General features: G+C 37.6%; 1 protein-coding gene and 1 pseudogene across 1 annotated transcript; one reads left to right on the top strand and one right to left on the bottom strand.

Annotated features, from left to right (window-relative positions):
* Positions 1-17,834: 17,834 nt before the first annotated feature.
* Positions 17,835-23,080, bottom strand: SERPINB4 (serpin family B member 4). The gene is given in 7 exon segments (NM_001168914.1): positions 17,835-18,239; positions 19,000-19,155; positions 19,434-19,576; positions 20,670-20,787; positions 21,271-21,399; positions 22,662-22,718; positions 22,916-23,080. Coding segments are annotated over 7 exon segments (1,173 nt in total).
* A 1,651-nt stretch (positions 23,081-24,731) lies between these two features.
* LOC116268487 lies at positions 24,732-35,635 on the top strand (annotated as a pseudogene).
* The last annotated feature ends 36,454 nt before the right edge of the window (positions 35,636-72,089 follow it).

Genomic DNA, 72,089 nt, shown 5'->3' with positions numbered 1-72,089 from the left:
AGTGTAACTGAGTATCCCAATTTTTCTAAGAGATATAGAATGAGGTTTTTTTTCTCTTCTTTTCTCTTTCCTCCCTTTCCCCGATTCCTGCACTTCTTACTTAGCTCTTTAGAAATGCAATTAAAACCACTTATCTTCCCTTCAACAGGCAAAATTATCTAACTGTGTGCTTACTTAAAAGCTCCAGGGCAGAAATCTCTCCCACCAGGAGATTGCCTTGAGAGACAACAGTCAATTTATAACCAAAAGTATGCCTGCTACAAAATTCTCTCCCACCTGGAGAGAATCTGGAGACAAGACCACTCTACAACCTAATTCTGACCATGATGGTGCCAGTTCAACCACCCAGTAGGTCAAATACCAAAGCAAGTCACATGGACTCTCCACCAGCTCACTCCCTCCCCTGCATGCCATTCATGCCACATTCCCTTTTAAAAGCCCCTGCTTTCTGCTCCAAAAGTGAAGCAGTACCCTTAAGGCAGGAAGCCTATGCTTCTTCCCCTAAGCTAGCTTTGGAATAAAAAGTAATGTTCTTTATACCAGACCTTGTTCTTGTGCACTGGACTCTGCAAGCAGTGAGTGACTGCTTTGCACTAGCATGGTGCATACAGCAAGGAATACAGCAAAGTCCCCACCATTGGGATCTTCCCTGCACGGATCATGTGGGAAGTGGCGGGCTGGGCTGGGCTGGGCTGGATCAGATCGATTTTGTGACATGCAGGCTTTATAAACCCTCTTTTGCCTCAGTTTCAGAGGGATCCTAATGCTGCTGTTATAAAAATAACTAAATAATAAAAATTAAAATTGAGAAGTCCGTATTACTCATTTATTATAGAAAATTCTGAGTTTCCATCTGCAGTTCAGATTTTTAATATAGTGTCTTCCTAAACTGTCTTCCACAGCTGTCCAGTCTCTACGGCTAGTTACCCTTTGTCCTAGGAAACCGTTCTCTTGTCATCTACAGACCCTGAAGCTTCTGTCTGGGAAACAGTTTCTCACTCCACTGCCTTTTTGCCTATATATTGGCTAGAGCAGCAGGAGATTGAGTCTGTAATGAAATGGAAAGCCCATGTGCCCAAATTAGGCATCTCTGATAAATGGAACCCCATTAGACTCCTCCTGTAATGGCCACAGATCCTGGGTTTTAAAACAGTCTTGCTGGTTTGACTTACCAAGGCTGATCAGCTTCTTGGGTTTCTCAATCTTGCAAAAAATCACCACCCCTCCACCCTAGCCTGGCACCACCCTCTGTGTTCCCATGCTCCTTAAAGACTGCATTCCACAGTGTTTGCGTTAATGGGGTGGAGAGGCAAGGTTCAGCCTCTCAAAGAAAGGCTTACTCAGAGAATACACAGATCAACTGTTGGGAGTTCCTATCCATTTGCCTTGTTGTTTTTACAACCTGCATACTGAATAATGCTGAGAACAGTAAATAGTGAACATGATATGTTGCTATTATCTGAGGTTTGTGTGTACAATAGAGTCTTATCTGGAGAATGTAATTGAGAGAAAAAGAAAAGAGAGAGAGAGAAAGAAGAAAAAAGAGAGAAGGAAAAGAAAGAAAGGAAGGAAGGAAGGAAAAGAAAGAAAGAAAGAAGGAAAAGAAGGAAGGAAGACAGAAAGAGAAGGAAAAAGGAAAAGAAAGAAAAAGAAAGAGAGAAAAAGAAGGGAGAGAAGGAGAGAGGGAGGAAAGGAAGGGAGAAAGAGAAAAAAAGAAAGGAAAGAAGAAAGGAAGAAAGAAAGAGAAAGAGAGAGAGAAAGAAAGAAAAAGAAAGGAAGGAAGGAAGGAAGGAGGGAAAGAAAAAGAAAGGAAGGAAGGAAGGAAGGAAGGAAGGAAGGAAGGAAGGAAGGAAGGAAGGAAGGGAGAGAAAGAAAGAAAGAAAGGAAGGAAGGGAGAGGAGGAAGGAAGGAAGAGAGGGAGGAAGGGAGAGAGGGAGGGAGGGAGGGAGGAAGGCAGGAAGGCAGGCAGGAAGGCAGGCAGGAAGACAGGCAGGAAGGCAGGCAGAAAGGAAGGAAGGGAGGGAGGGAGGGAGAGAGGGAAGGAGGACTTTTCCAATGCTGAGATCCAAGAGGAAGAATCTGGAACAGGGAGGGGAAAAAAATGTTGGTATTTGTTATTTCTTATTTTGGTGGGGTAGTGAGGTGGTATCCAGATCACAGAGTAAATGCTGGGTGACACAACTATTAGTGTTCTCTTGTTTAGAGAGAGAAATATAAAATATTTAACAAATCCACTTATAAAAATAATTCAAAACAGAGTACTTGATTTAATAAATATAGAAATACTAAAAATGTATATAATATACCAAAGAAGGAAGAGTGAAAGGAGCTAGAAATCAATGTGGAGGGATCAAAATGGAGGCATAAAGAGATGGGCAGGGAGGGAGGAGAAGGACGAAGGCAGAGGAAAGGAAGATGCAAGAGCTAACGGGAAAGAAAAAGTGTGTCAAACAAGAGGCTCCAGCAGCAGCAGGGTTGTGGGAGATCAAGCATGTCCTCCATGATTGATTTCATCGAGGCCAGATGATGCCCAGTCCTGTTTTCTGGGCAATTTGGGGAAAATCCTCCTGGCCTCATATTTTTCAGCTGCAAATCAAGGCAGTTGTATCTAATGATTTGCTGGAGTCACTTCTCTGACCTGGTCTTGCCCCATCTGTGAGGCCTAAAGGTGGCCCTGTGAGTGGCCAAAGTTTAGCAGACCCATGAGAGCACTTATACTGCTGTTTGTTCTGCTATATAATTAATTAGCTTTTTTTTTTCTCCCTCAAAATATATTTTGTAATTTACGCTTGCTGCTTTTATTTCTGAGGTCCTTTTTGGGTCCAGGAGTTTATGATTCTGGAACCAACAGCTATCTGATCACCTGCTTCTCACAGCTTCTAATGTCAGCCCATAGACTCCAGGAAATGAGACACTGTGCTATTAAGCAAGCAAGAGTCTATAAAGCATTGAATCATGAGATTCTGCAACTGTCCCAGGTACAAATGTCAGAAGACTGGTCTTTTGCCCGTCTGTTTCACAGGGAAGAAACAAACAGAAATTTCTTCTTCCAGTTACATAGCACAACGAATAGAGACAAGATGACAGCATTTGTAGTTCATATTTGCTCAATTTATTAAAGAACAAAAGCTCACAGAATCACTGGAACTTGCCCATGGAGGCAAAATAATGCAAAGACTGCCAAGGTTTTGAGATTTATTGTGTTTCAATAATGGTCTCAGATTTCCTGGGCACCTTCACACAGAATCAATGTTGATATTTGCACATTGACTAAACATACTTGACGTCTTGGCCTCTCAAGTTACTTATTTAATGTGTATTTATGGGGAGATATTACCAAATAAGTGGCTGAGCACCATGAGCATGGAATCTGGCCTCATTTTACTTTTTATCTTTTACATACCCTAGGACTGTACTGGTATAGGGTAGTGTACAAAACAGACTTGATTAATTAGTGATACTTTAATACATGTGTACAATGTGTAATGATCTATTCTGGCTAACATTCGTCACCTCCGACCTTTGTCATTTCTTTGTGTTGAGAACATTCAAAATCCTCTCCTCTAGCTTTTTAAAAATATGCACTAAATGATTGGTGACCATATTCACTCTACAGTGCTCTAGAACACTAGACTTCTTCTACCCACCTAGCTGATATTTTGTACCTGTTAACCAACTTCTCCCTATCCTCCCCTATCTCCTATCCTTCTCAGCCTCTAATAACCACAGTTCTACTCTCTACTTCACTGACCTCCATTTTTTTTTAGCTCTCACACACAAGTGAAAACATGTGGCATTTGTCTTTCTGTACCTGACTTTTTTCGCTTAACATAACATCCTCCAGGTTCATCCATGTTGCTGTGAATAACAGGATTTTATTCTTTTTTAAGGCTGAATAGTATTCCATTGAGTGCAGTTACCACATTTTCTTTATCCATTCATCTGTTGATGGACGATTAGGGTGATTATACATCTTAGCTATTGTGAATAGTGCTGTAACAACACTGGTGTGTAGGTATCTCTTTGATGCACTAATTTCCTTCTTTTGGACAAGTATTCATCAAAACAAAAATTTTAACTAACACAAATGAAAAGAATGTTACATAAGCCTTCCCTTCTGGCTTTTCTTGCACTCAAACCTGAATGCTTTCTTCATTTGGGAAACTTCTAAGGAGGTGACCCAGAAGCCTTTTCTCATCCGTCATTCAAAGAGTCAAGTATATTTCAGTATGTTCTGATATTGCAAGCTGATCTTTTCTTAGGTCAAACTTTTGAATATTTTGGTTTAAGACTGCTTTTCAGAGAATATACCACCTCCACTTTCAATAGCTATATAAAGACAGGCTGACTCAGGATGGGAAGGACAAGTCTCAGGAAGGTTATTTTCTGTTGGATACAGATAAACGGTGGATTAAGTTTGGACTCATCTCTGGACTAGACTGTCGATGCACTCCCAAGCACAGTTAAGACATATGTGGCCATGTGCAATGAGGCACCTTTGCCCTCTCATCCATCTGCTGCCAGTTCTCACACAGATGAGGACTCAATAGGGTAAATTACCTACTTGCTGCCCTCCTGCTCGCCTTTCACCTTCAGTCTCCTCTTCACTGGGCATCCATCACTATGCTTCCTGCTACCCAGTCTTGGAGTTTCTTGTGGTTTTCATTCTACCTTTTCTATATTTAATCACTTAATCATTAATGTATTTTATATGTTTAATCATTTTGTTAACTCTAGCCCTATTACTTACATGAATGAAAATATCATATTCTTTTATCTGAAGCTGTTGGAAAGTTGAATCTTTCTGTTTGCTCTGTTTACTGACTCTACGTCTTGGGAGGTCGCCTCCTCCAGTGTTTTGCAGTATTACTTTTGGAAGCTTATCTTCGGAGGAAGAATTCTGTGCAATCCAGGCTGAGGAAATGCTCTTCGGAGGAGTTTTGTGTTTTTGTCAGGAACTCGGGGGGTATATCATGCTGTTTTTTATGTCAGTTTCTTAGCCTGGCAGTTCTCAAATTAACTCAGTAATATAAATTCAAAACCATGGTATTACAGGCCCATGGATATAATTTATTATTATTATTATTAATTTAAAGGCCAGGCCAAGATAATAGTGTGCCCTTTAAATCTTTCTCCCATGTGGTTATTTTCCTAATCCAACATTTCACCAAGCATGTTGCTCATTAAAGGGTCCAGTATCATGCAGTTTCTCTGTTCCAACAATTCGCCTCATAGACCACTTTTTGAATTTTGGTGTGGTATAAAAAAGAAATATCTGCAAGGCACAGTGGCTTACACCTGTAATCCCAGCACTTTGGGAGACTGAAGCAGGTGGATCACTTGAGCTCATAAGTTAAGACCAGCCTGGGCAACATAGTGAAACCCTGTCTCTACAAATAATAATAATACAAAAATTAGCTGGGTGTGGTGGCACACACCTGTAGTCCCAGCTACTTGGGAGGCTGAGGCAGGTGGATCACTTGAGCCCAGGAGGCAGAGATTGCAGTGAACCCAGATCACACCACTGCACTCCAGCCTCGGCACCAGAGTGAGACTCTGTCATAAAAAAAATCAAAGAAAAAAGAAAAAGAAGGAAGGAAGGAAGAAAAAAAGAGAAGAAAGAAAGAAAGGAAGAAAGAAAGGAAGAAAGAAAGGAAGAAAGAAAAGAAAGAAAGAAAGAAAAGAAAGAAAGAAAGAAAGAAAGAAAGAAAGAAAGAAAGAAAGAAAGAAAGAAAGAATCACAGTTAATTGAAGAAGCTATGAACATTCTCCTTTAGGCCCAGTGCAGTGGCTCACACCTATAATCCCAGCATTTTGGGAGACTGAGGCAGGCAGATCACAAGGACAAGAGATTGAGACCGTGCTGGCCAACATGGTGAAACCCCATCTCTACTAAAAATACAAAAATTAGCTGGGTGTGTTGGCACGTTTTGACTCTGTTTTGTGCATGTAGTACCAGCTACTCGGGAGGCTGAGGCAGGAGAATTGCTTGAACCTGGGAGGCGGAGGTTGCAGTGAGCCAAGATTGCGCCACTGCACTCCAGCATGGCAACAGAGCAAAACTCTGTCTCAAAAAAAAAAAAAAAAAAAAAATCCTTTATTTTGAAACCACATATCTATGTGAAGCCATATATTCTTCAACCAAAACAACATATTGCAACAGATTGAATGCACATGCAGATACATAAATCTAACCAGACATAATTACACTAAATCAAACATTGAAAAGATTCGTAAAAATGTAAAACAATGCCTTTTTTATCACTATTTTTTGTATACTGGAAAACATAACTTTTTAAAATAAAAATGTGTCCTATTAACATGCAACGGTTGTGTTATTTTTTAATATTAAGACGTTATTTTATAATTTTATGTTTAAACTTTTTCCATTTAAATTTCTGATGTAGTAAATATCATTAGAAAAATGCGCATAAACAAAAGTTCTTTGAGATTTCCTTAATAATTCGGAAGAATTTAAAGTGGTCCTGAAACCAAAATGTCTGGGTACGCGCTGTACCGTGTATTTCTGCTGCGTTTAGTACGCTGAACATTCTCTTCTAGCTTTCATTTCTCTTCTCTCATCTTCCTCAGTGCACCATTCCAACTTGTTTTCCTCTTTCCGCTGTCTGGTTTCCCCCTAGTTTTCATCCTTTGCTTCCTTATTATTATATTATGTCTTCTCTCTCTCTCTCTGGATGACCTCAACCACTCACATCATTTTAACAACGTCCCAAATAGATGACATCCAAATATGTATCTGTAACCTGATTATTTTACCATACTCTGTGCCAGCAAAACCAGCTATCTACATCTTGATGTTTCTTAAAAAGCTAAACTCAAATATTCCCAAACTGAGCATGTGAGTGAATGGTACCATCATTAAATCCTGCCACATAAGTCAGAGATCCGTGAGTCATCCTAGATTCCTTTTGCCCCTACCTCCCTCATCCACTACCAAGCCCTGTAGTTTTTGCTTCTTAAATATTCTTCCCTCCGTGGAGTGCGTTAGCTCAAAATCTCATGACCTAGATACATTATTGCAAACTTTCCTAATGGGCTTCCTATTACTTCCTGTTACTGGTCCTTCACTTCTCAAAAAAAAAAAGCCCATAGATACTGTCCTGAAATACAAATCTAGTCATACCACCCACATGCTTAAAACCCTTCAATAGTTCCCCAGGGCCTTCAGAAAAAAACTCAGGTCTTTCATCATGACACAAGAGGCCTTCATCATTAGGCAATTCTTCCTTCCCAGTCTCATCACTCTTGTGAGTGTCTCTTCCTGCATTTCTTACTTTAACAAAACGGAGTTATTTGTTTTTCCCCTAACACAATTTACGTCTCTCCTCCCTTTGCTGTAAAGCATGCCATCTCAGACTTAGCCACTTGTTGAGCTCCTATTCATCCTTTAAACCCTGAGAAGGTCTTCTCTTCCTCTGAAGAGTCTTTTGGATTGCACCAATGTCAGTTCCTGGTGTTTCTGTTTGTATATAGTTGTGCAAAATATTGTTATTGGGGAAAACTGGTAGAAAATTTCCTTATACATTTTTTGGCAATTTCCTGCAAACTTGTAAGTATTTCCAAGTTTTTTTAAAGATGCTTTATAGATACCATTTTATCACACCAAATATTAGAAGATGTGTATTCAAGTGTTGAAATTTAATAAAATCTACAATACTTATTGCTTCATCAAGACATTCAGAAGTGAAAAACGACATTTTCCTATATGTGTGGCAGTGAGGAATCCATGACCACCAGCCCAGCTTGGAGCCTACCTCATGCTAAATTACAGTAGTCCTATCCATCACTTTTGCACCATCAGCACAAATCACAACACAGTGGAAAAGGCAAAAGTGTTTTAGTATTATTATAAAATCGGTTGTGATCTTGTGGTCTCAGAAACTCTTAGGGATCCACAGATCACACGTGGAGAATCTCTGATCCGAAAGACCAGGGTGAATTTAAGCAAAAACTGTGTCATTAAATAAGTCCACATTCTTTTTCATAATCAGATGAAATTGCTTCCTTCCCCCATCCTATTGAGGAACGATGTCATTCTCTGTCCCATGATCTTCTCCCCCTTAACAACTTTAGGGATGAGGAGAGGCATCTTCGGCCTTGCTGTTGCCTTAAAGTGAAAAAGTCTTTCTTGTCCCCAGAAGTCTTGTGCTGTTGAAGTGCTATTGCAGCCACTGCCACACGGTGTCACAGGTGGTGTGGCCAGCAATGTGCTGCACAACACCAACAAGGTGCCGGTGATCTCTGAAACCTTTGCCCAAGAACATGCTATAACTTTTTTCTTTTTTTAAAAAAGCATATATTCCTTGCACATTTCCAAGCTGATAGCTAAAATGTTGCCCATAATCTAAATAATTGCAGATGATTTAATTCAGGCAAATTGTGAATGCTGTTGTTTTAAAATAAAACAGTTCCATCATTCTTTACATGCATGCAGTGAAATCTAACCATGTGAGATCCACCATCACTAATAAATACACATGAAAAACCTATGAAATACACATGAAAAACCTCTTGAACGTTCAGATATTTTACATCATTCCTTTTACCTTGGTGTTATATTTCCACTTCATTTCCTCCAAAGAATTTTCTCCTAATTTAATATACTTTTACATTTGAAAGTATTTTATTGATAACCCTGCCATATTTCTCTGAAATGAAAGTACGTACATGCATTTAAAATACAAAATGTTCTTATGGCCCATGGTCATTGTTCTAAATGTTTAAAAAGTTTCATCTGGATTCAGTTATTGTATACTAACTTGTTGTTAGTATACAATTGAAAATATACATATTTAAATTTTGGTAAGTAATTATTAAACATAAAAGCTAATTTTGACTGTAGTTGCATCTCTTAATGAATGAGAACAAAAATTTTTCTGTGGTCTTTCATTCAGGACAACAATTTGGTAGGCAAAATAATTTTTAAAATGTATTGACTCTGCATCTTAGACTCTTAGATCTTAATAATAGGAGATTAAAACATGAATCATTTTATATAAGATAAAATAGAATGAAGATGGCCTGTGATAGGAGTAAACATTTCATGGTAAAAACTATCTTACCTGAGCATTAGGACAAATACCAAATGTATGCAGGTCTTAAAACCCAGATGATGGGTTGCTAGGTGCAGCAAACCACCATGGCACATGTATACCTGTGTAACAAACCTGCATGCTCTGTACATGTAGCCCAGAACTTAAAGTAAAATAAAAATAATAAAAAATAAATAAATAAAAACTATCTTATTTGATAAAATAGTTCTTATATATTTATTAAATAATACACAGCACACTTGAAAGAAATTACAAAATGTAATGAGTTTTATTCAGTGTAGCTTAAAAATATATACTCAGTAAAACATCTCAGTTAAATTTAAAATAATCAGTCACATAACATATACTGCTTTACCTGATTGGGAATTTTTCTTACACTAGGGTTAAGTATTAAGAAGAGTAGAAAGGAATTCATTGGTAAAAAAAAAAAAAAAATCCCACCATGTAGAGTGTTCAGTAACTCTTGCAGATGTTCTTTCACTTTGGTTTGTGGAGGAATGCAATTTGACAAAAGACAAGGATTGGAGGAGGCTGAGGTATGAATGGAAAACTGTCATTACTCCCACCACTGCCCTGTCGGAGAGGATTCCCCTCTCACATTTTCCTACATACTTTTCTGCAGTTTTAGTTTACTATGGCAAGCTTCTAGTATTTTGGTGATTTTTTAAAAATAGTAACGTTTAAAGAAGCAAAGCTAAGCATCCCTGGAGTAATATTATAAATCAAAACAAATATTGACCAAATATTCATTTTAACGCAGTGGTTTTCAGGAACAATTTTTTAACATAAACTATAATTAATGTACATGATGTTAGAGACGACACCCCTGGGGCAAGGTCAAGGACAGGAGTTTTCTCATGCAGCAACAGAGAAGTACTCGTAAGTATAGTAGGTTTCACCCGGCTTCAGCAACTGAGGGACTGAAGAAGTGGGTAATGGTGACTTCTCCTGGAAGTCCTGGAGAAACGTATGTTAAAGGCAGGACCATTTCCAGGAAAGCAGAGGCTGGTTCTAGAGGCAATGAGATGGGAAGGGTGTGATGAGGGGATTGGCTCAGAAATTTGGCTCAGAGGATGGTGCTTAACAAGTCACCTCTCACCTAAAATGGACCTTGGTAAACCTCTTTTATCAATAAGTCCCTACTTCAGGCAAGGTGCTAGAGACTTCTCACTCAGCCCACCATTTAGGCATAGACAATAACTAAGAATCCATTTTATAAAGAAAAAATCACTGAAGAGCCCTTAAAAATAGACAATCAAACATAGTATGTAACCATCTCTGGATCCCATTTGGTCCTCAAGAAGCATTCATCGAAATGTCAAGCAGCCAAAAATGATTCCTGGTTGCATCTGGACTTGATGCATAGAGGATAATGTAGCTCTGTGGTTACGTGAAGGCGTTCCAAAGAACAGCACTTGTTCTACAGAAATATTCACAGAGCCACGTAACAGAAGAGGGAGGAGGCAGGGTAATTGTTCTGATATGATAAAAAGTTACAGAATACATTTTTCACTAAGGACTAATAAAAATAATGTAAAATATCAATCAATTTAAAAATGTTAAATATCGATCCAAAACAAATGGAAGAGAAAGGTTGAATTAAGGGAATGGAGGTGGGAGATGTCAGAGAACGGTTTTGGCACAGAGCTGGGAGAGACAGAAGGGAAGAGGGCAAAGCTGAGAGAAACAGATGACAGAACTTCCAGGTTGAAGCCATTAGATCGTCCAAGGAGAATGAGAGGAAAATATCTGGGATAGATGCCTGGGAAATGTCTGCAAGTAAGGAGTGGCAGTGGAGAAGGAATTGAAGACCGAAAGTCAGAGATGTGCAGGAGAGCAAAATACAGAATTCCAAGGAAGAGGGGTCAACAGAGACAAATAGGTTCAAAAATTCAGTGAGGGACAATAACTTTTGATGCACAGAAGTTATTATTAGGAGGCTATTAGTAAGTCACCAAAGAGATTGTCTTTCATAAGTTTTTAAAATTTTGGTAAAATATGCAGAACATAAAATTCACCTTTTAACCATTTTTAAGTGTACATTCAGTGTGGTCTTAAGTACATCCACATGTTGTGTAACCATCACCACCATCCATCTCCTGAACTTCTTTATTGTCTCAAACTGAAATTCTGTATCATCTGGATGTGGTGGCCCACTCCTGTAATTCCAGCACTTTGGAAGTCCGAGCCAGGAGGACCACCTGAGGCCACAAGTTCGAGACCAGCCTGGGCATCGTAGTGAGACCCTATCTCTTTGTATTAATAATATAATAATAGAATCTCTGTATCCATTACACAGCATCTTCCTATTCTCCCATTCCCCCAGACCATGATAATCACTATTTTACTTTATGTCTCCATGAATTTTTCTATTCTAGGTCCCTCACATAAGTGGAATCATGTGTCCTTTTGTTTCCGGCAATATGTGTCCTTCTGTTTCTGTCTTATTTCACTCAGCATAACGTTTTGAGGGTTGGTCCCTGTTGCAGCATGTATCAGGATGTTATTTCTTTTTAAGACTGAATAATATTCTATTGTCAGTATATACCATAGTATATACCATGGACATTTGGGTTGTTTACACCTTTTGTTTATTCTGAATAGTGTCACAATGAACATTGGTGTACAAATATATATTCGAGTGCCTGTTTTCAATTCTTTTGTGTATACACCTGGAAGTAGGATTGCTGGATTATACATTAATTCTATATTTAGTTATTTGAGGAACTGCTGTATTGATGTCCACAGCTACTTCACCAATTTACATTCCCACCAGCAATGCAATTTCTAGGGTTCCAGTTTCTCTACATCATTACCATCACTTGCTGTTTTCTGATTCTCAATGTGGTTTTGAAGTTCAGCATCTTTTCATGTAATCACTGGCCACCAGTATCTTTGGGAAAATGCCTATTAAAGTCCTTTTTCTCTCTATTAAATTGGGTTGTTTGTTGTTGTAGAGTTGAGTGCTTTATATATTTTGGATGTGAATTATATATCAAATTATTATTTGTAAATATTTTCTCTCGTTCTGTACGTTACTTTTTAACTATGTCTTGATAGTGTCCTTTGATGCACAAAAGTTATTAATCTTAATGAAGTCAAATTAATCTATTTTCTCTTTTGGTAATGGTGCTTTTGGTGTCATATTCAAGAAGTCATTGTTAAGTCCAATATTATGAAGCCTCTTGCCTATCTTTATTTCTAAAGTTATCATTTTGATTCTAACAATTAGGTCTTTAATCCTTTTGAGTTAACTTCTATATATGCTTCAAGGTAAGGGTCCAAATTCATTCACTGGCATGTAGATTTCTAGATTTTCCAGCACCATTTGTTGAAAAGACTGTAATTTCCCCCACTGAATGGTCTTGAAACACTAGTCAAAATCTTTTGACCATTTACAGAAGGGTTTATTTATGGGGTCTCTATTCTATTCCATTGGTCTATATATCTGTCTTTTGCCAATACCACATCATTTGGATTACTGTAACTTTGTAATAGGTTTTGAAAACCGGAAATGTGAAACCCTCCAAATTTTGTTCTTTTTCTTTTTTTTTTTTTTTTTTTTTTTTTTTTTTGAGACTGAGTCTCGCCTGTCACCTGTGGCTGGAGTGCAGTGGCCGGATCTCTGCTCACTGCAAGCCCGGCCTGGGGTTTACTTATTCTCCTGCTCAGCCTCCCGAGTAGCTGGGACTACAGGCGCCAAGCACTGCCCGGCTAGTTTTTGTACTTTTTAGTAGAGACGGGGTTTCACCGTGTTGGGGCCAGGATGGTCTCGATCTCTGACCTTGCATCCCGCCCGTCTCGGCCTCCCAAAGTGCTAGGATTACAGGCTTGAGCCACCGCGCCCGGCCAATTTTGTTCTTTTTCAAGACGGTTTTGGCTATTTAAGGTGTGTTGAAATTCCATATTAATTTTAGGATGAGTTTTTCTATCTTTACAAAAAAGTCTGTAGGTAGCTTTGGGTGATATTGTCATCTTAACAATATTAAGTCTTTTAATTCACAAACATAGTTTAATTCTGCTAAACATTTAAAGAAGAAGTAATACCAATTCTTCTCAAACTCTTCCAAATAAACAAAGAGTGAGGAATCCTTCCAAACTTATTTTAGGAAGCAAGAATTACCATGATACCAAAATCACACAAGGACACTATAAGAAAAGAAAATTACATGCCAATATCGCTGATGAATGTAGATGCAAAAATCTTCAAAAAAGTACTAGCAAACCAAATTCAACAGCATATCAAAAGGATCATTCAACATCATGAAGTGGAATTTATCCCAGGGATGCAAGGATGGTTCAATATATGCAAATCAATAAATTTGATATACCACATTAACAGAATGAAGGACAAAAATCATGTAACCATCTCAATAGATGCAGAAACAGCATTTGAAAACATTTAAAATTTTTTCATGATAAAAATTTGCAAGATATTAGGCACAAAAAATATATACCTCAACAAAATAAAGCCCATTGCACAGCTAAAATTATATTCAATGATGAGATTTTGAAACTTTTTCCTCTAAAATCAGGAACAAGACAAGGATGCTTACTCTCATCACTTCTGTTCAACATAGCACTGGAAGTTCTAGCCAGAGCAATTAGGCAAAAGAAAAAGATAAAAGATATTCAAATCAGAAAGGAACAGTTAAACAATCTGGTTGAGATGACATGATCTTATGTATAGAAAACCCTAAAGCAGCTACCAAAAATATGTTAGAACTAATAAATGAGTTCTACAAAGTTGCAGGATACAAAACCAACATGCAAAAATTACTAGTGTTTTTATGTACTAACAATTAACTATATAAAAAAGAAATCAAGAAAACACTCCCATTTGCAATGGCTACTAAAAAGTGAAATACTTGGAAATAAATTTAACCAATGAAGTGAAAGATCTATACACTGAAAACCAAAACATTGATGAAAGAAACTGAAGAAAACACAGATAAATAAAAGATATCTTGTGTTCATGTTTTGGAGGAATTAATATTGTTAACATGTCCACACCACCAAAAGGGATCCACAGATTCATTTCAATCCAATTCTTATAAATATAAGAAAAAATCCTAAAATTTGCATGGAATGAAAAAAGACCCCCAGTGGCCAAACTAACCTTGAAAAATAACGATGCGGGAGGCATCACCCTACCTGACTTCAAAATATTCTACAAAGCTGTAGGAATCAAGCAGCATGGTACTGGCTAAAAACAGACATATAGACCAATGAAACAGAATAGAAGACTCAGAAATAAATCCATGCATATATAGTGAATTGATTTTCAACAAAGATGCCAAGGACACACAATCAGGAAAGGACAGTCTTTTCAATAAAGGGTGTTGAAAACAAATTGGATATCCATATGGAGAAAAAGGAAATTAGATCCTCATCTCACACCATATACAAAAGTCAACTGAAAACAGATTGAAGGCTTATATGTAATAACTGAAAATGTAGAACTACTAAAAGAAAACATAGAGGAAAAGCTTCATGACATTGGTCTGGACAATGATTTTTTAGATATGATTCCAAAAGCACAGGCCACAAAAGTAAAAATAGACAAATGTGATTACATAAAACAGAAGCTTCTGCACAGCCAAGGAGTGAAGAATTCACAATCAACAGAGAGATGAGATGACCTACCAAATGGGAAAAAATGATCTGGAACAGCAAAATATATACATATACATATACATATTTAAAATGGGCAAAGGAGCTGAATAGACATTTTCAAAAGAAGATATACAAATGGCCAACAGTTACACAGAAAATTGCTTAACTTCGTTAATCCTCAGGGAAATGCAAATCAGAATCACAATGAGATACCATCTTACACCCAATAGGATGGCTATTATCAAAGAGTCAAAGGATAACAAGTGTTTGTGAGGATGTGGAGAAAAGGGAACCCTGGTACATTGTTGGTGGGAATAAAATTTGTACAGCCGTTTAGAAAACATTATGGAGATTCCTCCGAATTTTAAGAACAGATCTAACATATGATTCAGCAATCCTACTTCTTGGAATATATCCAAAGGGTATGAAATCTGCATGTCAAAGAATTATTTGTATCTCATGTTCATTGCAGCATTATTCACAATAGCCAAGACATGAAATCAGCCTGTGTCCACCAACAAATGAATAAATAAAGAAAATATGATATATATACACAATGAAATACTATTCCACCATAAAAAAAAGACAGTTCTGTCATTCGCAACAACATGGATGAACCTGGAGGATATTATGTTAAGTGAAGTAAGCAAGGCACAGAAAGACAAATACTACATAACCTCAATTATATGTGGAATCTAAAAACGTTGAACTCATAGAAACAGAGAGTAGAATGGTCATTACCTGAGGGTGGTGGGGTGGAGGGGTTGGGAAGATGTTAGTAAAGGATATGAAATTTCAGTTAAACAAGAGGAATAAGTTCAAGGCATCTATTTTACATCATCATGACTATATTTAATACTGTTATATTGTATACTTGAAAATTGCTGAGGGAGTAGATTTTAAGTGTTCTAGCTACAAAAATGATAATTATATGAGGTAATGGATATGCTAATTAGCTTAATTTAGCCATTCCACAATGTGGGCATATGTCAAAACTTCATGTTGTATACCATTAATATATACAATTTTTATTTACCATTTTTTTAAAAAAATTAACTGTTTAAAAAAGGTTTTGAAAACAATTTAAGAACTTCATATGCCTACTACCTAAATTTGACACAAGTTAATATGTTGTCATTCCTATGTTAAAACACAATACATTACAGATATATGTTATCGGTGCTTTTAAAATGTTTCATAAGTGATATTTACACATTCTTTTCCATTTGATTTCCAGTTCCTTGCTATTATGTCTAGAGATTTATTCTCTTTGACACATGATTATCCACTTCATTTATATTCACTGCTATAGAATAGTCCACTGTATAAACCTAGCTTAATTTTTCCTTATTCTTCTTTTGATATACATTTAAGTTGTTTCTAATTCTTCGCCATTGTCAAGATTGTTGCAATTCATGCCTTTATACGTGTCTTGTGCAACATAGTACATGGGTTCATCTAGGCTATATATAGAAAGAAAGAGAGGTTTTTTTCTTTGAGACAGAGTCTCAGTCAGCCAGGCAGGAGGGCAGTGGCACAATCTCAGCCCACTGCAACCTCTACCTCCCAGGTTCAAGGGATCCCCCCACCTCAGCCTCCTGAGTAGCTAGGATTACAGGCATGCACCGCCATGCCTGGCTAATTTATTTTTATTTTTATTTTTTGTAATTTTAGTAGAGACAGGGTTTCACCATGTTGGCCAGGCTGGTCTCAAACTCCTGACCTCAAGTGATCTGCCCCTCTCAACCTCACAAATTGTTGGGATTACAGGTGACAGCCACTGCACGTGGCCTAGGGTATATATTTAAACATAGAATTACCAAAATAACCAGATATTGCCAAGTTTTTCCAAAATAGTTATAACAATAAACATTTTCAGCAACATATTTATCAATTTTAGTTGTTCACATCACACCAGCCCTAAAAATTTAAGAATAGTTAGTATTATTTACAATAACAAAGACATAGAACCAACACAAATGCCCATCAATGACAGACTGGATAAAGAAAATGTGGTACATATATACCATAGAATACTATGCAGCCATGAAAAGGAATGAGATCATGTCCTTTGCAGGGACATGGATGAAGCTAGAAGCCATCATCCTCAGCAAACTAACACATTAACAGAAATCCAAACACTGCTTGTTCTTGCATATAATTGGGAGTTGAACAATCAGAACATGGATACAGAGAGGGGAACAACGCACACTGGGGCCAGTTGGGGGATGGGGGGCAAGGGAAGGGAGAGCATTAGGACAAATAGCTAATGCATGCAGGGCATAAAACCTAGATGATGGGTTGATCGGTGCAGCAAACCACCATGGCATATGCAGTAAATCACCACACCCATGTAACAAACCTACACTTTCTGCATTTGTATCCCCAGAACTTAAAGTAAAATAGTGTATTTTCAAGATGCAGATATAATTTTATCCCCCTTTGACAAATAAACAATCAAACAATCAAAGCCTCTAATGAGCTTCTTATCCCTTTTAGCATAAAATAGAAAGTTTCTAATGTGGTTTACAAGGCTCCTCAAGTTCTGAGATCTGCCTTCTACTCCAGGTTGGTCATGAACTACTCTTGTTTTGAATTTTCCTTTGTATATGATTAATATATTTCTAAATTATCTTTCCTACGTACAAGTGGACACTTCCCCTTTCCTGAGAGAAAAAAAGTAAAGCAAAAATGATTTAAGTAAGTCATTATTTTATTGATGATGTATTTTATAGAATCACAAAATTTAGAAACGTAAGAAGGATTTCAGGTATCAACTACATTCAAAGAAATGTGGGTTTCTAGGTTGCTACGTCTGAAGAGAAAGTATGATTTGGTTTGGTTCATTTAAAACAGGTCACAAACAGAATTACATTTCAAATTTAGAAGATACAGTATTAAATTATTCATCCTATCTTGGACATTTTTCCTCACGGAGAATTCTTCTGGAAGAAAATGTAGGTTTATATGTGTTCTTATAAAGAGAAAGAAAGAAAGGCATACTATTTCAATCATTAAATTCTTGATGATGACTATGAGATTGAAAAGAAATATGAGTGAAGAGAATCTGTTGTTGCCAGCAATGAGTTTACCAGAACACCTCCAGGCGAACATTTTCCAAATGGAGTGACAGACTAATTGCATCTAAGGGGATGAGAATCTGCCAAAGAAGAGGATGCTGTTGGTCTTATTTTGCCTGATGAAGAATAGGAAAGGGTGATTACAATGGAACTCTTCATTAGTTAAAAGAGGTGATGAAAACTCTGTTACTACAGCAGTGGCAGCTGCAGCCTCTGCTCCCTCCTCAGTGACCTCCACAAAGGCCCTGTGTAGGACTTCAGATACCGTGAGACCGCGGCTCCCGGTCATGCCTGAGAGGTCTGCATCCCCATTGAAGAGATCCACCATTCCCATGTTTCTCAACGTGTCCTTGAGGTCATAGCTCTCTTCCACTTTGAACCGAGGCAAGTGTAAATCCACATGTGCCTCTCTCATATTCTGCAAACTTGTCCATTCCAACAATTTCTCAGCAGTGAGTTTCTCTTCAAGCTATACAAATGGAAAAAAGAAACTGATATGACTAACTATCGATCTCTAATACACCTTAACAATGAGTTGACTATGTGGAGTATCTTTATTTTGGCAATAATGTGAAATACAGAAGGTTCATTATTAGATATTATTTGAATAGGAAAAATATGAGTCCTGAATATATCAATACACTGAATTATATGTGTATATGTAAATATATGTATCTAAAAACGGAATCATGTTTTTATGTATATGTAATGTGTGCATATGTATGCATACAAATGTATAATACATATGTAAAATATGATTACAATATTTTGTATACAATGAACTGTATATATCACTATTTCTTGTGCCAACAGCTTACTACATGTGTCAATTTTTAATAGGTTCATCTTATTTTTCTGTATATATTATTTAGTATACATTGCAATTATTGTATATACCCTAAATCTCTATTCCCTTTTTTACTTGGTGTATTTGTAAACTTTCCTCACATTGCTATGTATTTCTCCCAGTCAAGTTTAAATTGCTGCATAATAATATCATCAAATTGATATATTATGCATGTAACTCTAATAAATTAATAATTAATTAAGCCTTCAGTTTGTGTCAGGCCCTATGCTTAAATATTTGTAATATGAAGGTGAGTAATCATTCCTCACTTTGAATTTTTCATTATTTTGAGGAAATTTGGTCACAAGTTTTTACCTTGCTTAAACTTGGTATCTTTGGAAAAAAGTCAGGCAGTAGAAGAGTTGTAGATGCAAGTTTTTACCTTCTGCAGACCATTGATTTCATTCGGCAGCAGCACAATCATGCTTAGATCTTTGCCTTTGTATGGTATTTCCAGTACCTTGGCCTGTACATCCTCCAGCAAGGCAAAATTGAAGGACTTGTTTTGCCTCATCATCTGTACAGACTTGTATGTATTCTGCAATAAATCAATGTGTCCAACAAATACCAAGTGAGACACAAGACAGAAAAGATAATATTATTGAGATATCAACACATCCTTCTTCTAAGACATAACCCAAGAATTTAATGAGTTAGAGACAAAAGTTTCTTCAGGTATTTCTTACTAAATAAAGTTATAAGACTAAAACAACAAAATAACAGACATGATAAATTTTATTTTTTACTTGTACATTCCATCAGCAATGTTTAAATTTATTAACATATTATATTATATAAATAAAATATAGACAATACCTTGTTTGGCCAAAATTTTTCCTCTTTAGTATTTTCTTTATTAAATTTATTTTGCCATTGACCCTTGAAATAGATTGCGTTCACAAGAACCAGTGTGGTATCGTTGCCAATACTTCCACCAGGAAGTAGGTTTTTAATTTTTTCTGCAAGAGAAAGAATAAAAGAGTCTTTTATACAAGGTACAAATGGTTTGTCTGGAAGATGCTTTGCAAATGTTCGTGACTGATCATTAATTATTCACCCAAATCCTTACTTGAGACTCACTGACTTTGATCTTTGAATTATTAGACTCACTGACCAATGGTTCACCATATGCAGCTTTCTTTCAGGCTCAGTCGGATAAAGTTACCTTGACGGAGACATCACTTCTTGTGATAGAGAAGGAGTTTAGGTTCTCTGTGTATGAGAGACTCTAGTCATCTGATTTGGAATACTGACACACTGATTTTATCTACTCTTTCAACACATCTTTCCTTTCTCCCTTCCTCCTCTTCCGATTATTTTTCTTTTAACTATGGGGTCCTGAATCAGAGGATGTAGGCCCTAACTGCTTTTTAGGACAAGTGATATGAGCTCTGTAATATGAAACACATGTCCTGTGCTGTCAGACACTACTTCCTGGGGTATCTTCCTATTCACTCTCATGTTGAGTTGCTGTAAGTTTGGCCTGTAATGAGAGGTGGGAGGTAGGAAAGATGTCTATGGAATGGAGGCTTTGTTAAGCTCTTTGCCCTTGATGGAGAAGACAGCTGTGATAATCCCTGCAGAACGTGCGGTTAGAGATGTGGTCCAGGCAGCTCCAGTTCAGATGGCAAAAGGATGACTTACCGGAGAGCTGCTTGTTTCCCAATTAGTAAAGGAGAAGGGAGATGCTTTCTAATGTTTTCTTTTAAATATTCATCATAAAAAAATTGGTTCTGATTCAAAGTAAAGGACATGATCTCAAAATGGGCCTGAGTGGAGACAGGGGATCCACAAAGCTATTGTCATCCAGGAACATGAGCAAATAATTCTCCGGCTGTGTTTTCATCTAATTGGCTTCCTGTGATTTCCTCCTTGGCTCCCCGAGGCTCTCTTTATATTATTATTTGGAAAAACTCTTTATCTGGAGTGCCTTCTTCTGTCTTCCCTGCAAAGCCATCTCAATCCCCACCGCTGGTCCCCATGCAGTGTCAGGCACAGGGCTCACTCGCATAGGTTTCTCAAAGGTGTGTCTACCATGGGCGGCTCTCCTACCATTCGTTTGACTTTCCACCCAGGAGTTAATCTTCTTTCGACTTTCTTCTGGAGCCTTTGCAAAATCAACAGATTCTACACTGGTCTGGTATAATTTCTTGATGGCATCTAAATATTCCTTTGAGACATGAAGGAGGAAAGTAGGAATTAAGAGTAATTTATGTAACTCTATATTACTAAATTTAGTTATTTATAATTCTAGTAAGCCGAATCCAGAACCTGAACAGATGCAGTATCTCCTGTCCATGCGTATTTTTATACAGATGCCACGTAGGCAATGCAAAAGGGTAGTGTGGGCTGGCCCAAAAACAGGTCACTGAAGGTCAGTGCCGGTTTACTGATGGTGTCTTATTACTCACTCTACTACCCAACCTCCTCTTTTATTACAAGATTATCCCTAAATGCACACTTCACTGATGTCTTGTCAGGGTCTGGAACACTCCAGTGGGGGAGAGTTGTGGAAACGGAGCTAAAGCACTCTGAGTAAATGCTCCCCACTTGGGTCGGCCAGGCTCATCTGCCTTGCTTTCTTCCATTAGGCCACTCAGGGACACAGACACCAGGCTGCAGACGAAAGGTGGGTAGGTCAGGTGAAATTTACCTGTAAAAATTGAAACGTCTTTTCTCCGAAGAGCTTGTTGGCAATCTTCAGCTCATATGCATCAGTGGATTTGTTTAATTCAGTCAGAAGCTTTTGAAACTGGTGATGAACATTTCCTGACCTATCAACCTTCAAACGTCAAAAAAGCAGATCACTGAATTACTGCATCGGTGTAAATTCTAAACCCGTGCTAAGTCTGTTAGATCAGTTCCTAAAGGCTGGTATCCTCAATGATGACCTTTATGCTTATTCCCTGATACTTGGTGTATTTCACCTCAAATACTCTTCAAAATCTACCTTACGTTTGACTTCTTCCAGAAAATTCTTCCTGCACTAATGTACTCCAATCTTCTCTCTTCTGAACTAAAGATGCAGCACTGTCTACCATTGGGTTTTCCCCTTGTTGGCTTAAAGGGTTAGGTTTGGCTTCCCAGTTAAACTGTCAGTTCCTTAAGGACAAGGACCACATTACACTTCTAACAGACATCAAGAATATGAGTATATTTAAGTTTGGATATTTTAAATAGATTATGCCAGGAAGCCCTGTTATACCTGTTGGTAGTATCATCTTGTAAGACACACTGACTGATCTATGGCTCTTTCCTTATGATGGTCATTCTCTGCATGTGAGAACAGTGTGTGCCAGGTACATGGGTAAGAGCTTTACATGGGTAACTCTAAGTCTTTAGTTCAATTCAGATGTAAACAAGAAAGCTCAGAGAATAGAAAAAAAACTCTATTTATAGAGACATAAATTAGAAGTGCCAAGTTTTGAACCTAAGCCTGTTAAATCTAGAACCTCCTACTTTCCAGCAAAGCATTTCTCTCTATTAAGGCCCTAAACCAATATATTCCATAGCAATCATTTTCCAAAATAGACTTGTGCTTATTCCTCTTAATCTCATTAATGACTCAATTAAAATTAAATTATTTTTGCAATATTACTGTGATTAGTATGATTATAGCTATTTTATAATAATAATATTTATTATGACTTTATGGGCAAGACACTGTTGGAAATGTTTGCATGTATTTGCATGTATTGAGTCAGATTTTTTATTACCCTTAGTTTTCTAGGATAAGGTCACTAGGATTCTGAGCAATTGTGTCCTGCCATGTTCATCATTTGTGAAGAGCAAAGCTGCAATTTGAACCCACCCTATCCTGATCCAGACCTATGCTCTGAAGTACAGGGCTGACTGTCTTTCAGTAACGCAGAAACGAGGAATAATAATTATGTGCCATGAAATGCCAACCCACTCTGTATGTCTCAATCTTTTCATCCAGGCTTTCCCCTAAGAATGGCCTTTACTTAGTTTCTGTGAAGTTCCAGGTTTAAACTATGACCTGCTCAGGGATCTAAAGCTGAACCAAAGTGCTCTGTGACTCACATGATGTGTTGCAGCTTTTTCTGTGGTGTTCTCTGGGACTTGATCGAAGTGAAGAACCTGGAAGAGACATGAAGCGGGACAAGAAAACTTTACTCGAAAGATCTGTTTAAGTCAGTGGGTTCACAGTTACGGAAATTCCTGCTCAGCCCCCTGTGCTACCCATCAGGCCACCACATCTATTACCATCTGCATGCAAGCCGCCGGAACCACAGAGAGAAGCTGCAACAGGACAGAGTAATGAAGCTGATACCTACCTTGTTAATTTGTTGTGCAGTGTTGTCTTTGGCCCCTAAGAGGACCATCCCTAATGCTGATGTGATGCTGATAGGGGAATAGAAGGTGTTGTTCTTTTGTGATTTTCTGAACTGTTGGAACAGATCGAACATGAACTTGGTGTTAGCTTCCTGTAGGTGATTCATGTGAACTTCGATGATCTGACTCCTGGAAAACATCAGATTTTACAATGAATGACTTTAATAAATGCAGTGGTATTTTGCTGGTATGATTTTCTTAAAAGAAATGACATATCTGGGTTGTGAGATTTTGAAAAAAATTTTGGTTTCTTTTCTTATTTTTAGCATTTCAATGTACAGTATTGCTTATATTGAACATATTAATGTCCTAATTAAGAGGCTCACAAAATTACTGTTTTTAAAGACTATTGCAAATAAGTAATAGACCCTCTTTATCTTTCCTTCATTGCTGTGGTTGCACAGGGCCGGGTAGGAAGGCTTATAATGAATGCTAACAGGAGATTTTGTGGATCACATCCAACCAGCTCTTAAGAAGGTCTGACATTTCCAAGGCTTTGTGAAACACTAGGCACTCCTCTATTGTTCCTCAGGGTGCATGATTTACTTGGAACTAAGTAATTTACCTGCAAGGACAATCAGTGAAACTATATTTAATTATACCTGGCAGAATAAATTAAAACATAATCAGAGAGAGAATGCAGGAGATGCATGATATAGAACACAGTATCATTATTATTTTCAAAATAATTCATGTTATTAAGCTGGGTGGCAGAAGCACTTACCTGTATTTCCTAGAGGAAGGAGGCAGGCAGTGACTCTGTCCGAATGAAGGGTGAGATCTGGGTATGCCTCTCTCTTACCTCTCCTCTGTGGAGAAGACATTTCACAAGAAGGCTAACACTCCTTTTTAATCTACAGGGAAAAAATGCAAATACAAATCATCTTGTGCTCATTTGAAGCCGCAGGTGACTTTTCTTGCCTCTCCCTCTGCAGAAGATTTCCTAAACTAACCTCACACCTTGATGAGTGAAGAACATTTATGACAAAGGATCTACGATTACTGTTCTACTTCCTTTTTAGTCACCATAGGGAAAATGAGAAAATCAGCAATCACTGGCTCATTTTGAAATAATGTAGGTGACTTTCTATTGCCAATGAGAGAATAAGGTTAAATTCAATTTCCTCTCATTAATTTCAGCTCCTTTCAGCTGTATGCAACTCCGAATGTTAAAAAAAAAAAAGAAAAGAAAAAGCAATAAACAAAACAAACACAGAAAAAAAGAATATATTCTTTTCTTGGATGTTGCAGCTAATCTTCAAGGAATGCTTTGAACACAAACAACTAAAAGCTTATTCCTGTTTTTTCAATAGTTCTGAAAAGTTTTTATCGTCTGCATTTTCAGTAATTTATTTTCTGTATAACAAGGAATATAATTCTAATTTTAAGTCCAAAGAGATACCGAAGAAGTGTACTTCAGTATCTCATAGCATACTATGGAGAACAGGATTCTATTGCTTTCCTACTGAATATACTGAAATGATCACAGTAATCTCATGCCCTTTCAACCATCCCGGATGTTTTTCTTTGTTGGATAGAGTCAGTAGAAAGGATTATCTACCTTGCTAGGCTGATACGGTTTGCTGTCCCCACTGATCCTTGGTGTATCTACCAGAATTCCCATGTTGTTAGGAGAGGACCATGTGAGTAACTGAATCCTTTGGGGACGGTCTTTTCTGTCTTTATTCTGGAAATGGTCTAATAAGTCTCAGGAGATCTGATGGGTTTATCAGGGGTTTTTTTCTTTTGCTTCTTCCTCATTTTCTCTTGCTGCCACCATGTAAGAATAACTTTTGCCTCCCACCATGATTCGGAGGCCTCTCCAATCACATGGAAGTGTAAGTCCAATTAAGCCTCTTTCTCTTGCCAGTCTTGGGTATGTCTTTATCAGCAGCATGAAAACAGACTAATACACTGAGTTAACAGGCTAACACTGAGAAGAACAATTGAAACAAACGGGCCATTTTGAATGGCAGTTTTTAAATTTTTCATTTAAAAATGAAGCAGAAAAAGAAGTTGTTTGAACTGTCAGGATCACAACATTGCTCAGTGGTCCTACTATTTAGCACCTGGCTTCAGACTCATTCCAGTGTTTTCCCTGGAATATCTTGTAATCTGAAGAATGTCTGTGGCCAGAGAGAGGGTTGTTGTCCAAGGCCATTTAATCCAATATCTCCCTGACCACCAGAATAGAGGGCTGGTTTTCTTTTGTGAACTCCCCTTTTTATTAACATGTAATTTATATACCATCAGGTTCACCATTTTCAACTGTACAATTCAATGATTTTTAGTACATTCACAAAGTTGTGCTATCACCATCATCATCTCATTCCACAATAATTTCACTACTTCCAAAAGAAACCTTGTACTTCATTCTTCCCTCTCTCGAGACCCTGGAAACCACAAATCTACCTCTTGTTTCTATGGATTTGCCAATTCTAAACATTTCATATAAATAGAATCATACAGTATTTGTCCTTCTGTGACTGGCTTCTTTCATCTAGTATTATTGTCAAGGTTTGTCCATGTCCTTGCATGGATCAGCACGTCATTCCTTTTTGTGGCCGAATAATATTCCATGGTATGAATAGACCACATTTTCTTTGTTCATAACTAGATGGACATTTGTGCTGTTTCCATCTTTTTACTATTATGAATGATGATGCTCTGACCTTTCGTGAACATTTTTTTTTTTGCATGGCATATGTCTTCATTTCTTTTGAGTATAAACCTATAAATGAAACCGCTGGGTCATATGGTAACTCTAGGTTAACATTTTGAGAAAATGCCAGACTCTTCTCCATAGAATTCTACACAAGTGTGCATTCCAACCTACCATGAATAGAGTTCTGATTTCTCCACATCCTCCCCAACACTTGGTATTGTCATGGGCTCTTTTTAACACCAGCAGTGAGTTTGTTTTCTCAGCACATCACAAAATCAAGGGAGATTCATCTACAACAAGGTTCCAGAAATACATAGGATGGAAGTAGGGGCTGGACGGGAGAAAGGAAGCTGTGTTTCTAATCTGAACGTTTCTCACCTGCCTGTTCCCCAACCTCCAAGACATGCTGTTCTTAGGTCTCCTGTATCAATACATATGTTTTGAATCTCTGAATGAGATTGGGAGGTATAAGGTCCCTGATTTAGGTTGGGGAATAGACTAATGAGGTGTTGATGACTAAAAGGTCCAAAGATAGAAGAAAAAGAAACAAGAGGAAATATATGAGATGAAGAATTCCAAAAATGAATAATGGTCTTCTCAGCTAAATCTGCATCCAGGGCTATAAGACAAACATGGACCTTCCTCTATATGGATTAAGATGGGTTTACCTGGGTACCAAAGAGAAGGAATCTAACATCTCATAAGACAGAAGCAAGAAGCTCAGCCTGGGAATGGAGGGAAAAAAAGCAGGATAACAAGCTGAGATAAACTGGGGCTACAGGGGACCTACCTATGGAAGAGAATTTCAGACTATGGTTAAATCTTCTGAGATGCTGAGGTTTGTCATGAAGGTGGAACTTGAGGAAAGGTACTAACTGAAAATGACCAGGAGTTGGCTTAAATTTAGAGAAAGCTTGGATGAATTCAAATGAGAAATCATTTCAGGCATTTTTTTCTGTTCCTAAAAACTGCTCCTGGTGTGTGATAGGGAAGCTAGATAGGACATATCCTGATGTGTGACATGGGACATATCCTGATGTCATATATTGTGACAGAGAACTCAGGAATTCCAAGAAGTTTTTGCATATGAACACTTGCCAACTTATGTCTCTTGGCATTTCATAAACATACGTCAACTTCATTGGCTCCAGAATCCAGAAATTAAAAACAAATTATCAATGGGAAATTACACTTTCAGGAAATCTCCTGTCATTCCTAATGCCTTTATAGATTGGTTAAGAAACATCTCCTAGATTTTCCTGGACCTCACTTCCTTATGAAGGCTGTAAAGTTTTCTCAGCTGTGTTAAGTTACAAATTATAGAGAACATTTTATTTATTGTTTCTTAACTATGTGCTTGTGCTTATCTATAGGGAAACTGGTCAGTGGAGGAGATTTTTCAAGCATCAAATAACAGAATATATGCCAACTACTGTATTCCCAAGGATCTCTCTACAGATATAGATATGTATATTTTGAACAACCTGAGAACAAGATTAACTAGCTTTCCTTGTTTAGTTTTCATGAGGGGAAAACAACTCCAGTAAGGTTTGAAAAGAAGAGAAGGAAATAGTCTCATATGTAACTACAGTTCTTACATAGGTAAGAAACAATAAATAAATGTTCTTTCATTTGTAAGTTAAGAACGCTGAGAAAACTTTACAACCTTCAGAAGGAAGTGAGGTCCAGAAAAGTCTAGGAGATATTTCTCAACCAATCTATAAAGGCATTAGTAATGACAGGATATTTCCTGAAAGTGTAATTTCCCATTGAGGATTTGTTTTTAATTTCTGGATTCCTGGAGCCAATGAAGTTGGCATATGTTTATGAAATAGTGAGAGACATAACTTGGCAAGTGTTCACATGAAACAACTTCTTGGAATTCCTGAGTTCTCTATATGGCAATATACGACATCAGGATATGTCCCATCTCTCACATCAGGATATGTCCTGTCTAGCCTGCCCATCACATACCAGGAGTACTTTTTAGGAACAGAAGAAAAATGTCTGATGCCTGACGTGATTTCTCATTTGAATTCATCCAAGCTTTCTCTAAATTTAAGCAAACTCCTGGTCATTTTCAGTTAGTACCTTTCCTCAAGTTCAACCTTCATGACAAACCTCAGCATCTCAGAAGATTTAGCCATAGTATGAAATTCTCTTCCATAGATATGTCCCCTGTAACCCCAGTTTGTCTCAGCTTGTTATCCTGTTTTTTTCCCCTCCATTCCCAGGGTTGAGCTTCTTGCTTCTGTCCTAGGAGATGTTAGATTCCTTCTCTTTGGTACCCAGGTAAACCCATCCTACTCCGTGTAGAGGAAGGTCCATTTTCATCTCATGGCCCTGGATGCAGACTCAGCTGAGAAGACCATTATTCATTTTTGGAATTCTTCATCTCGTATATTTTCTCTTGTTTCTTTTTCTTCTATCTTTGGACTTTTTAGTTCATCAACACCCCATTAGTCTATTCCCCAACTTAAATCAGGGAACTTATGCCTCCCAATCTCATTCAGAGACTCGAAACATATGTATTGATACAGGAGACCTAGGAAGAGTATGTCTTGGAGGTTGGGGAAACAGGCAGGTGAGAAACGTTCAGATTGGAAACACAGCTTCCTTTCTCCCGTCCAGCCCCTACTTCCATCCTATGTATTTCTGGAACCTTGTTGTAGATGATTCTCCCTTGATTTTGTGATGTGCTGAGAAAACAAACTCACTGCTGGTGTTAAAAAGGGCCCATGACAATACCAAGTGTTGGGGAGGATGTGGAGAAATCAGAACTCTATTCACAGTAGGTTGGAATGCACACTTGTGTAGAATTCTATGGAGAAGAGTCTGGCATTTCCTCAAAATGTTAACCTAGAGTTACCATATGACCCAGCGGTTTCATTCATAGGTTTATACTCAAAAGAAAGGAAGACATATGCCATGCAGACAAAATGTACATGAAAGGTCAGAGCACCATTATTCATAATAGTAAAAGGATGGAAACAACACAAATGTCCATCAACTTATGCATGAAGAAAATGTGGTGTATTCATACAATGGAATATTATTCGACCACAAAAAGGAATGATGTACTGATCCACGCAACAACATGGACAAACCTTGAAAACAATACTAGATCAAAGAAGCCAGTCACAAAAGGACATACTGTATGATTCCATTTATATGAAATGTTTAGAATAGGCAAATCCATAGAAACAGGAGGCGGATTCCTGATTTCCAGGGTCTCAAGAAAGGGAAGAATGAAGTACAAGGCTCTGGAAACAATGGCACAGGAAAGACAGGTGCCCGTGATTCAATTACCTCCACCTGGGTCCCTCCAACAGCATGTGGAAATTCTGGTAGATACAATTCAAGTTGAGATTTGGGGGGGGAACACAGCCAAACCATATCACTCAGCAAGGTAAATAACTTTCTCACTGACTCTATGCAACCGAAAACATCTGGGATGGTTGTAAGGGGCACGGGAGTTGACTGTAGGATCACTGCCAAGGCAGAGCATTCAGGAGAAGGCAATAGAATCCTGTTCTTCATAGTATGCTATGAGATACTGAGGTATACTTCTTCAGTATCTCTTTGGACTTAGAATTAGCACTATATTCCTTGTTATACAGATAATTACTAAGAAATTCATGGGATAACAAAAACTTTCAGAACTGAAAAACAGGAAATGTAAGCTTTGTAGTTGTTTGGTATTCAAAGTATGCCTAAAAGACAATGCAACATCCAAGAAAAGAATAGTGGGGTTTTTTTGTTCTTTTTTTTTTTTTTTTTGGTTTTTTTGTTTGTTTGTTTGTTTTACAGCTGGAGTAGAATACAAAGGGATGGAGTTGAAACAAATGAGGGGAAATTGAAATTCTAACCTTATTCTCATTTATATTAGAAAGGCACCTACAGGTATTTCAAATGAGCCAGTGATTGCTGATTTGCATTTTTATTTTTTCCCTATAGATTAAAAAGGAAGTACAATGTTAGAACAGTAATCATGTCCTTTGTCATAAATTTTCATACTTACAAAGGTGAGTGTTAGCCTGCTTGTGAAATCTAAAGTTGAGTAACTTCAAATGCTAACCACAGAGGGAGAGGCAGCAAGAGGAGAGGCATAAATTCAGGATCTCACCCTTCATTCCACAAACAGGCTCTCTGCCCACGTCTCCTTCCTCTAGGAACACAGGTAAGTGCTTCAAGCCACTCCAGCTTAATAACATGAATTATTTTTGAGAATAATAATGACACTGTGTTCTATATTATGCATCTCCTGCATTCTGCCTGATTATATTTTACTTATTCTGCCAGGGCAAAATTAAAATATCTGTTTCATCTGATTTGTCCTTTATCTAAATTGTTTCATTCCAAGTAAACCAAGTGCACTTTTAGGAACACAGAGGGAGAGTGCCTTGCAGCCATAGAGCCTTGAAGGAGACGTCAGGAACACATCTTAAGAGCTGGTTGGATGTGATCCACAGAGGTCTCCTGTTAGCATTCATTATAAAGCCTTCCTACCTGGCCCCAGTGTAACCAGCAATGAAGGAAAGATAAAGAGGGTCTATTACTTATTTGCAATAGTCTTTAAAAACAGTAATTTTGTGAGCCTCTTAATTAGGACATTAATATGTTCAATATAAGCACATTGTAGAAAGATTGAAATGCTAAAAATAAGAAAAGAAAAACTTTAAATGTCAAAATCTCACAACCCAGATATGTCATTTCTTTAAGAAAATCATACTACAAAATACCACTGCATTTATTAAAGTCATTCTGACAGGAATCTGATGCTTTTCCAAGAGTCCAGATCACATCGAGTTCACCATGAATTCACTCAGTGAAGCCAACACCAAGTTCATGTTCGATCTGTTCCAACAGTTCAGAAAATCACAAAAGAACAACACCTTCTATTCCCCTATCAGCATCGCAACAGCATTGGGGATGGTCCTCTTAGGGGCCGAAACCTTACTGCACAACAAATTAACAAGGTGGAAATTATCAGCTTCTTCGCCCGTCCTGTTGCAGCTTCTCTGGTTCGGCGGCTTGCATGCAGATGGTAATAGATGTGGTGGCCTGATGCGTGCCTGGGGGGCTGAGCAGGAGATTTCACGTAACTGTGAACCCGCTTAACTTAAACAGATCTTTGATAAAGTTTTCTTGTCAGCTTCATGTCTCTTCCAGGTTCTTCGCCGATCAAGTAGAGAACACACCACAGAAAAAGCTGCAACACATCCGCATTAGTCACAGAGCACTGGTTCAGCTTTAGATCCCTGAGCAGGTCATAGTTTAAACCTGGAACTTCACAGAAGTAAGTAAAGGTACATTCTTAGGGAAAGCCTGGATGAAAAGATGGAACATACTGGAATGGGTTGTATTTCATGGCACATAGTATTATTCCTCGTTAGTTACTGAAGACAGTTAGCCCTGTGCTTCAGAGCATAGGTCTGGATCAGGATATAGGCTAGGTTCAAACTCCAGCTTTGCTCTTCACAAATGGTGAACAGGAGCATGACACAACTGCTCAGAGTCCCAGTGACCTCATCCCAGAAAAGTAGGGGTAATAAAAAATCTGACTCAATACATGCAAATACATGCAAATATTTATAACAGTGCCCTGCCCATAAAAAGTCATAATAAATGTTATTGTTATTATAAAATAGCTATAATTATACTAATCACAAAAATGTTACAAAAATACTTTAATTTTAATTGAGTCATTAATGAGATTAAGAGGAATAGGCACAAGTCCAAGTATATTTTGGAAAATGATTTCTATGGAATATATTGGTTTAGAGACTTAATAGTGCAAAATGCTTCCTGGAAAGTAGAAGTTTCTAGATTTAACAGGCTTAGGTTCAAAACGTGGCATTTCTAATTTACGTCTCTATAAAGAGGTTTATTTTCCATTCTCTGAGCTTTCTTATTTTCACCCGAATTGAACTAAAGAATTAGAGTTACCCATGTAAAGTCCTTAGCCATCTACCTGACACACACAGTTGTTACTTGCAGAGAATGACAATCATGAGGAAAGAACCATAGATCAGTCATTGTGTCTTACAAGATGATACCACCAACAGGTATAACAGGGCTTCCTGGCATAATCTATTTAAGATATCAAACTTCAACATACTCATATCCTTGATGGCTGTTAGAAGTGAAATATGGTCCTTGCCCTTAAGGAGCTGAGAGTTTAACTGGGAAACTAAACCTAACCCTTTAACCCAACAAGGAGAAAATCAGTGGTAGACAGTGCTGCATCTTTAGTTCAGAAGAAAAAGATTGGAGTACATTAGTGCGGAAAAATTTTCTGGGAAGAAGTCAAAGCGTAAGGTAGATTTTGAAGAGTATTTGAGGTGAAATACACCAAGTATCAAGGGAATAAAAGCATAAAAAGGTCATCCGTAGAGACTACCAGCCTTACAAGGAACTGATCTAACAGACTTAGCACAAGGTTTAGAATTTACACCCGATGCAGTAATTCAGTGATCTCTGCTTTTTGGCGTTTGAAGGTTGATAGGTCAGGAAATGTTCATCACCAGTTTCAAAGCTTCTGACTGAATTAAACAAATCCACTGATGCATATGAGCTGAAAGATTGCCAACAAGCTCTTGAGGAGAAAAGACGTTTCAATTTTTTACAGGTAAATTTCGTTCAGCCTACCCACACCTTCGTCTGCAGCCTGGTGTCTGTGTCCCTAGTGGCCTAATGAAGAAAGCAAGGCAGATGAGCCTGGCCCGACCCAAAGTGAAATTTACTCGGAGTGCTTTGTCGTTTCACAACTCTCCCCACTGGGTGTTCCAGACCCTGACAAGACATCAGTGAAGTGTGCATTTAGGGATAATCTTGTAATAAAGAGGAGGTTGGGTAGTAGAGTGAGTAATAAGACGCCATCCAGTAAGCCGGCACTGACCTTCAGTGACCTGTTTTTGGGCCAGCCACACTACCCTTTTGCATTGCCTACGTGGCATCTGTATAAAAATATGCATGGACAGGAGATACTGCATCTGTTCGGGTTCTGGATTAGAGCACTAGGGTATAAATAACTAAATTTAGTAATATAGGTTCATAAATTACTCTTATTCCTACTTTCCTCCTTCATGTCTCAAAGGAATATTTAGATGCCATCAAGAAATTATACCAGACCAGTGTGGAATCTGTTGATTTTGCAAAAGGCTCAGAAGAAGTCGAAGAAGATTAACTCCTGGGTGGAAAGTCAAGCGAATGGTAGGAGAGCAGCCCATGGTAGACACCTTTGAGAAACCTATGCGAGTGAGCCCTGTGCCTGACACTGCATGAGGGACCAGCGGTGGGGATTGAGATGGCACAGGGGAAGACAGAAGAAAGGCACTCCAGATAAAGTTTTCAAATAATAATATAAAAGAGCCTCGAGGAGCCAAGGAGGAAATCTGGGAAGCCAATTAGATGAAAACACAGCCGGAGAATTATTTGCTCATGTTCCTGGATGACAATAGCTTTGTGGATCCCCTGTCTCCACTCAGGCCCATTTGAGATCATGTCCTTTACTTTGAATCAGAACCAATTTTTTTATGATGAATATTTAAAGAAAACATTAGAAAGCATCTCCCTTCTCCTTTACTAGTGGAAACAAGCAACTCCGATGAAGTCATCCTTTGCCATCTGAACTGGAGCTGCCTGGACCCGCATCTCTAACGCCGTTCTGGGGATTATCACAGCTGTCTTCTCCATCAAGGGCAAAGAGCTTAACAAAGCCTCCATTCCATAGACATCTTTCCTGCCTCCCACCTCATTACTGAGCCAGAGCTTACAGCAACTCAACATGAGTGAATGGGAAGATACCCCAGGAAGTAGTGTCTGACAGCACAGGACATGTGTTTCATATTACAGAGCTCATATCCACTTGTCCTAAAAGCAGTTAAGACCTCATCCTCTGATTCAGGACCCCATAGTTAAAAGAAAAATAATGGAAGAGGAGGGAGGGAGAAAGAGGAAAGATGTGTTGAAAGAGTAGATAAAATCAGTGTGTCAGTATTCCCAAATCAGATGACTAGAGTCTCATACACAGAGAACCTAAACTCCTTCTCTATCACAAGTGATGTCTCCGTCAAAGATAGCTTTATCGACTGAGCCTGAAGAAAGCTGCATATGGTGAACCATTGGTCAGTGAGTCTAATAATTCAAAGATCAAAGTCAGTGAGTCTCAGAAGTAAGGATTTGGGTGAATAATTAATGATTGATCACGAACATTTGCAAAGCATCTTCCAGACAAACCATTTTGTACCTTGTATAAAGACTCTTTTTATTCTTTCTCTTGCAAGTAAAATTAAAACCTACTTCTGGTGGAAGTATTGTATGATACCACACTGAAAAGTTCTTGTGAGCATAATCTATTTCAAGGGTCAATGGCAAAATAAATTTAATAAAGAAAATGCTAAAATTTGGCCAAACAAGGTATTGTCTATATATTTTGTTTATATATTATAATATGTTAATAAGGATTTATTTGGCACGATGGAATGTACAAGTAAAAATAAAATTTATCATGTCTGTTGTTTTTGTTGTTTTAGTCTTATAACTTTATTTAGTAAGAAATACCTGAAGAAACTTTGTCTCTAACTCATTAAATTCTTGGGTTATGTCTTAGAGAAGGATGTTGATATCTCAATAATACTATCTTTTTTGTCTTGTGTCTCACTTGGTATTTGTTGGATGCATTGATTTAGTGCAGAATACACACAAGTCTGTACAGATGATGAGGCAAAATGAGTCCTTTAATTTTGCCTTGCTGGAGGATGTACAGGCCAGGTACTGGAAATACCATACAAGGCAAAGATCTAAGCATGATTGGTGCTGCTGCCGAATGAAATCAATGGTCTGCAGAAGGTAAAAACTTGCATCTACAAACTCTTCTACTGCCTGACTTTTCAAAAGATACCAAGTTTAAGTAAGGTAAAAACTTGTGACCAAATTTCCTCAAAATAATGAAAAATTCAAAGGGAGGAATGATTACTCACCTTTATATTACAAATATTTAAGCATAGAGACCCTGACACAAGCTGAAGGCTTAATTGATTATTAATTGATTTAGAGTTACATGCATAATATATCAATTTGATGATATTTACATGCAGCAATTTAAACTTGACTGGGAGAAATACATAGCAATGTGAGAAAGTTTACAAATACACTAAGAAGTATAAAAGGAATAGAGATTTAGGGTATATCTGATAATTGCAATGTATACTAAATAATGCATACAGAAAAATAACCTGAGCCTATTAAAATTGACACATGTAGTAAGCTGTTGGCACAAAAATGATGATATATACAGTTCATTGTATACAAAATATTATAATCATATTTTACATATGTATTATACATTTGTATACATACATATGCACACATTACATATACATAAAAACATTATTCCGTTTTTAGATACATATATTTACATATGCATATATAATTCAGTGTATTGATATATTCCGGAGACTCATATTTTTCCTATTAGAATAATATCTAATAATGAACCTTCTGTATTTCACATTATTGCCAAAATAAAAGATACTCCACATAGTCAACTCATTGTTAAGGTGTATTAGAGATCGATAGTTAGTCATATCAGTTTCTTTCCATTTTGTATAGCTTGAAGAGAAACTCACTGCTGAGAAATTGGAATGGACAAGTTTGCAGAGATATGAGAGAGCACATGTGGATTTACACTTGCCTGGGTTCAAAGTGGAAAGAGCTATGACCTCAGGACGTTGAGAAACATGGGAATGGTGGATCTCTTCAATGGGGATGCAGACCTCTCAGGCATGACTAGAACCCGCGGTCTCACGGTATCTAAAGTCCTACACAAGGCCTTTGTGGAGGTCACTGAGAGGCCGGAGGCTGCAGCTGCACGCTGTAGTAACAGAGGTTTACATCACCTCTTTTAACTAATATGAAGAGTTCCATTGTAATCACCCTTTTCCCTGTCTTCATCAGGCAAAATAAGACCAACAGCATCCTCTTCTTTGCTTGAATTCTCATCCCTTAGATGCAATTAGTCTGTCACTCCATTTTGGAAAATGTTCACCTAGAGGTGTTCTGAGTAAACTCATTGCTGGCAACAACAATTCTCTTCCTCATATTTCTTTTCAATCTCATAGTCATCATCAAAATTTAATGATTGAAATAGTATGCCTTTCTTTCTTTCTCTTTATAAGAACATATAAACCTTCATTTCTTCCAGAAGAATTCTGCGTGAGGAAAAATGTCAAGACTCACGATGAATAATTTAATACTGTATCTTCTAAATTTGAAATATGTAATTCTGTTTGTGACCTGTTTTAAATGGACCAAGCCAAATCATACTTTCTCTTCACACTTAGCAACCTAGAAACCCATTTCTTTGAATGTGGTTGATACACCACAAATCGCCTAACTACGTTTCTAAATTTTGTGATTCTATAAAAATGCATCATCAATAAAATAATGACTTACTTAAATCATTTTTGCTTCTTTTTCTCTCAGGAAAGGAAGTGTCCCACTTATACGTAGGAAAGATAATTTAGAAATATATTAATCATATACAAAGAAAATTCAAAACCAAGAGAGTAGTTCATGACCAGCCTGGGATAGAAGGCAGATCCTCAGAACTTGAGGAGCCTTGTAAACCATTAGAAACTTTCTATTTTATGCTAAAAGGGATAAGCTCATTAGAGGCTTTGATTGTTTGATTGTTTATTTGTCAAAGAGGGGGATAAAATTATATCTGCATCTTGAAAATACACTAATATCAATGGATAAGAAGAAAGAACAGTGTGGTTACCGTATATAAATTAGGAAACCATTAGAGTATTGGGAGTGGAAATGGAGAGAAAGAAATGGCCTGGGAAATTATTTAGAAAGTAATAGTTGCAGAAAGACATCTAAGATTCTGACCTAGCCAACTGGTTGCATGGAAGAAAATGTTGTTGCTGTTGTTGCTATTGCTGTTGTTGTTTAAGACAGACTCTCGCTCTGTCGCCAGGCTGGAGTGCAATGGCATGATCATGGCTAACTTGCAACCTCCACCACCCAGGTTCAAGCGATTCTCCTGCCTCAGCCTCCTGAGTCGCTGGGACTCCAGGCGTGTGCCACCACTCCCAGCTGATTTCTGTATTTTCAGTAGAGACAGGGTTTCATCATGTTGGCAAGGATTATCTCAATCTGTTGACCTCATGATCTGCCCCTCTTGGCCTACCAACATGCTAGGATTACAGGCGTGAGTCACCGTGCCTGTCCAATGTTGTTGTTTTTGACAGAAAAAAAAACATCATGGGTTTAAGTTTGTACTTACTGAATTTGAGGTACTTTTAAGATTCAAATGGATTTGTCTGACAGGCACTTGAAGATACTAGTCTAAATCTCAGAAACAGAATATGATCTGAAACTCTAAATTTGTGATATTCAATATAAATACTTTAGAGTTATTGGGATAAGTACAGTAATTGTAGCTAAAAGCAAAGATAAGATCCTAGGGAGAAAGGATAAAGTTAGAAGAAAGAAGAATCTAGAATTGACCTTGAAGGATATCAGTATGTGTAAAGATCAGGAATTGATCATTTTTATTTTCCAGAAAGTAGCTTTTCTTAGGGTTCCATATTTACTCCCACAGATTCTTCCCAGTCAGTACTGAATCCTACCTGGTTTCATAAAAATAAGTTTTAGAGAATTTGAACAAGGTTGAAGTTTTCTTCAGCAAGAGTCAGCAGTCCAGGATTAAGGCAGAGGAAACAAATGTTTCACCACTTAACTATGAGACTTGGTCAAGTTGCGGAGGGAATTGACAGACTAGCCAGAGAGTGTATAACATGAACAATCTGTTCAGTGAATGGAGCTGGGGAAGGAAAGCAAAGAAGGATGTGGTAGTCTTGAAGAATAGATGTACATTACAATACTTACTGAGGTCAAATAAGGACGGTATTGAGTTTATGAGAAATATGAAGAGGTCAGAAGTTTGGGCCAGGATCTATGATTTTGAAGTGTACTTTAAAATGATAAATTGTAAGGAATCGTGAAGCTCAAATTCTTTCCAAAAGGTGAGAATTAATTTCTAATGATTCAGTGAAGCTGAAAATGGTACAGTGGATAGTTTTGAAGAACTGATTGTTAGAATCACTGGACTGTATTTTTCAACAATTATTAATTTTTCTGAGTTTAAAAGAAGGGACTTTATAATAATGAAAATGTTAAGACAAAGGTTCATAAGCATTAGAGTCTTATAGAGGAGAGGGCATACTTAATATTTTGTTAGGAGAATTGAAATGTTTACATACATTCTAGGCCCACGAGAAAACCAGTTGCACCTGCATTGTAACCATCTGCAAGAGACACTGAAGGGAAAGCCAAATGTTTTGTTTTGATTTTCTAAATAATGAATTAAAGTCTATTGAATAAAACAGCATACGAGTACCTGCTGATATAAAATACATAACTAAATTAAAATTTTGATAAGAAATGCACATTTTAAATGCTTTCAAAACTCCTGCCCATGGAATGCCACTTTGTACCAATTATGATGGCCAAAATTAAAACTGAAAATACTAGGCCATTGCAAGTTTTGAAAATAACGTGAAGAAACTGGAACTCTCGCACACTGCTGATGGAAATACAATAGGTGCAACCACGTTGGAAAACACTCTTAAATCATTAATCTATACGCTTAAATTTTTTTTAAATGAATTATGCCTCTGTAAAATTGACTTAAAAAAGGTAAAAGAGAATTCTCCAAAACACACATCTTTAGGTGAAAAAAAATCTTCTTCATTAAATGTTGTTTTTAATGTATTTTTAATTAATAACAACTGTACACATTTATGTTGTAAAACATGTTGTTTTGAAATATGTATATATAGTAGAATGAGTCAGTAGAGCTAATTTATATATACATTACCTCACATAATTTTTTGTGGTAAGAACACTGCAAGTCTACTCTATTGGCAATTTTCAAAAATAAAATGCATTAATTATAGTCACCATGTTGTACAATAGACCTCCTGAACTTATTTCTCCTGTTTAACTGAAATTTGTATCCTTCAACCAACATCTCCTCAATTCCCTCTCACACCCCAGCTCATGGTAGCCACAATTTTACTCTTTATTTATATGAGTTCGACTTTTCTAGATTCCGCATATAAGAGAGATCGTGCAATATTTGTCTTTCTCTGCGTGGCTTATTTCACTCAACATAATGTTCTCCAGGTTTCCCATGCTGTCATAATTGACAGGATTTCCTTCCTTTTAGAGGCCAAATAGTAAGTGTTCTACTGTGCATGTATATAACACATTTTCCTCATCCAGTCATTCATTATTACTTACATGAGTTGATTCCATATTTTGATTATTGTGAATAATGCTTCAATGAACATGAGAATAAACATATCTTTCCAACATAACTGCTTTTATTTCCTTTGGAAGCACACTCAAAACTGGAATTACTAAATCATATGGTAGTTCTGTAGCTAATTTTCTGAAGAATCTTTATGATGTTTTCCATAATGTCTGTACTAATTTATAATCCAACCAACAGAGTAAAACAAGTCTTTTTCTGCAACATTCTTGTCAACACTTGTTATCATTTGTGTTTTTGACAAAAAGCCATTTTAACAGGAGTGAGATATCTCATTGTGGCTTTTTTTGAATTTTTTAAATGATTATTGACATTGCTTGTTTTCTATTCACAAATATCTGTTCAGATCATTGGCCTATTTTTAATTGGGTTATTTGTTTTATTGTTATTGAGTTGTTCCAGTTCCTTATGTGTTTTGGGTATTAATCTCTTTTGAGATATATGCTTTACAGACATTTTCTCCCATTTGTCTCTTCACTCTGCTGACTCTTATTTGTACAGAAGCCTTTTAATTTGACATAGTCTCATTTGTCTAATTTTGCTTTTGTTGCCTTTGATTTCATAACCAAAAAATTATTGCCCAAACCAATATCATGACGCTTTTCCCCTATATTTTCTACTAGTTATTTTACAGTTTTAAGACTTACCTGTAATCTATTTGGAATTGATTTTTTATATGGTGTAAGATACGGTTCTAATTTCATTCTTCTGCACGTGTATATGCTTTCTTAAAACCTTTTATTAAAGAGACTGTCCTTTCTCCATTAAATGTTCTTGGCCCTTCGTTAAAAACTATTTGACCATAAATATCTGGATCTGTTTCTGGACTGTATTCCCTTATATTTGTTTATGTGCCTGCTTTTATGCCAGTACCATGCCATTTTGATTAATATTGATTCTTAAGATATTTTGAAGTTAAGTAGTATGATGCCTCCTGCTTTCTTCTCTTTGTTCAAAATTGCTTGACTATTCTAGTTTTTTTGTTGTTCTATACACATTTTAGGATTTTTAAATAAATTTTGATAGGGATTGCATTGAAACCATAGATAAATTTGGGAAGTATGAATATTTTAACGATACTAATTCTTCCAATCCATGAACATGGTACATCCTTCCATTGCTTTCTGTCTACTTCAATTTTTATCAATGTTTTATAATTTTCAGTGTACAGGCCTTTCACATCCTTGGTTAAATTCACTCCTAAGTATATTATGAGCTATTGTAAATGAAATTGCTTCCTCGATTTCTTTTTCAGGTAGTTGCTTGTAAGTGCGTAGAAACACTACTAATATTTTGTATGTTGATTTTGTATTCTGCAACTACACTGAAGTCATTAGTTCTAACAGATTTTTTGTGGAATCTTTAGGGTTTTCTTTATAAAAGATCATGTCACTTGCAAATGGAGACTGTTTAAATTGTTTCTTTCTGATTTTGAAGGCTTTTACATTTTTCTATTGCATAATTGCTCTGACTAGGAATTGTAGTATGAAATTGAATAAAAGAGTGGGCATTTTTGTCTTATTCTTAGCGGAAACGTTTTAACTTTTCATAATTTAATATGATTTTAGCTGTGAGTTGGTCATAGATGGCTTTTATTATGTTAAGATACAGTCTTTCTGTACCTAATTTATTGAGAAATTTCATCATGAAAGCATGTTGAATTTATTCAAAAGCTTTTTCTGCATCTCTTGAGATAATCATATCATTGTCCTTTATTCTGATAATATAATTTATCATATTTATGGATTTTCATATATTAAACCATCCTTGCATCCCTGTGATAAATCCTATTTCATTATGTCGATTGTTCAACTAAATGTGCTATTGAATTCAGTCTGCTAGTAATTTTTGAGGATTTTTGCATCTATGCTCATCAAGGATGTTCATCTATAATTTTTTTCTTGTAGTGGTCTTGTGTGGCTTTAGTATTTCCATATCCTGGCCTCCTAAAATGAATTTGAAAGTATTACCTCCTCTTCAGTTTTTTTGGAAGTATGAGAAGAATTGGTATTAGTTCTTCTTTATATATTTGGTAGAATTCAGCTGTAGCACCACTGGGTTCGGGGCTCTTCTTTGACAAAAGAATTGTTATTACTAATTCAATCTCCAAAATCACCATTGGTCTGTTCAGATTGTCTGTTTCTTCATTGTAGATTTACCCTGGTAGATTTATCCTGGTAGATTATATGCATCTAGAATTTTATCAGTTTTTTTCCAGGTTATCCAATTTTTTGGTCTATAATTCGTCTTAGCAGTATCCATATGATGCATTGTATTTCTGTGGTATCAGTTGTAAAATCTCTTTCATTTCTGATTTTATTTGCATCTTTCCACCTTTTTTCTTAGCCTTTAAAGGTTTATCGTTTGTGTATAATTTTTTAAAAGAAATTCTTATTTTTGTTTATCTTTTCTATTATTTTCTAATCTCCATTTCATTTGTTTCTGCTCTGATTATTATTATTTCCTTCCTTCTACTAACTTTGGGATTAGCTTTGATCCTGTCTTTTTAATTCTTTGTAACATTACATTAGGGTGTTTATCTGAGAGCTTTCTTCTTTTTTGATGTAGGTGTTTATTGCATAAACTTTGCTCTTGGCCAGGTGCAGTGGCTTATGCCTGTAATCCCAGCACTTTGAGAAGCCAAAATGGGAGGATTGCTTGTACCCAGGAGTTCAAGATCAGTCTGGGCAACATAGGGAAACCACATCTCTACAAAGAAAAAATGAAAAAAGTAGCCAGTCTTGGTGTGTATACTTTTGGTTCCAACTATGTAGGAGGTTGAAGTGAGCTAATCCCTTGATCCCTGGAAGTTGAGGCTGCAGTGAGCCATAATAGTGCCACTACACTTCAGCCTGGGTGACAGAGTGAGACCCTGTCTCAAAAAGAAAAATTACTCTTAGAAGTGCTTTTTATATGCATTCCATAGGTTAGTTTTGTATTTTTTTTTAAATTTTTGTTTGCCTCAAGATAATCCTTAATAAATGTTTTTCATTAATCTCTTGAGTGTTTAGGAGTATGCTGTTTAATTTTAAAATATTTGGGCATTTTCCAAAATTCCTCCTGTTACTGAATTATAGTTTCAAGTATTGTTGTTGGTAAAGATACTTACTATGATTTCAATGTTCTCAAATTTCTATGCCTCAGAAAGACATGTATTCTGTAACTGGTGGATGGGATGTTCTGAATGGTCCGTTTGATCTAAGAGGTAGTTTAAGTCATTCTTTCCTTATTGATTTTCTGTATGGAGGATAGTGGGGTACTGAAGTCTTCTACTATTATTGTATTACTGTCTATCTCTCCCTTCAGATTTGATAATATTTATATATTTAGGTGCTCTGATACTGGGTGCATATATATTTATACTTGTTATATCTTCTTGACAAATTGATCCTTTTATCATTATATAATAATCTTCCTCATCTCTTTTTACAGTTTTTGACTCAAAGCCTATTTTCTGTGATGTAAGTATAGCTACTCATGCTCTCTTTTGGTTTTCATTTGCATGCAATAACTTTACCCATCCCTTCACTTTCAGTCGATGTTCTTACAGGTGAAGTGAGTCTCTTGTAAGCAGCATATAGTTATACCTTGTTTATTTTTATCCATTTGATCACTCTGTGTCTACGATTAGAAAATGTAACCCATTTATATTCAAGGTAACTATTAATCAGTAAAGACTTATTAACACTATTTTGTTAATTTGTTTTTGGTTGCTTGTAGATCTTTTGTTCCTTTCTTCCCCTTTTGCTGTCTTCCTTTGTGAATGATTTTCTGTAGTCACATGATTTGATTCTTTACTTTTTATCCTTGTGTATCTACTCTAGGTTTTTGCTTTTTATTTACAATGAGGATTATAGAAAATATTTTATATTTACATTAGGCTATTTTAAGCTGATAATAATTTAACTTTGACTGCATTGAAAACCTCTGCACTTTTAATCTATGTCTCCACCACATTTTAAATATTTGATGTCATAATTTACATCTTGTTATGTTGTATATTCCTTAACAAATTACTGTTGTTATTATGTTTTACTAGTGAGTTTAATACTTTCATATATTTTGTGTTACCCAAAGCATCTTTTTCTTTCACCTTGAAGAACTAATTGTCTTTAGCAATTCCTATAAGATATATCTGCTCATAATGAGCTCCCTCAGTTTTTGGTTTTTATCCCTCTACTTTTTTATCCCTCCACTTTTGAAGGAGGGCATTGTCATACCTGGTATTCTTAGTTGGCAAGCTTTTTCTTTCAGTACTTTAAATATATCAGCTCACTCTCTCCAGCCTATAAGGTCTTGGCTATGAAATCCACTGATAGACTTATTAGAACTCCCTTTTTGTTAATCCCTTATTTTGTCCAGCTGCTTTCACTATTCTCTCTTTGTCTTCATTTTTGACAGTTTGATTATATTATGTCCTTTTGTAGATTTGTTTGGACTAAATCTGACTGGAGAATTTTGACCTTCTTATATCTGGATACTTATATTTTTCTCAAATTTGGAAAGTTTTTTTAATATTATATCACTAAATATGCTTTTTATTCCATTTTCTGTCTTCTTTGGAAACTCCTATACATTGAATTTTTTATACTTTTCCATAAACCCTGTAAGCGTTGTTTCTTCTTTTTATTTTTTTCTTCTTCTCTGACTGTATATTTTCAAATAATCTGTCTTCAAGTTCACAGATTGTTTCTTCTGTTTGATCAATTCTGCTGCTGATGCTTTCTACTGAATTTTTTATTTTATCCATTGTATTTTTCAGCTCTAGAATCCACTTGCTTTTTTAAAATAATTTCAGTCTCTCTGTTAAATTTCTAATTTTCATCATTGATTGTTTTTCTGTTTTCTTCGATTGTTTTTCTGTGCTTTCTTTAGGTTCCTTGATTTTTTTTTAATTTTTATTTTGAATTATTTGTCAGCCAGTTCTTATATCTTCATTTCTTTGGAGTCAGCTACTGGGAAATTATTTTGTTCTTTAGGTGGTGTTATGTCTCCTTGGTTTTGCATGTTTCCTGTTGCCTTACACGGATGTCTGCATGTTTGAAGAAGTAGGGAATTATTCCAGTCTTTGCAGACTGGTTTTTCTGGGAAAGCCCTTCACTAGTTATTTCATTCAGAGATTCTGGCAGGCCATTGGGCAGGTATGCTGCTGGAATCCTCAGAAAGGCTATCCTGGTGCTGAGTCAGTGAGTGGTCAGGTCTGTTGCCTGAGTCTTGAGAGTTGGCCCTTAAGCTTAGATTCACTGGGGTTGACCTGTTGACTGAATCCCCAAAGATCTACCTAGAGCCCAGATCCATGAGGACTAGCCTGAAGGCTGCATCCACAGGGCCAGACTGAAGCCTGGGTCTACCAGGGCGAACCTGACACTGGGACAGTCTGAGTTTGAGCCTTCAAAGACTGGCCAAATACTGAGATGGGACTGACACCTTGTTCCACTGGTCTGGGCTTGGAGCCTCAATCTGTGTGGGTACATCTGAACCTTGAGTTCAAGTAGTTTGGCCTGGATCCTGAGTCCACTGGGGAAGGTCTGTGTCTTGGGTCCATGGGAGCTGGTCTGAAGCCTGGGTCTATAGGAGTGATCTTGGAGCATCAGTCCACAAAGTATTGCTGACACTAGAATCTACTGAGGTGGGTCTGGACCATTGATATCCTAGAGTAAGCTTAGACCCTGGGTCTTCTGGAGCCTGGGACAGAGGGAACAGCCTGGATACTGGTGCTCTGGCCACCATGGAACCTGGGCTCACTAAGGCTAGCCTGAAGCCTAGAGTAATGGGTACTTGCTTGTACCTAGAACCACTGAGGCTGGCCTGGACCCTTGGTTGACAGAAACTAGCATGGGCTTTTGTCCTCTGGTGCTTTCCTGGAGGCTGAGTGTGCTAGAGGATAATTCTCCATGGGATAACATGAGTCCTGGGGGCTTCAGGACTAACCTGGGGCCCAGATACACAAGGACAATACTGGAGCCTAGGTTTATGGAAGCCAGTCCAACAGTGGAGTCCAGAAGGGCAGTTCTAGACCCTTGGTCTGTTACATAGGCCTTCAGCCTGGAGCTGCCAGACCTGGCCTGTCCCTTAGGCAAGTCTGGTTACTCAGTCCTCAGGTACAGGCCTGGAATCTGGAGCAATGAGGGCCTGCCTAGTGCTGGGCTTTGCTATGGCAAGATAGTTGCCCTTGGATGTCAGGCAAACTTCAATGCTTACTTCCCTCTCCTTCCTCCATACATTATCTCTCTCTGCACTGTGCTGCTGAGGATTGGGGAAAGGGTGATGTGGGTGATGTAAAACTGTCTTTCCTATACTCTCTAATGTGTCTTTTCTCATTTCTGTGCTACATCCAAGTGTTGTAATCTCTTACCTGTTTACCTTAATCCTTGTGAAGGTATTTTCATTAATGGGTGGTTATTCAAACTGATGTTTCTGTAAGGGGATAAATAGTGGAGAGTCCTATTCCACCATCTTGCTGATGTACATCCTAAACATGTTTTTAAGAGCAACATTATTCTTACTGATTGTTGACCAGTCTTCAATTTATTTACATACTGGTATGGTTTGGCTTCATGTCCCCACCCAAACCTCATCTTGAATTGTGATCCCAAGTGTTGGAGGTGGTGCCTGGTAGGAGGTGATTGTGTCATGGGGATGGTTTCTAATGGCTTAGCGCCATCCCCCTAGTGCTAAATTGTGATAGAATTCTCATAAGACCTGATTGATTAAAAGTATGTAGCACCTTCTGCTTTCCTCTCTCTCTTCCTCCTGCATTAGTGATGTAGGACATGCCAGCTTACCCATAGCCTTCCACCATGATTGTAGGTTTCCTGAGGCCTCCCTATTCATAGATCCTGTACAGCCTGTGGAACCATGAGCCAATTAAATATAACTTTTAAATAAATTACCAATCTCAGGTAGTTCTCTATAGCAATGTGAGAACAAACCAATACAGAAAATTGGTACAAGAGAAGTGGGGCATTCCTATAAAGATACCTGAAAATGTAGAAGCAGCTTTGGAACTAGGTAACAGGCAGAGGTTGGAACAGGTTGGAGGCTTCAGAAGAAGACATGAAGATAAGGAAAAGTTTGGAACTTCCTACAGACTTGTTGAATGATTTTGACCAAATGCTGATAGTGATATGGACAGTGAAGTCCAGGCTGAGAAGGTTTCAGATGGAGATGAGGAACTTATTGGGAACTTAATAAAGGTCACTCTTGCTATGCTTTAGCAAAGAGACTGGTGGCATTGTGTCCTGTTCTAGGGATCTGTACAACTTTGAACTTGAGAGAGATGATTTAGGTTATCTGGTGAACAAATTTCTAAGCAGCAAAGTATTCAAGATGTGACCTGGCCTAGCTGCTTCTAACAGCATACACTGATATGCATGCACAAAGTGATTATCTGAAACTTGAATTCACATTTGAAAGGGAAGCAGAGCATAAAAGTTTGGAAAATTTGCAGCCCGTCCATGTTGTAGAAAAGAAAAACCCATTTCTGGGAAGGAATTAAAGCTGCCTGCAGAAATTTGCGTAAGTAAAGAGGAGTCAAATATTAATAGCCAAGAAAATGGAGAAAATGCCTCCAAGTCATTTTAGAGACCATTACAGCAGCCCCTCCCATCACAGGCCTTGATGCCTAGGAGGGAAAAATAGTTTTGTGGGCCAGGCCCAGGGCCCTGCTGCTCTGTGCAGCCTCAAGACAAGGTTCCCTGCATCCCAGATGCTCTAGCTCCAGCCATGGCTAAAAGAACCCCAGATACATCTCAGGCCACTGCTCCAAAGAGTGCAATGTATAAGCCTTGGCAACTTCCATATGGTTTTAAGCCTACAGGTACACTGAGGGCAAGAGTTGAGGCTTGGGAGTCTCTACCTAGACTTCAGAGGAAGTGTGGAAACACCTGGATGTCCAGGAAGAAGTCTGCTGCAGGAGTGGAGCCCTCATGGAAAACTTCTACAAGGGCAGGGCAGAGGGCAAATGTGGGGTTGGAGCCCTCACAAAAAGTCCCCACTGGGGCACTGCCTCGTGAATCTATGAGAGAAGAGCCACTGTGCTCCAGACCCTAGAATTGTAGATCTACCAACAGCTTGCACTATATGCCTGAAAAAGCCATAGGCACTCAATATCAGCCTGTTAAAGCAGCCACAGGAAGTGTACCCTGCAGAGGCACAGGGCAGAGCTGCCCAAGGCCTTAGACACCCGCCCCTGGTGTCAGTGTAGCCTGGACATGATACATGAAGTCAAAGGAGATTATTTTGCAGCTTCAACATTTAATGACTTCCCTGCTGGGTTTCAGACTTACATGGGACCTGTATCCCTTTGTTTTGGCAATTTCTCCCTTTTGGAATGGGATAATTTACACAATGCATGTACCCCCATTGTATCTTCAAAGAAACCAACTTTTTTTTATTTTACAGTTTTATAGGCAGGAGGAACTTGCTTTGCCTCACATGAAACTTTGGACTTGGACGTTTGAGTTAATGCTGGAATGAGTTAAGACTTTGGGAGACTGTTGGGAAAGCATGATTGTGTTTTGAAATGTGAGAAGGACATGAGATTTGGGAGAGGCCAGGGCAGAATGATATGGTTTGGCTCTATGTTCCCACCCAAATCTCATGTTGAATTGTGATCCTGAGTGTTGGAGATGGAGCCTGGTGGGAGATAATGGTATTGTGGGGGCAGTTTCTAATGGTTCATCACCATCCCCCAGTGTTGTCTCATGATGGAATTCTCACAAGTTGTTTGAAAGTGTATAGCAGCTTTCCCTTTGCTCTCTCTCTTCCTCCTGCTCCAGCCACGTAGGACATGCTCTCTTCCCTCTCATGTTCTGCAGGATTGTAAGTTTCTGAGGCCTCCCAAGCCATGCTTCCTGTATAGCCTGCAGAACCATGAGCCAATTAAACTTCTTTTTTAAATAAATTACCCAGCCTCAGATAGTTCTTTATAGCAATGTGAGAACAGATTAATATACAGTTAACCATATGTATGCTAGTATTCCTGTCATAAAGAGCAAGAAACACCATGAAACTAAAAATTGAAAAATAAAATTCTGTTATTTGTGCCTTACCAATTTGCCTTAACTGATCATCAGGAGGTTAAAAGTGATTGTATTTAAAATTTTGTTTGAAATTTTGAAGAGTTTAAAGAGAAACTTTATTTCTAGATAATTTTCCATTAAATGTGATTGGATAAAATTTGGTATTTATGTCAGTTTTTGATACAATTTCCAATAGTCAAAGACGGAAGTTAAGCCTTACAAACTACTTTTGCTGTATAAATAGAAGGATACATAACTTCCTTTCTTATAAACGATACAGTACTCTTCTGAGAAAAATCCTTACTGTATAATCTTGTCTACTGTATCAAAATGGGGGTTTTGTATAATCTATGTTTAATACCTAGAACCCACACAAATGGTCAGCATCTATGTGGTAAATGAATGACTGAATCATTTCTCTTAAGTCTCTCAGGAACCCATCATTTGTTATACGAGAACATATTTATATTTCTATTATAAAATATATTATAAACCCCAAAAAGGTAGAATCACTGTGTATAGTGTTCAGTCTCGTCTGCCATTCAACAATTATTCTGCACCTACTATGTGCCACACTGGATTAGGCAATGGATTCTCAGATGTAGGCCAACAAAAAATTAACCAAGCATGCTGAAGGCTACAAGGGGGAACCAAATTCAGAGCACAAGTGGGCCAGAACCAGAAAAAATGTCCAAATGGTCAAGGCAGAGCCTAAGGTCTAAAACTACAATGACAGTATAAACACAATAGGTGGATGTAAGTACCTGAGATCAGGCAGAAAGGAGTGGGTGAGCAATCAAAAAATCTATAAATCCACAAAACCCAGAGATTTCATAAAAGAGAAAAACTCAAAAGTTCAGGAAGACATTTTGTAATAGACGTAAGAGAGCAGAATTTACTGAAACAAACTTCTGTCCGCCCAAGCAGCTATTTGTATGATTCCATCAAGGATAGGGTCATCCAAGGGTGTAAGAAATCCAGGGCCAAACTTTGCCTTCTAGGAGATTAAAGTTTTAAGTTTGTATTTTTTCTGTTGCTGTTAATTATCTGCCCTAATGGGAGGAAGCCAGAAAGGCACATAATTTAAAATATTGCATAAGATAATTCATATTCATATTTCATGTTAGACAACAAATGCAATTGCTTCCTCCTTCAGAACTTGGTACCTATATTTTTTCTCTAATAATAATTTTAAGAAAAACCAAAGCTTGCATTTTTTAGTGTCTTTTAAGTTGGACAGTGGTCAGACTAAAGTGAGGACCATCTTCAGGTAAACTGAGCATGACAAATGCAGCATTGTATTCACATCCACGTTTATCACTGTTCCAGCAGTTGCATATCAATGACCTCCAAGGCAATGCTGAGACAGCTAGTGAAGATTATCCTGATGTCTCCTGTCTCCATTATAGGAAAGATCTGCATCCTGATACAGCCTATCACTGCATCTCTGATCCCATATCATCCAGAGCATGTTCTGGATCACACAAACAGTGGCTCTGGGGAAAGGGAGGTTGTCCTATCCATCCAAAGCCCCCACCCTCAAAATACATACCTGCACAAATAAAGCAGAGTTATACAAGTGCTCAGGTGTCTTAGGACCTTCTGCTGACCCCCAGTGAGTGAGCTGGAAAGGAAGCAGGAAGTTTGTAAATGTAAATTTTGGAGCAACTTTTTCTGCCAACACTTCTTGCAGTGACAGGTTTTGGGTGTGGTGATGACATAAAATCTACTTGGAGATGGAAAGTGCATCATAAATACAAGATCATAAGTTAACATTTTCTAGACTCAAGGAATTAATCTGTGTAAGCTTAGTGAGCCAGAAATATTAAACACACTTAATAAGCTTAATACAAACATTGGTTTACAGCTTCCAAGAACACTCATTTTCAAATGCTGATGTGGAGTTATAAATGAAACGGAAAAGAGAAATACCTCTTTGACCTGGTATCCACCAACATTTTAGAAATGATAAATTAACATTGATAGTCTAAGAAGGTGGCTGAGGACAGGATGGCCATGATTTGGCTTCCAAGTGAAGTTAAAAGATTCTGCCACCACTGCTGCTGCTGCCGCTAATGGTGGTAATGGTGGTGATGGTGGTGGTGGTGGTGGTGGTGGTGGTGTTGGTGGTCATATAATGATGATGATGATAATGATGATGATGATGATAGCAAAAAAAATTGTAGTTAACATCAATTGAATACACACTGTGTCCCATATTCTTTAATGAACACATGCTCTATTTATTATAACTCAATAAAGTAGAAATTCTTATATAACCCATTTAAATGTTTTTAAACTGAATCTCAGAATAAACTCAACAGCCCAAGGTCATTCCAATTGTCCGACCCTAAACTTGGCACATAGGATTTAGAGATGAACATGAACAAGATTTGTTTTTATTGCTAAAGTAGCTGGCCATAATTTCATCTTTATGTCTGAATTAATTGTTGATTATTCATTTTTCATTAAAATTAGACAGTGAATAATTTTATAGGGGGTGTTAAAAAGGGTATTAGAAATCATTTATAAAATTTTCTTCATTTTTGCAATTAAAGTCCAAAGATCATAATTGCCTTCTGAGTTCACAGTTGTCAGGGCAGAACTGGAACAGAAACTTTAGCTTCCTGACTCCCAGCCTGGTGCTCTTCACTTGGCTTTCTACCCTCCACTGGGTTGATCAATTTAAAGTTACATGTTCATGCTGTTCACTTAGGAACGGATCTGTTATCCTCCAGAAGCACTGACTGCACGGGCCTTGGAATTCACTCCTCTTTTGCCATGATCAACAAGTCAAATGCTGATTACACTGTGGTTCATGAATAACAGACTATGTGGGAGTTAAATATTTCTGTTTCATTTAGGACACATATTCTAAAATTCTAACTTATAATTCTAACATTCTAATACATAATCATGTATCTATATATATACGCACACATTCTTATATATAATTAATATATTAAATGGTGAAAAGTCTTGACAATGTTCAAACTATATAGGAAATTTCAACATAAAGATGGAAAGTGCAAAAGAGAAATAGCAGACATAAAAAACATAATAACAGAGATGAAAATGCCTTTGAAACATTTACTGGTAGATTTGCCATGGAAAGAATGATCTGTGACCTGAATATAGATTCATAAAAATTACCCAAACTTCAAAACAAAGATTTTAAGAAAAAAGTAAGTGAAAATACTCACTGAGTGCCCAGGAGAATAAGTGAAAATAAAGCCACATCAAAGCCCATATTGTAAAATTTGAGAATACTGATGTAAAGTTTCTGCAAGCTTCAAGCAAGGGGAAAAAAGAGAAATCACACATAAGAAACTTGAGTGAATGCAAAATTCTCCACTGCAAGAGAGAAAGAGGACAATAGAACAACATTTTTTTTAATTGTGAAGGAAAAATGATTTTCCACTTAGAATTCCAAACTCAAAGAAATATCAGTCAAATGTGAGAGTAGAATATAGACATATTCAAACATGGAAAGTTTCAAAAATGTATCTCATATCCTTTCTTCCTCAGGAGGTTACTGAAGGACATGTTCCATCAAATGAAAGAGTAAATCAAGACACAGGAGACAATAAGAAAGAGGATAGATACCCAATATAGGAGTAAGGCAAAGGAAATCTCCAAAAGGCGGTGAAAGAGTTCCTAAGATGACAACTATTGACCAGAGAGTATACCAATCAGCATACATCAGAAAATATGATTTAAGGAAAAAGCAGCACATGATGACTATCATTTCCAAGATCACTGCTGCAATAGTACTGTGTTTTGATCTTGAGGACAGGATGGCCAGCTGATTTTGATTCAGCATCTTATCTACACTTGATTTGTCTTGACCGTGTGCTGACAAAATTCCTACTCTTCATACGCTGATGCCTGGATCAGTCAATAATACTCATTTTCCCACAGAAGCTTCTGTGAATTGGAAGTAGGCTAAGGTGAGCTTAAAAGTTGACATCCCACAGCAGCTCCATCTGTAACCTACTCTACCAAATAGTCAGTCCCTTGGACACACTATACACTTGCCTGATGCCGCAACTGTAGAGAAACCCATGCTTCCCAAGATCCTTCATTACTTCAGCCACTGACTACTTCAAAGGGGTCTCTTGGAAATGCTCAGAAAGGCTCGCGCTCTGCAATTCTGCTTACGTCATTTACGCTGTGAAGATTACCCAGGAACCTTCATCTAACAGTGGAGACAGTGGCCTTACATTATATGGCTAGGTTTGTGCTTACTACTCAGTGTTTTCAACCAATTGGCACATTATTTAGGAGTACATTCATAGTTGATAAAACTATTTTTAAAAATAGGAATCGATTAAATCAGAAGTCAATATAGGCTGGGTGCAGTGGCTCATGCCTTTAATCCTAGCACTTCGGGAGGCCAAGGCAGGATTGCTTGAGATCAAGTGTTCAAGACTACATGGGCAACATAGCAAGACTTTCTCTCTACTAAAAATAAAAATAAAATGAATATAGCATATACCTGCAGGAAGCAATGTATGGAGAGAGAGATTCTGTGGCCAATTTATTGACCTGTTGGAAAGATATATGAGAAAGTATTTATTATCATTATTCTTATTAAACTGTATATATATACACACACATATATATACTTCTGTATATATTCATTGTATATATTTTTAAATCAAGGAAAATTTAGGATACCACATTATGATTAAATGGGCTTATTCCAGATAGCCATATTAGAAAATATATTAATATACTTTACCATATTAAAAGATCTCAGGGGGAAGTCTCTACAGAATTGCACTGTCCATACAGTAATCGTTATTCACATGTGGCTATTTAAATTTAAATAATTAACATTAAACAAATTAAAAGTACAATTCCTTTGTCTCACTAGCCACATGTCAGTACTCACCTACACCTAGCAGTTATTGTACTGAACTATGTAATTACTGAACATTTTCATCACCACAGAGCATTCTATGAGACAGCACTGCTATAGATCCTGGAAAATTATGTGACAAAATTTAATATATATGTGGTATAAAAGCTAGTAATAAAATAAAATAAAACAGAAAGAGATTGATTCTTTAACATATTGAAGTGTAGCTGTCTCAATTTCAAAGCCAAAATCAGGTTTAATAGTTTCTAGAAGCATTTAGAAACACAAGAAGCATTGAATTCAAAGGATAAAAAAGAACACTAGCATTACTATTGTTTTTATCAGTACCAAAGAATGAATTCATAAAAAAAAAAAAGAAAAGAAAAAAGAAAAGAGGAGATTTGTTTATATTGTGTGATACCATTTTTGTTAAAAAAGCAAAAAAAATCTGTACACATGTATTTGTGTGTACACATATAACATATCTCTGAAGGAATATATAAGAAACAACACCACGTGGTCCAGAGCAGGGTAACTAAGTGGCTTTGTGACACTGGTGGCAGAGAGAGTGTGCACTACGTAAACCCTTTTCACCTTTTGTATTTTGAATCATGTGAATGTATCACCTACTTAAAAATATGGGGTTCCAAGATGGCCAAATAGTAACAGCTCCAGTCTACAGCTCCCAGCGTGAGCGACCCAGAAGACAGGTGATTTCTGCATTTCCAACTGAGGTACCAGGTTCATCTCACTGGGGCATGTCAGACAGTGGGTGTAGCCCACTGAGCTAGAGCAGAAGCAGGGTGAGGCATCGCCTCACCCGGAAAGTGCAAGGCGTCAGGGAATTCCCTTTCCTAGCCAAGGGAAGCTGTGACAGACAGCACCTGAAAAATTGGGTCACTCCCACCCTAATAATGTGCTTTTCTAAGTCTTAGCAAACGGTACACCAAAAGATTGTATCCCACGCCTGGTTCGGAGGGTCCCACGACTACAGAGCCTTGCTCATTGCTAGCACAGCAGTCTGAGATCTAACTGCAAGGTGGCAGCGAGGCTGGGGAAGGGGCGACTACCATTTCTGAGGCTTGAGTAGGTAAACAAAGCAGCTGGGAAGCTGGAACTGGGTGGAGCCCACTGCAGCTCAAAGAGGCCTGCCTGCCTCTGTAGACTCCACCTCTGGGGGCAGGACATAGCTGAACAAAAGGCAGCAGAAACCTCTGCAGATTTAAATGTCCCTGTCTGACAGCTTTGAAGAAAGTAGTGGTTCTCCCAGCATGGAGTGTGAGATCTGAGAATGGACAGACTGCCTCCTCAGGTGGGTCCCTGACCCCTGAGTAGTCTAACTGGGAGGCACCCCCTAGTAAGGGGAGACTGACAACTCACACAGCTGGGTACCCCTCTGAGACGAAGCTTCCAGAGGAACAATCAGGCAGCAACATTTGCTGTTCAGCAATATTCACTGTTCTGCAGCCTCCACTGCTGATACCCAGGCAAACAGGGTCTGGAGTGGGCCTCCAGCAAACTCCAACAGATGTGCAGGTGAGGGTCCTGATTGTTAGAAGGAAAACTAACAAACAGAAAGGACATCCACACCAAAACCCCATCTGTACATCACTATCGTCAAAGACCAAAGGTAGATAAAACCACAAAGATGGGGAAAAAACAGAGCAGAAAAGCTGAAAATCAGAGTGCCTCTCTCGCTCCAAAGGAACTCAGCTCCTCGCCAGCAACGGAACAAAGCTGGGCGGAGAATGACTTTGATAAGTTGAGAGAAAAATGCTTCAGACGATCAAACTTCTCTGAGCTAAAGGAGGAAGCTTAAACCCATGGCAAAGAAGCTAAAAACCTTGAAAAAAGATTACACGAATGGCTAACTAGAATAACCAGTGTAGAGAAGTCCTTAAATGACCTGATGGAGCTGAAAATCATGGCACAAGAACTACATGATGAATGCACAAGCTTCAGTAACCGATTCAATCAATGGGAAGAAAGGGTATCTGTGATTGAAGATCAAATGAATGAAATGAAGCGAGAAGAGAAGTTTAGAGAAAAAAGAGTAAAAAGAAATGAACAAAGCCTCCAAGAAATATGGGACTATGTGAAAAGACCAAATCTACGTCTGATTGGTGTACCTGAAAGTGATGGGGAGAATGTAACCAAGTTGGAAAACACTCTGCAGGATATTATCCAGGAGAACTTCCCCAACCTAACAAGGCAGGCCAACATTCAAATTCAGGAAATCCAGAGAATGCCACAAAGATACTCCTCAAGAAGAGCAACTCCAAGACACATAATTGTCAGATTCACCAAAGTTGAAACAAAGGAAAAAATGTTAAGGGCAGCCAGAGAGAAAGATCAGATTACCCACAAAGGGAAGCCCATCAGACTAGCAACAGATCTCTCGGCAGAAACTCTACAAGCCAGAAGAGAGTGGGGGCCAACATTCAACATTCTTAAAGAAAAGAATTTTCAACCCAGAATTTCATATCCAGTCAAACTAAGCTTCATAAATGAAGGAGAAATAAAATCCTTTACAGACAAGCAAATGCTGAGAGATTTTGTCACCACCAGGCCTGCCCTATAAGAGCAACTGAAGGAAGCACTAAACATGGAAAGGAACAACTGGTACCAGCCACTGCAAAAACACGCCAAAATGTAAAGACAATCGATGCTAGGAAGAAACTACATCAACTAACGAGCAAAATAACCAGCTAACATCATAATGACAGGATCAAATTCACACATAACAATATTAACCTTAAATGTAAATGGGCTAAATGCTCCAATGAAAAGACACAGACTGGCAAATTGGATAAAGACTCAAGACCCATCAGAGTGCTGTATTCAGGAGACCCATCTCATGTGCAGAGACACACATAGGCTCAAAATAAAGGGGTGCAGGAAGATCTACCATGCAAATGGAAAACAAAAAAGGCAGGGGTTGCAATCCTAGTCTCTGATAAAACAGGCTTTCAGCTTAGCGAAGATCAAAAAGAGAACAAGAAAGCCATTACATAATGGTAAAAGGATCAATTCAACCAGAAGAGATAACTATCCTAAATATATATGCACCAATGCAGGAGCAGATTCATAAAGCAAGTCCTTAGAGACTTACAAAGAGACTTAGACTCCCACAATAATAATGGGGAGACTTTAACACCCCACTGTCAACATTAGACAGATCAACAAGACAGAAAGTTAACAAGGATATCCAGGAATTAAGCTCAGCTCTGCACCAAAGCAGACCTAATGAGCATCTAAGAACTGTCCACCCAAATCAACAGAATATGCATTCTTCTCAACACCACATAAGCACTTATTCCAAAAATTGACCACATAGTTGAAAGTAAAGCACTCCTCAGCAAATGTATAAAAAGAACAGACATTAAAACAAACTGTCTCTCTCAGACCACAGTGCAGTCAAGCTAGAACTCAGTTAAGAAACTCACTCAAAATCGGCTCAACCACATGGAAACTGAACAACTTGATCCTGAATGACTACTGGGTACATAACGAAATGAAGGCAGAAATAAAGAGGTTCTTTGAAACCAATGGGAACAAAGACACAACATACCAGAATCTCTGGGACACATTTAAAGCAGTGAGTAGAGGGAAATTTACAGCACTAAATGCCCACAAGAGACAGCAGGAAAGATCTGAAATTGACACCCTAACATCACAATTAAAAGAACTGGAGAAGCAAGAGCAAACACATTCAAAAGCTAGCAGAAGGCAAGAAATAACTAAGATCTGAGCAGAACTGAAGGAGATAGAGACACAAAAAACCCTTCAAAAAATCAATGAATCCAGGAGCTGGTTTTTTGAAACTATCAACAAAATTGATAGACTACTACCAAGACTAATAAAGAAGGAAAGAGAGAAGAATAAAATAGACACAATAAAAAATAATAAAGGGGATATCACCACTGATCTCACAGAAATACAGACTACCATCAGAGAATACTATAAACACCTCTACGAAAATAAACTAGAAAATCTAGAAGAAATGGATAAATTCCTGGAAACATACACCCTCCCAAGACTAAACCAGGAAGAATTTGAATCCCTGAACAATAACAGGCTCTGAAATTGAGGCATTAATAGCCTACCAACCAAAAAAAGTCCAGGACCAGACAGATTCACAGTCAAATTCTACCAGAGGTACAATCCAATCAATAGAAAAAGAGGCAATCCTCCCTAACTCATTTTATGAGGCCAACATCATCCTGATACCAAAGCCTGGCAGGGACATAACAAAAAAAGAGAATTTTCAACCAATATCCCTGATGAATATCGATGTAAAAATCCTCAATAAAATACTGACAAACTGAATCCAGCAGCACATCAAAGAGCTTACCCACCATGATCAAGTGGGCTTCATCCCTGGGATGCAAGGCTGGTTCAATATACACAAATCAATAAACGTAATCCAGCATATAAACAGAACCAAAGACAAAAACCACATGATTATCTCAATAGATGCAGAAAAGGCCTTCAACAATATTCAACAGCCCTTCATGCTAAAAACTCAATAAATTTGGTATTGACAGGACTTATTTCAAAATAGTAAGAGCTATTTATGACAAACCCACAGCCAATATCATACTGAATGGGCCAAAAACTGGAACATCCCCTTTGAAAACTGGCAAAAGACAAGGATGCCCTCTCTCACCACTCCTATTCAACATAGTGTTGGAAGTTCTGGCCAGGGCAATCAGGGAGGAGAAAGAAATAAAGGGTATTCAATTGGGAAAAGAGGAAGTCAAATTGTCCCTGTTTGCAGATGACATGATTGTATATTTAGAAAACTCCATCATCTCAGCCCAAAATCTCTTTAAGCTGATAAGCAACTTCAGCAACGTCTAGGGATACAAAATCAATGTGCAAAAATCACAAGCATTCTTATACACCAGTAACAGACAAACAGAGAACCAAATCATGAGTGAACTCCCATTCACAGTTGCTTCAAAGAGAATAAAATACCTAGGAATCCAACTTACAAGGGATGTGAAGGACCTCTTCAAGGAGAACTACAAACCACTGCTCAACGAAATAAAAGAGGACACAAACAAATGGAAGAACATACCATGCTTATGAATAGGAAGACTCAATATCATGAAAATGGCCATACTGTCCAAGGTAATTTACAGATTCAATGCCATCCCCACCAAGCTACCAATGACTTTCTTCACAGAATTGGAAAAAACTCTTTAAAGTTCATATGGAACCAAAGAACAGCCCACATTGCCAAGACAATCCTAAGCCAAAAGAACAAAGCTGGAGGCATCATGCTACCTGACTTCAAACTATACTACAAGGCTACAGTAACCAAAACAGCATGGTACTCGTACCAAAACAGAGATATAGACCAATGGAACAGAACAGAAGTAATACCACACATCTACAACCATCTGATCTTTGGCAAACCTGACAAAAACAAGAAATGGGAAAAGTATTCCCTGTTTAATAAATGGTGCTGGGAAAACTGGCTAGCCATATGTAGAAAGCTGAAACTGGATCCCTTCCTTATACCTTATACAAAAATTAATTCAAGATGAATTAAAGACTTAAATGTTAGACCTAAAACCATAAAAACCCTAGAAGAAAACCTAGGCAATACCATTCAGGACATAGGCATGGGCAAGGACTTCATGTCTAAAACACCAAAAGCAACGGCAACAAAAACCAAAATAGACAAATTGAGATCTAACTAAACTAAAGAGCTTCTGCACAGCAAAAGAAACTACCATCAGAGTGAACAGGCAACCTACAGAATGGGAGAAAAATTTTGCAGTCTACTCATCTGACAAAGGGCTAATATCCAGAGTCTACAAAGAACTCAAACAAATTCACAAGAAAAAAACAACCCTATCAAAAAGTGGGCAAAGGATATGAACAGACACTTCTCAAAAGAATACATTTATGCAGCCAACAGACACATGAAAATATGCTCATCATCACTGGCCACCAGAGAAATGCAAATCAAAACCATAATGAGATAGCATCTCACACCAGTTAGAATGGCGATCATTAAAAAGTCAGCAAACAACAGGTGCTGGAGAGGGTGTGGAGAAATAGGAATACTTTTACACTGTTGGTGGGACTGTAAACTAGTTCAACCATTGTGGAAGACAGTGTGGTAATTCCTTAAGGATCTAGAACTAGAAATACCATTTGACCCAGCAATCCCATTACTGGGTATATACCCAAAGGATTATAAATCATGTTGCTATAAAGACACATGCACACGTATGTTTATTGTGGCACTATTCACAATAGCAAAGACTTGGAACCAACTCAAATGTCCATCAATGAGAGACTGGATTAAGAAAATGTGGTACATATACACCATGGAATACTATGCAGCCATAACAAAGGATGAGTTCATGTCCTTTGTAGGGACATGGATGAAGCTGGAAACCATCATTCTGAGCAAACTATCACAAGGACAGAAAACCAATCACCACATGTTCTTACTCATAGGTGGGAATTGAACAATGAGATCACTTGGACACAGGAGGGTGAACATCACACACCAGGGCCTATCATGGGGTGGGGGGAGTGGGGAGGGATAGCATTAGGAGATATACCTAACGTAAATGACAAGTTAATGGGTGCAGTACACCAACATGGCACATGTATACATATGTAATAAACCTGCATGTTGTGCACAGGTACCCTAGAACTTAAAGTATAATAAAAAAATAAAAAATAAAAATATCAATAAAATCTAAATTTTAGAAGAATCCATTGGCTCTAAGTCTGATTTGTTTTACGTGTCCATCTAGGTATGGCTTTATTTGCATTAATAAACTGTCAACTCTCAAGGAACAGAGTCTGACATCAACACTGCTATTGGCATAAGCTGACTCACACTAAACAAAGCAGAATGCCCTCTAATTATAGTGCATTACTACCGTCTACAAAGAGTCGCTATTTTCTATACACTGTAATTCTAGTAAGTGGTTTTGGCAACTACTATTTCCAAACATCTGGTAATACTAGTTTAAGATAATGAATCGTGATAAAGAAAACAATGCAATGAGTTCAAAGAAAAGGAGAATTGAAAGTACATTACTGACCACATTGTTTTACATACATTTTTGAGTGAGATATGACAGTTGTGATAACCAGATTGTAGTTAATAGGCCTAATGTGAAATGAAAACCCCAATTCAACTTAACCTTTGTAAAGACAAATACAAATTAAAATTAAGAGTCTTAATTCTCCCTATTAAAGATAAGGGAAGATATTCTCCTCCCCTCATTTTTATCTGAGGATTTACTTTAGAAAGTTTATAATTCTAAATATTTCCTCCTCCTTTGAAGTGTATATAAATTCATTTGAAGACTAAATATGTCTTTTGTCCACTTTATGACCAAGAAATATCTTTCTCAGGGACCTGGGAACCATCTCTTTGAAATGTAAACATCAGGGGAGATAGCTGCCATCTCTCCCAGCTTCTGGAGGAGGATAGGAGCTTAACATCCGAGGGCACCTGGCTCCAAGCTGCAAAACTACCTCCATTTCTCAAGATAGAAGTTTGTTTTTCCTATGTATAAAACCAATTAACTAACACAGAAGGTCACCCCGATTACCAGGTGAACCTGGGATGAATGATGTGTGATAAATGGGGCTGTCAAATTCTCTTACTTGAGTAGTTATTGTTTATTTTGAGAACATCTATGGAATGGACTGGATCTGCTTGTCTACAGAAAAGAGTGAGATTTTTTTTCCTGACTTTGCCATCTCTTAGCATATTGCCTGCGATGAACATCACATTCTGGTTCAATGCTTAGTGAATAATGAAAGCACTTTCTTTCTCTACTACCATTGTGGAGAGGGTTTCTGGGTTGGAAGAAGATTTTAGTTTTAATTATACTTTTCCAACACATTCCACAATTATGAAGAGTGTGCTTTGTTCCAGCAGAACCCTGTCATGAGATGCTTAAGGAAAATATGCTTGGTAATTGTGACATCGAAGAGAGGAGGCTTTGTTTTCTTACAAGCATTTGATGCATTGTGGAATGGACAGACCCTTAGACGTAATTTTATTAAGAGGCTTGGACCTCAGTACTCTGAGGGAACCCAGGTGCAGGAGTGCACTGGGACCTCATCAAGACTGAGCAGGCTCACAGGGAACTTGGGGCTTTTTCTACCTTCCCCTCCAAGCCCTCCAAGTTGTCATTCTTAGAATGACTTATTACATACCTAGGATATATATACACACACACACACACACACACACACACATATACATACACACATATCAAGTTCTGAGATACATATATATGATATATATGTATATATATCAGATATATGCATATATGTGTGTATATATATCATATATATGTATCTCAGAACTTGACATGTGTAGATACATAGATAAATAGATATATCCTAGATATGTGTGTGTGTATTTACAGAATATACTTGATATGTGTGTGTATATATATACACATATCATATAGATATAGATATATATCAGCATGTTCTTCATAATTGTGGAATGTGTTGGAAAAATATGATTAAAACTAAAACCTTCTTCCAACCCAGAAACCCTCTCCACAATGTTAGTAGACAAAGAAACACTTTCATCATTCTAAATATATGTTATATTCCCCATAGATATACTCAGTGAATTGACCCAGGATTGGATTTCTTCAGACCTATGTGGTTCATACTCTCAGGGCACAAGTCTGTGTGGTTACGGTGGGGAGACAACCCCACCGGCAGTCATGATACCAGGCTTCAGTTTCCCAGTTCTGGTATCACCTAGCTGTGTGCCCTGTCAAAGGATGAATTTATTTTATTTCATTTTATTTTATTTTATTTTTATTATAGTATATTATATTATATTTGGGGAGAGAGAGAGAGAGAGAGAGATCAGCTAGAGCTCAGCTCTCTGACAATAGCTCTGAAACTTCCAGCTCCTAAATGTATTGGGAACATGAAAAGACCTAATCGCAGAGTCTTCAAGAAAGCAAATAAGCATCTGGTATGAAATACATTGTTTTAGGAAGAGTCACTGCCACCACAAAAGAAGTGAAAATGGCGGGTCCTTGTCTTCAGTGATGACATTATCTTGTGAAATTCCTTTTCCTGGCTCATCCTGGCTCAAAAAGCTCCCCCACGGAGCACCTTGTGACTCCCCCTCCTGCCCGCCAGAGAACAACCCCCTTTGACTGTCATTTTCCTTTACCTACCCAAATCCTATAAAACGGCCCCATCCTTATCTCCCTTCGCTGACTCTCTTTTCGGACTCAGCCCGCCTGCACCCAGGTGATTAAAAAGCTTTATTGCTCACACAAAGCCTGTTTGGTGGTCTCTTCACACGAACGCGCATGACAGTTTTCCCCTGGGACGATGGCCCACAACTCTGGAGGGGTTGGCGCTTTCTTGACTCGGGTGTGATGAGTCCATCCTTTTTTTTTTTTTTTTTGCTGCACGAACAGCAGTCTTGGTGGTTGGCAGCACAAAGTAGGGTCCTTCCCAAGCTGGCTCGAGTTTTTCTTCTTTCCACCTTTCGATGAGAATGTGATCTTCAGGCTGATGTTGGTTTACTGGAAATTCTAGGGGTGGTACATGGGCTAAAAGACTTTTAGGGTTTTTTTTGCGAGAAAGGAAAGTGGAAGATAAACCAAGTATATAATTTTTAAGAAATTGACCTTTCGTTTTAAATGTGGGGACCTTGGCAGTGGACTTTATAGTCCTTAGTGCCTTTTTACTGAGAAATTTCCTTTAGCACCTATTTTTATTAGTTTTTAAACCAAAGAAAGCCAAATACCATTTTACATTTAACAATGCTTCTCATATGATTTTTATACCAGATAAGCTAAATTTTATCTTTATATTAGTGTGTTATTAATGTTAAACCTAATTTTAATAAAACCTTGTAGACATATTTATTTAAATTTTTAATGTTTGACCATAAGGTAAGATTTTATAGACTCTTTTTAATCTTTTATAATTTTTGCTAAAGCGCAGGCTGGTGCTTTAAGAAAAACCTGTTATGCTTTTACTTTAATGTCCAGTTCACAGAAAAACTGGATGATACTCCTTTAACTTTAGCTAATATGTTTACACACAAAATGTTCTTTACAATTAACGTTTTAAAACTTGCTTAAACCTTCAAAACAATAATTTTTAACTTTTTAATGCAGGTAAAAATGTACATTCTTATGCCTCCTTATAATCATTTTACCAAAGATATATTTTACTTTTCTTATACACCTTACACATAAACTGTTTTTTTTTCCCCAATAGTTTTACATTCAGGAGGCCTACTTTTAAATTATACAACATTTTTGCGTAAATTCTTTTTTTAACACACTTTTTTAATAATTTTTTTTTTCTTTCATGACTTTTACAGGCAATTTTTTTTTTTTTTTTTTTGACATGCCTTCACTTTCAGACTTATTACAAACATTTCTTTAAACAACCAGTTAATTTATTTCAGGACAAGAAATACCATACAACACTCTTTTTATATAAATTCCGCCCCCCTCCCTTTTTTTTTTTTCCTTAGGATACTTCTGAACTGGTGAGTTGTACTCACAATGAAGTTTCCTCTAAAAGTTATTATTATTATTTTTTTCCTTTTTTTGTTGTTGTTGTTGTCGTTGTTAGCAAAGCAGTTGTCGCTACAGATTGAATGAATGCATTTGGGCCATCCTTGGGTTACTGGGTTAAGGATTTTTTTTTTTTTGATAGGAAGGCCTCAGTGCTTTCCGGGTTACGCCCTTGTTTACACTGACAACAAAGTGGTATTTTGGAGTGTTATAGAGTTATGGAAAATACCTTCCATTATCAATTATAGGTTTTAAATTTACCTTGGCTTTTAAAGGAATAGGGTACACTTTTTTTTTTAACTACTTGTATATATCTCTCTCTCTTTCTTTCTTTCTCTTTGACTTTGTCTCTCTTTGACTTTCCTTTTGCCGTTGTCTCTTCCTCTCTCTCTCTGCCTCTTTCTGTCTCTCCTTGACTCCCTCTTTGTCTGTCTCTTCCTCTCCGTCTCTTCTCTCTCTCTTTGCCTCTGCCAGAGGCTTATGCTGCTGTTCTCTCAACCACCTTGTGTTGGGGGCGGGGAATCTAAAACAAGCTGTTCTGAGTTCCCTGGCTTACAGGTTACCTTGTGCCATACCTTTGAAACAAGAGACCGGTCCATGCTTCCTTCTAATGGCCAACCTACCTCTAATGCTGACCAGTCTATCTTACACACAGTTTTAAATTTTCCTGGTGTCGTAGCACTCCATAGTCTCCCTTAAATCCTTTTTTTGAAAATTTTCAACACAGTTCCTTGTGGGGTGGGCTTACTTTGTGCCCCATGTTTCCTCTAGACAAAACACCAGGCTCACACCACATGCACACCACAAAACAAAGAACGGGTAAAAAGGGCACACACCCGCTTAAGCTCTGGGAGATTCCGGACTCCCAGGAAATGTGAGATCAGAAATGTTTATCATTTTTAGCTGCTATATTTTGGGGTATTTTAAATGCACCAATAGATAACTAATACAAAAACTAAATTTTCAAATTTTAATTAATTTAAATGAATGTAGCCACATACGGCTGGGGGCTACCCTATTGAACAGCACAGGTTTAAAAATCATGCTTGCTTTGTTACATCTTTCTATTGAGAAATTCAGAGTCTCAAAAGGTAAAATAATATAATTTCAACTGTATGTCCCTATGGGTGCACCATATCTATGCTGAGGGGTCAGGTCACCTCTGTACTTCCAGTGAAAGAGTTGTTGGAACTCCCCCAGCACTTTTTTTTTTTTTTTTTGAGACAGAGTCTCACTCTGTTACCCAGGCTGGAGTTTAGTGGTGCGATCTCGGCTTACTGAAACTTCTGCTGCTGGGTTCAAGACATTCTCCTGTCCCAGCCTCCCAAGTAGCTGGGATTACAGGCACTTGCCACTGTACCTCGTTAATTTGTTTTTTTTGTTTTGTTTTGTTTTGTTTTTGTTTTTGTTTTTGTTTTTTGTATTTTTAGTAAAAACAAGATTTCATCATCTTGGCCAGGCTGGTCTTGAACTCCTGACCTCGTGATCCACCCACCACAGTCTCCCAAAGTGCTGGGATTATAGGCATTAGCCACCATGCCTGGCCCCCCCCAAGACTTCTTTAGGCAGTAGGAAAATTGTACGAAATAGAAACTTCAAAAGAATGAAGAATGACCAAATGGTAATACATGGATAAATATAAAAGATATTTTGCTCAATTTTAAAATGCAGGTGACTAATTGAAGCAAAAGGAATAGAAAGGTATTACAGGGGCTATAAGAAATGTAGAAATAAAATTAATGACTACCATAGCACAAAGGATGGGTGGGTGAAATGGAAGTACACTGTGGTAAGGTTGTCACATTAAAAATTAAGTTGAATAATATTGTTTGAAGGTAGCCTTTAATAAGTTAAATGTGAATATTGTGACCTGTAAAGCAGCCATGAGTAGGCCAAGAATGGAGATGAAATAGAATACTAAAAATAGTCAGAAAGAAGTCAGGAAAAGAAGAGGGTAACAATGAACAGATGAGACAAGCAAAAAATAAATGGCCATATGGTAAATTCAAGCCCAAGCTCAATGATAATTACCGTAAATGTTGTTGGACACTCTATTTGAAAGACAGATACTATCAGACTACATTACAAAGCAAGATCCAATGTAATGGAGTCTGGCTCCACTTTTGATGGCTGACTGCTGACAGCATCAAACCCCACCTTCTCTCTCCCTCTGATCCACATCTGCTTGGGCAGAAAGCCGTGGGGCTCCTCCCTTGGTACCTATGGGAAGTTCAAACCAAGTAAGCCCTGACCATCACAGAAACCCTCACCCCAGCCCCAGCCCCCAACCACGATAAAAGCCAAAGCCAGTTGACCCTCCTGACTCTCTCAAGTCTTGTTGGGAATCTTCTCTGCTCTCCCCAGAAGGCCTCATTACATGAGTAATAAATCTCTTCATACCCTCCTGGTGCATGTGTAGCATCAGCAGCCACAACATTCAACCAATTTTAGGTGGGTGGAGGGATCTATGCTATCTTCGTGATGTGACTATAGCATCCAAATATATGATGTCTATGTGAAAATTCACTTTAAATGTAATGGCACCTCTAAGATAAAAATCAAACATGCAAAAAGAAATACCATGCCAACACTAATATATGAAATCTTCAGTAGTTACATTCATATCAGACAAACTAAATTTCAGGACAAGGACTATTATCAGGGATGGTGTGGTATCGATATAATGATAGACATACATTAGTTGAAAAACAATTCAGATACAGCCTGTATATTTACATGTCACAAAGTGTCCAGGGTAATTACTTCATTAGAATAAGGAGTCTTTTCAACAAATGACCCTAAAACAATGGAATACCTGTATAGAAAACAGTTAATACCAACACTTATTTACAAAAATTAACTCAAAATAACTCATAGGCCTGAATATGAAAGTTAAAACTATAAAACCTCTAGAAAAAAAGGATAAAAGTCTCAGCAAAATTAAACTTGGCAAATATTTCTTAAGACAGAGAAAAGTAGAAAACATAAAATAAAAAGTTAAAGAATTAAACTTCATGGAAAATTAAAACCAGTCTTCAACAACATTTTCAAGATGCAATCTCTGGATCTCACACAGGACTTGTATGTAGAATACATTAAAAAACAATTACAAGTCAATAAGAAAATCAGCAAAGTAATTTTAAAATGGGCAAAGATTTGAACAGACATTTCACAAAATAAGATATGCGTGTGGCCAATAAGCATAAGAAAAGATACTTCACATAATTAGTCATAAAAGAAATATAAAAATTAAAACCACATGAGATGCTATTTAAATTATAGCCAGTAGAATGGCTATAACAAAGAAGGCTGACCACACTAAATATTAGAGAGGATACAAAGCTGCTGGACTGCTTGTGCATTGCTGATAGGAATATAAAACGATAGAACCTCTTTGGAGAACACTTTGGCAGTGTCTTATAAATTCAAGCTTACACTTATCATATGACCCAGCAATTTCACTGTAAGTATCTACCCAAAAGAAATGAAAACATGAGCCCACACAAAACTTACGCTCACAAATTTTCATGGTAGTTATTCATAATAGCCAAACACTGGCAACAACAGAAATGCCCACCGATGAATATACAAAATATCCTTTTCCACATAATGGAATACTGCTTGCCAATAGAAAGTAACAATCTGCTGACATCCCCAAAACATTGATGCATGTCAAAAACATATCACTGAGCAAAAGAAGTCAAACACAAAGAGCTACATACTATATCATTCCCTTTGTATAAAACCTGAAAATTGGCTCGGTATGATGGCATGTGGCTGTAATCCCAGCACTTCAGGAGGCTGAGGCAGGAGGATTGCTTGAGCCCAAGAGTTTGAGGTTACAGTGAGCTGTGATTGCACCACTGAGCTTCAAGTTGGGTGACAGAATAAGATGCTGTCTCTGTTAAAAAACAGAAAACACACAAACCTGGAAATGGCAAATCTGCTCTGCAGCGATGAAAAGCAGACTAGAGGTTGCATTGGTGGTTCCCCGGGAAGCAGAACAAGTGAATGTGGAGGATGCTGCTCTGTATCTTAGTCACTGTGGCGTTTTCATTCCTGTATTCATTTGTCAAAACTCATCAAATCATAGGCTTTAATGGGTACATTTTCTTTTACATAAATTATATCTTAACAATGTTGATTATTAATATTTTTACATACTCCTGAATTTTTCCTTACAGAAAAATACCAAATAATACAGGTATTCTCCCCTTCAGAAAGTGGAACTTAAGCCCTCCCCTAAGAAGGTGGACTGAGCTTCATGACTTGCTTTCAAATAATATATAGTATGGAAAGGGAAAAATAGAAACTTTACATTGGAAAAACCTGGTAAACTCTACCTTAACCAAGTGATCAAGGTTAACACCCCAGTGATGTCATGTAGATATCAGGGACCCCCTCATATGATAAAATAAAAAGGCATTTCACCTCTGTGATATCCTTTCCAAAAACCCATAACCCTTCTCTAATCATGAGAAAATAAATCAGACAAGCCCAAAACACAAAACACCTGCCCAGTGTCCCTCAAAACTGCCAAGATCATGAAAAACAAGGAAAGCATGAGAAATTGTCATTGGTCCAGGAATCAGAAGAGACTAAGACAAGACAACTAAATGCATTGTTATACCCTGTCCTGTATCTTACAACAGGAAAACAATGTTGAGTTTTTAAAATGGTAAAATTTAAATCAAGTCTGGAGTTTAGCTAATAGAAATTTTATTAGTTTTTTATTACTGCATAACAAATTACAACAAATTTATTAACTCACACCTGCATAGCCATGTGCATTGATTAGCTCATCAGATATCTGGGCACAGCATGAGGGAGTTCTCTGTTCAGTGTCTTACAAACCTGAAATTAGGGTATCAACCAGGCTGTGTCCTTCCTGGAGGCTCTGAAGAATACACTGCCAAGCTCATCTGAGTCGCTCCCCATATTCATTTTTTTGCTATTGCAGGAATGAGCTCCCCATTTCCTGGTTGGCTGTCAGCATGGCGTCTCTTAGCAGCAAGAGGCTGCTCCGAGTCTTGCCAGCGGCACCCTCATCTTCAAAGTTAGCATGAGAATGTCACTCTTGTCAAAACCCTCTCAGGCTTTGCATCTCCCTGACTTCCCTGACTCTCACCTCTTCACCAAGATTTAAAGGGCTCATAGGATTGGGTCAGGTCCACTCTAATAATTTATCTATCTTAAGGTCAACTGATTGGGACCTTAATTACTTCTCCAAAATACCTTCACAGCAACAGCCACAGGATCATTTGATCGAATAACTAGTAGAATGTGTGCATAGACCAGGGGCCTTGACTCTTAAGGGCCATCAACTCTTAAGGGCCATCTTATAATTCTGCTTGCCACAGTGATGTGCCAGTGTTGGTTTATACTTGATAAATGCACTACAATAATTAGCAGAAACTGAAACTGAGTGACTGGCATATGAAAACTCACTCTACTATCTTTGCAACTTTTCTGTAAATCTAAAATGACTCCAAATAAAAATTTACGTAAAGAACATTCTCTTTTTAAAACCTAGTTAAATACATCATCTCTTTCCTGCTGGGACACAAACTGATAGAATTACTGCATTCAATTACTATAAACAATTATAGAGGAAGGAGGAGGATGACGATGAAAAGAAGAAGGAAAAAGAAGCAGCAGCTAACATTTATTGAGAATTTTTTAAGTGCCAGGCATTTTCTTAAGCACTTCGTATAGACAATCTTATTTAATCTCAAAAACAACCCTATAAGGCATTAGTTTATTGGGTGATCTCCCCATTTTACAGATGAATAAATTATGATAGAGATGGTCTTATGGCTTGCTCAAAGTCACATTATTAAGTGGTGGTGGAGCTAGAAATCAAATCCAGGTAATCCGATTCCAGAGTTCGCATTTGGAAGCATTTCCCCATCGGACCTGTCATGCATATTCCACATGTTCCACAACACCAGCCACTCCGTCTTTCCTCAGAAGCTGATCGCTTCCAAAGAATGTAACATGGGCAGTGATTTATATTTGACCCAAATACTTCTGTAAATGTGATTATCACCATAGAAGCCAACACAACATTGCCCTAAATTGTCTTGCAAAACAGAATGCTCAGAGCTCATTCTGATGAGTTTCTGTTTATTAAAAAAAAATTCTTATCCATAGGATTTTATCAATTACAATAATGTTCCCACTGAAATATTACCAACCTACCTTGAAGTAGATGTGAATTATACAGTTCATAAACCACCTCTCAGATGTAAACAAGAAGCAAGAGATTCATTTCAAAACTATTACCAAAATTGAAAAAAAAATTTTAAGGTTTAACTCTGAGATTTACTTTTCTTATTCTCCCTGTAATAGATGGTTTTCTATCTAGGCAAACTATAAGGCAAAATTTATATTCTCTAAAAATATGGTAGCTGTGCCATTGGTGCCCATCCCCCATATGTAAAACAAGTGAAAATCTTTTCAGTCAATTCCCCAGAATAACTAGGACTCCAGCCATCCCCCAGAAACAGATTCCAACCTGGCTGCTATTAATAAGTTTTCATCTAAAGATGCTGTGTAGTCCTCAGGCTTCTTCAGGTACCCAGAATTGAAGCCCAGCTTTAACTAGTTTAATTAACTACAGACATTTGCTGGCTGGTAGAACTGTGAAACAGGGTGAATCAAGTTTTCTGTGTGTGTGTGTGCGTGTGCATGTGTGCACGCATGTGTGTATGTGTCAGTGGGTGGGGAAGATGAGATTCATCCCTTGGCACTGTTTCTCAGTATTGGTCTCAACTTCTTCTACTGTATAAGGGAAAGCTTCCTGCACCATGAGAAGAACAGTATATGACTTCAGAAAATACCTAGATTAATTTATGTCATCTAGTAACCCCAAGGAAAGAGGGCTTCAGTCCCATCATGTTTATATGAAGTCCAAGACCACATTCTCATCCTTTAGACAGAACAGGGACAGTGATTGGCCAGGACTGAGCCATGTGACCAGTCGAGGTCCTTTGGAACTGATTAGCAACCTTACCAGATTAGTGCCAAGTGGCACCAAGAGAGGGTTTAAACAGGTGTTCCTCTGCTGTTTGCCAGATAGAATACTGCTCAACTATATCACCTGTTTCCCGATATCCTCCTTTTACCACTTATGGACATGCCCAGCTCCACTGTGGACACTTGTAAACCCAAAGAAAGAGACCTTGAATATTCGGTCAAGGGAGTGTGGAATGAAGGACCCCATATCTGTAGCTGGTGGGGGAAGCACTGATGAAGGCTCTGAATTGTACCTGTGGTTAGTAACACTCCTGCTCTATCTGTTTACCTGTTGGCCCATCTTTACTGCATTTTCATTCACTGCACTTGCTAAAGAATTATTACTCACAACTCAGATGAATCACCTCCACTGTTTCATTCCTGCCTTTTTTAATAGACTGAGAAGGGAGTGGCCACCTAACCAGTTGGAAGCAGAAGAGCCGGTTTAGCCTTTTCATCCTAAGCCTGAGGTGTCTGGTCGCAATACTCAGGGGTTTTATGAATGTAGGGTACTTAAAGCCTCTTTGTTCCAGCTTTGAGCTTCATTCTCCAGTTCTTGAGCATCAGAGATAATGTCACTCAACAAAATGCCCATGAAAATTAATACTTCCCCACTTTTTAAATTCCCTTAAAACAGTTTGTGTTGATGCCTTTTTATTATCTTAACTCCTTTTTGTTTAAATGTCCTCTTGTGAATATCATTTCAAACACACAATCTTTTTTTATTTTTTATTTTATATTTCTGTATACAACCTGATGTTTGATATACATGTACATAGTGAAATGGTTGCTCTAGTGAAATAAATTAACTTATATCCATCATCTCACATAGTTACCCTTTTTGTATGTGTGGCAAGAGCACCTAAAATCTACTATTTTTCACAAAAATCTTATATATAATACATTATTATTAACCATCATCCTTGTCTGGTACATTAGAGCTCTAGACTTGTTGATCCTACATATCTTCAACTTTGGATCCTTTAACCTATAGCTCTCTATTCTCTCCCTCTCCCTTCATCTCCCCAATCCCTGATAGTTACCATTTCACTCTCTCTCTCTATGTATTTAACTTTTTTATATTACATATGCAAGATCATATAGTACTTTTTGTGTATGACATTTCACTTAGCATAATGTCCTCCAGCTTCACCCATGTTATGGCAAATGCCAGGACCTCCTTCTTTATTAATGGCAGCCATGAGAAAGAAGGAGAATCTTCATAGATAGATGGATAGATATCATCATATCTTCACTCATCCACAGATGAACACTTCAGTTGTGCCCATATCTTGGCTATTGTGAAAAATGCTACAAAGAACGTGGACGTGCAGATATCTTTACAAGATGGTAACTTCATTTCCTTTGGGTACTTACTCAGAAAAGGGATAGCTGCGTCTTATGGTAGTACTATTTTTAATTTCTCTCCATACTATTTTCCACAATGACTGCACCAGTCTACCTTCACACCAATAATAAATATACAATCTCTAAAGATGCAACCAGTTTCAACTAACTGTAGATATTTTGCCAAAATTAAACATGACCAGATTGTCACAATTTGGCCATGAGAACCTCCTAACCTGGCTCCTTCATCCTTTTAGCATCACCAATTTTTCTTACAACAACAT

This window comes from Papio anubis, chromosome 19 (genome assembly GCF_008728515.1).
Source record: "Papio anubis isolate 15944 chromosome 19, Panubis1.0, whole genome shotgun sequence".
Taxonomy (NCBI): Eukaryota; Metazoa; Chordata; class Mammalia; order Primates; family Cercopithecidae; genus Papio; species Papio anubis.
Note: the sequence above shows the minus strand (reverse complement) of the source record. Positions and strands in the feature narration are given on the sequence as shown.